At 41.2% G+C, this 60,948-nt stretch overlaps 10 protein-coding genes across 16 annotated transcripts in view; 7 read left to right on the plus strand and 3 right to left on the minus strand.

Moving 5' to 3' along the window:
* selenot1a (selenoprotein T, 1a) overlaps positions 1-5,073 on the plus strand; it is a 5,120-nt gene extending 47 nt beyond the window's left edge. Inside the window, exons 1-6 of the mRNA XM_046408110.1 lie at positions 1-146; positions 1,245-1,355; positions 2,719-2,845; positions 3,579-3,666; positions 4,237-4,400; positions 4,558-5,073. The exon at positions 1-146 is cut by the window's left edge and continues 47 nt beyond it. Of these exons, the coding sequence (XP_046264066.1) occupies positions 13-146; positions 1,245-1,355; positions 2,719-2,845; positions 3,579-3,666; positions 4,237-4,358 (582 nt within the window). The 5' untranslated portion in view covers positions 1-12 and the 3' untranslated portion in view covers positions 4,359-4,400; positions 4,558-5,073. The remainder of the gene's footprint in view (positions 147-1,244; positions 1,356-2,718; positions 2,846-3,578; positions 3,667-4,236; positions 4,401-4,557) is intronic.
* Positions 5,074-5,227: 154 nt separating this feature from the next.
* Positions 5,228-10,975, minus strand: LOC124069216 (glutamate-rich protein 6). Of its 6 annotated transcripts, none has more exons than XM_046408106.1 (13): positions 10,787-10,975; positions 9,685-9,785; positions 8,920-9,490; positions 8,717-8,797; positions 8,327-8,388; positions 8,053-8,172; positions 7,861-7,953; positions 7,578-7,767; positions 7,289-7,467; positions 6,929-7,011; positions 6,602-6,760; positions 6,144-6,369; positions 5,228-5,838 (listed from the first exon to the last, which is right to left on the minus strand). In XM_046408106.1, the coding sequence occupies exons 4-13, from the start codon at positions 8,730-8,732 to the stop codon at positions 5,572-5,574; spliced, it is 1,395 nt and encodes a 464-aa protein (XP_046264062.1). In that variant the 5' UTR covers positions 8,733-8,797; positions 8,920-9,490; positions 9,685-9,785; positions 10,787-10,975; the 3' UTR covers positions 5,228-5,571. The 6 variants fall into 6 exon arrangements, with proteins under 6 accessions (XP_046264062.1, XP_046264063.1, XP_046264065.1 ...); XM_046408107.1 differs by having other exon boundaries at positions 8,717-8,794; positions 9,685-10,030; XM_046408109.1 differs by having other exon boundaries at positions 8,327-8,456; positions 8,717-8,794; positions 9,685-10,030.
* On the plus strand, positions 10,927-13,445 carry LOC124069215 (extensin-like). The gene is made up of 4 exons (XM_046408103.1): positions 10,927-11,275; positions 11,364-11,495; positions 11,596-11,714; positions 12,122-13,445. Exons 1-4 carry the CDS (start codon positions 10,981-10,983, stop codon positions 13,400-13,402), a joined length of 1,827 nt encoding a protein of 608 aa, XP_046264059.1. The 5' UTR covers positions 10,927-10,980; the 3' UTR covers positions 13,403-13,445.
* A 2,013-nt stretch (positions 13,446-15,458) lies between these two features.
* On the plus strand, positions 15,459-17,739 carry LOC124069885 (adhesive plaque matrix protein-like). Its single transcript, XM_046409383.1, has 4 exons — positions 15,459-15,807; positions 15,926-16,054; positions 16,153-16,271; positions 16,531-17,739. Exons 1-4 carry the CDS (start codon positions 15,504-15,506, stop codon positions 17,722-17,724), a joined length of 1,746 nt encoding a protein of 581 aa, XP_046265339.1. The 5' UTR covers positions 15,459-15,503; the 3' UTR covers positions 17,725-17,739.
* Positions 17,740-21,760: 4,021 nt separating this feature from the next.
* On the plus strand, positions 21,761-29,457 carry zgc:153615 (uncharacterized protein LOC777747 homolog). 2 transcript variants are annotated; one of them, XM_046409697.1, is made up of 7 exons: positions 21,761-21,894; positions 24,102-24,211; positions 27,609-27,726; positions 27,865-28,071; positions 28,487-28,610; positions 28,732-28,825; positions 28,994-29,457. In XM_046409697.1, the coding sequence occupies exons 1-7, from the start codon at positions 21,865-21,867 to the stop codon at positions 29,043-29,045; spliced, it is 735 nt and encodes a 244-aa protein (XP_046265653.1). In that variant the 5' UTR covers positions 21,761-21,864; the 3' UTR covers positions 29,046-29,457. The 2 variants fall into 2 exon arrangements, with proteins under 2 accessions (XP_046265653.1, XP_046265654.1); XM_046409698.1 differs by having other exon boundaries at positions 27,865-28,017.
* A 1,823-nt stretch (positions 29,458-31,280) lies between these two features.
* On the plus strand, positions 31,281-33,283 carry zmp:0000001127 (interleukin-12 subunit alpha). The gene is made up of 7 exons (XM_046408580.1): positions 31,281-31,299; positions 31,364-31,554; positions 31,657-31,743; positions 31,924-31,965; positions 32,261-32,383; positions 32,719-32,757; positions 32,882-33,283. Exons 1-7 carry the CDS (start codon positions 31,281-31,283, stop codon positions 33,011-33,013), a joined length of 633 nt encoding a protein of 210 aa, XP_046264536.1. The 3' UTR covers positions 33,014-33,283.
* A 1,419-nt stretch (positions 33,284-34,702) lies between these two features.
* On the plus strand, positions 34,703-37,878 carry LOC124068862 (zona pellucida sperm-binding protein 3-like). Its single transcript, XM_046407368.1, has 8 exons — positions 34,703-35,196; positions 35,428-35,543; positions 35,677-35,780; positions 35,877-36,054; positions 36,199-36,316; positions 36,418-36,503; positions 36,962-37,233; positions 37,546-37,878. The coding sequence occupies exons 1-8, from the start codon at positions 34,789-34,791 to the stop codon at positions 37,638-37,640; spliced, it is 1,377 nt and encodes a 458-aa protein (XP_046263324.1). The 5' UTR covers positions 34,703-34,788; the 3' UTR covers positions 37,641-37,878.
* A 2,698-nt stretch (positions 37,879-40,576) lies between these two features.
* arl14 (ADP-ribosylation factor-like 14) lies at positions 40,577-41,370 on the minus strand. The gene has a single exon (XM_046407389.1). It carries the CDS (start codon positions 41,262-41,264, stop codon positions 40,668-40,670), a length of 597 nt encoding a protein of 198 aa, XP_046263345.1. The 5' UTR covers positions 41,265-41,370; the 3' UTR covers positions 40,577-40,667.
* Positions 41,371-44,241: 2,871 nt separating this feature from the next.
* Positions 44,242-55,283, minus strand: ppm1la (protein phosphatase, Mg2+/Mn2+ dependent, 1La). Its single transcript, XM_046407375.1, has 4 exons — positions 54,320-55,283; positions 49,431-49,605; positions 46,902-47,063; positions 44,242-46,545 (listed from the first exon to the last, which is right to left on the minus strand). Exons 1-4 carry the CDS (start codon positions 54,716-54,718, stop codon positions 46,190-46,192), a joined length of 1,092 nt encoding a protein of 363 aa, XP_046263331.1. The 5' UTR covers positions 54,719-55,283; the 3' UTR covers positions 44,242-46,189.
* otol1a (otolin 1a) lies at positions 55,215-59,399 on the plus strand. Its single transcript, XM_046407367.1, has 6 exons — positions 55,215-55,347; positions 56,993-57,182; positions 57,301-57,784; positions 57,867-57,956; positions 58,110-58,181; positions 58,308-59,399. The coding sequence occupies exons 3-6, from the start codon at positions 57,325-57,327 to the stop codon at positions 59,162-59,164; spliced, it is 1,479 nt and encodes a 492-aa protein (XP_046263323.1). The 5' UTR covers positions 55,215-55,347; positions 56,993-57,182; positions 57,301-57,324; the 3' UTR covers positions 59,165-59,399.
* Positions 59,400-60,948: the final 1,549 nt, after the last annotated feature.

A 60,948-nucleotide genomic window follows, 5' to 3' on the forward strand; every position in this document is an offset into this window, starting at 1 on the left:
GAACAGACGGAGATGAAGTGGTTGCGTTTTTCTCTCCTCGTCTTGGGGATATTCTCGCTGTACTGCGCCACGTCTGGTGACAGCAGTGGCGTGAAGAAGATGAAGATGCAGTTTGCCACGGGACCCCTTCTCAAGTTTCAAATTTGGTGAGCAACTGAGCGAAAATCTGGCGAGTCATTGCAAGCTAGCTAAACTCATCCGCTAACAACAACGTAGGCCTGAAATCGAACGAAGCTAGCTAACTATCGTGAGGGCAACGTTAGTTTATGTTAACGTATCACTGGAGGTGGGTGCACGCTGCACTGGTTATTTATTGGTGAAATTACGCAACCATGAAACACACGGGGAGGCTACATGTGCTGGAAGTTCCTGATTTTTGCCCATTCTCATGAATGTTTCATCGATAACGGAGAACCGCTTCCGCTGTCAAACATGCGAGTTTACCTGAAGTCGGTGATAACTTTGTCCCCTGTTTGTGTGTTTATTTATGTTGCGTGTTTCGTTTGTCTTTCGTCCTTTCTGTCTTATGTTGAGCACTTTGAAATTCTTTGTTGAAAGGGGTCATACAAATAAACTTGCCTTACCTCGGGTCCTAGGTTAGATTAACGTGTTGATTGTATGGAGTGGACAAGGGGATTATGTCAGATCTGTGTAAAATTCTCCAACTGTCTGACATATTTCGTGCAAAAGGTAACCAGTTTGCCTGAGGTATTCTAAATCGTGACTCTAAGTTAAAGTTAGCGCAGCTAGTTAAAAGGTAGACGTCAAATCTTCATTGTAAGTACTTACCAAGCTAGCTGCGTAAATCATTAACAGCAGTAAGTTAACGTTACGTTTTTACGTCAAGAGGTTGTGTTTATAACGATGTCGCGTTGTTTTGCCAAGCTGTGTGCAGTTATATGTACCCATAACAGGTTATACAAGAACAGGGAAACCATCATTTCCATTGTGATTAATCCCTTTTTTATCTCAAGCAAACATAAGGCACAAACGGAGGCATGCAGCGCTGCAGTAGCTAACATGTTGCTAATTGGAATTTCACCAGACCAGTTAAACCTTCCACTGGGAAGAAAAATGATCTACACTACAGATAATGCTGGAATTGCAGCCAGTGCAAGTGCCAGATCTCAAGGCTAGTTTCACAATCTGCTCTTGAGTTCAGTGCGTTGTTGTGGCTGCCTTTTGTCTTGTTTGTTCATGCTAGTATTGTATGTCTTTCTAACGATATTTCTGTCCGCACACAGCATTTCCTGAGGGTACAAGCGGGTGTTTGAGGAGTACACGCAGGCTTTGTACCAGCGGTACCCGGACATCCGCATTGAAGGGGAGAACTATCTGCCCATACCCCTCTATCGGTAAGCTAGATATTTTCTGCCTTGATACAAGTGGATTATGTCCAGCTTTATTAAAGCTGCTTGAGATTACAGTGATACGACTGAGGAAATGAAATTCTCACACTGACAGCCTTATCTGACCATGGATTTGTGTTTGGCACCTTTATGGATGTAGACTACTGCCCAAGAAATGGCAAAATTGAGTTCAAAGATGCATCATATTATTTTATGTGGATTATTATAATTTTGTAATAATATTAATTTGATAATAAGTATAATTTAAGTAATGTTTGGAGTTAATTTGGGCTAGATGTTAGTATGAATTATGGTGTTAGAGAGGAGTGACATTTCTGCTCACAGTGGTTTCTGTTATTTTGACAAACCCATTTGTACCATGAGGGTAAATAACAGAACAGCACCACAAACTACCTCCAAAATGGCAACACAGTTGAATAAACGCCTCTCTAAACCATAACTTTCCTGTAGGGAAGATATTTGCAGGACTGTTTGGTGAGCCTGTGTTAGTTTTTAGCTTGGTGTACCTAATAGACTTCCAGCTGAGTGTATATCTTACCAGCATGCTGAATGTGTGGGACACTCTTTCTGAGAAATTGTTTCATGATCCCGACCACTTTATCACTTCACAATTATCTGACATTTTGTAGAACAGCGATTAATTGATGAAATAATCAGCAGATTACATAATGAACTGATATTCCTATTCAGTATTTTTCTTCTTTTTTCTCAGTTTATTCCTTCGCTCATCTTAGCACCATTACAGATACAGACTAAAATTTTTGACTGTGATGAAATTTCAGTTCATATAATAAACTCTGCATGAAGCATCACAGGTTAAATTTGGATCAGACGATGAGTTTCTGTGCTTGAGACTGGTTTGTGCAGGATAGTCCCAGATGCCAAGTTAAAGGTGTGATGTCACTGAAACCCTCAGGTCTTCATCAGTCGAACTCTTAATGAACACTCAAGGGATTTGCTCCGTTAAAGAAAATAGAAACAGTGTTTCTATCTGTCTCTGGCTCCCTTGCTGTAAGAATCCATCTGTGTTTAATGATGGGCTGTAATTCAGCCAGTCAGACATCTGATAGAAAAACAGCAGTTAAGAGAATGCAGCATGTAGAATCATAATCACTGCTGAAATGGAAAATAAATATTAGTATGAGAGATAGCCATGAAGCTACCTGAGAATTATATTGCTTGAACATGACCATCCTGCATGAAGACAAACTACAAGCCCACATCTGCCCATATTATTGTCATTTATCTCATAGGCTTGGGACTGATTTCATATCTACAACAACTGTTTTCCACTTTATGTTGTCATGTACAGGAACTGTATTAATAGGCATTTTTTTTATTTCCTCAGACACATTGCTTCCTTCCTGTCTATGTTCAAACTGTTGGTGATTGGGGTGATAATTGTCGGCAGAGACCCATTCGCCCTATTTGGTATGCAAGCCCCGGGCATCTGGGAGTGGGGCCAAGGAAATAAGGTAAGCTTTATTGGACCTAAAGGACTCATGAAAGTTCCATTCCCGTGGGAGAGTTTGTCATTTTCATGTGTAACCATGTTTAAGAGGATGTAGTAAGGATGTCAGTATGTGCATATGCATGTGAGCATTTGTTTTGCAGCTTATCACACACCACATAGATTAGGTTGGCTCTGTTTTTGTGTACATACACACATGGCAGTGTGTATTTTGACCCATGGGATTTCATTAGCTGTTCATTCGGGGTCTTCAGGTTGTTGCTAAGTATTGTTTTGCTCGGATTTGTTGTCCCTAAGGTTACAGACATGCCAAAGGCTCAGAGGGCGAATGGTTACTGACGTTTTTTTATTTGTTTGCTGCATTGTGTGTGCATTTAAATCTGCTGTAGCTATACTGTGGTATATGTCTGGTTGAACTCTTAACATCCTGACAGTTATCAAAAAAATCAAACGGCTTGAGAAAACAAATTTGCCGCTGTGTAATCAGGCAGTGCTACGGGACTGTGACCTAATCTCATCAGGCAATAAGGACAGTTCTGTGTGAGAAGGCATGGATACGTCACATAGACATGACTCTGCCCGTTCCTGATTTTCAAACTGCAGAAAGAAGGCATCTGCAAATAGCAGAAAGAAAGCAACAGGAAACAAGAGGATGTACAAAATGGAACAGCAGGATCTTAAAACCTGTTTATCAGTGACTGACTTATTAACTGTAGTATCTCTCATGCTTCTTTCAGATTTATGCTTGCATGATGGTGTTCTTCTTCAGCAATATGATTGAAAACCAGTTAATGTCTACAGGAGCTTTTGAAATCACACTAAATGGTGAGTCTCTTACAGTATGTGTTTACTGACTGAACCCAACTCCTTTGTATGAAAACCAATATATTGTGGCTAGCCTTTTGTATATTATAGCTAGCTTCTTATAACACTTTGAACAACTTGCAGTGGAAGTATTTCTCAGGTGGTCTTTATTATTATGATATTAACCATAGCTGCCTAAGTTAGTTGATCAAATGGAAAATTAGTTGCATACTATATTGATGATCAGTTAATCATTTCAGTCATTTTTAAAGCAAATTGTCAAACATTTGCTGGTTCCACCTTCTTAAACGTACAGATTTGCTTCTTTTCTTTCATTTTCATTTATGATAGTCAATGAAGAGTCTTTAGGCTTTGAATTGTTAGTTGGACAAAAGATGCACTTTGAAGATGTCACTTTAAGCTCTGAGAAGTGGGGTTTTTTTGTTTGAGGTTTTTTTTTTTCTTTTTCAGAATGTTTTTTTTATATTTCATAAAATGAACAGTCAATAATAGTGAATAGTGGCAGCCTTAATATTAATAAAGTTATGTTGTAATGTGCCATGAGTTACACTGAGTATTGTCCCTCCATAGATGTGCCAGTGTGGTCAAAACTCGAGTCGGGTCACCTGCCCTCCATGCAGCAGCTTGTGCAAATCCTGGACAATGAGATGAAGATGAACGTTCACATGAACACAAGACCGCACCACTCCTAACCCTACTCTTCACATCCTGGCTGGAGCTAAAAGCCCCTCCATGTAAGCACAGAAATCTTCACTGCACTGCTTTCACCAGAGATGTTTTTGGAATATTCACCCATTTACTGACATTAATATCTTATTTTTTTCTCCTTACATTTGAGACATATTGACCAGTCAACTTATTGCTTTTCATTTATCTCTTCCCTCGGTTTAGGATTGAGGTGGGTTTCTCATCGGGCTGTGAAGTGATATTTATGAAGGTCTGTGCTGAAGGCAGGAAGACTGCTAGCACAGGCTGGATGCACCCATCAGTCTTCACCATGCCCCTTAGAGACGTCCCGCCCCAACACCAGGGTGGGATTCGTGGCAACAGCGCCGGCCGTTTTGTCATTTTTCTTGTACTATTCGTACTACTGCATATTCATCCAGGTGACATGAGTGGTCTTATGAGGAGAGATTTAACATTGATTACTTAGAGTCTTTAACTTGTTGCATACAACTGATCTGTGTGAGTAAATATTCATGTCATTTGTACCATTGAGCCATAAGTAGAATTTTAAGTTTATTGTTCTAAAAGTAGCTTAAACATGTAGAAAATGCAACACTTAAAAATCTGTCATCATTGTTGTGAAAGTAACAGCTGTGTCCTGGTATGATTTCTGAATAATTTTTATATTTACATAACTTGGACAAAGTGAGAAGATTAATAAAACTTACTGTAACTATTTAACTGTGAAGCTGTGGCGTGGTGTCGAGGTTTACTGATTGATGCAGAGGAATAAAGACTAAAATAAATGAGGGGTAAAACATTGTAGTCTAGGATGGATAAGACAAAAGGATGACACATCAGACTATTTCCTGTGGGTTTTAAGAAACCTATTTTAAGTACAGAGAAAATGGAGGCATTTGGCTAAAAGTTCATTCTTTTCGATCCCAACAGCGTGGGCTCAGATACCATCCATGAGTGAACCAGAATGAGTCTTATGTTTGAGAGGTTTGAGCATTGTAATGTGAATCTCCTGAAATCCCATTAAGGGACTTTAAGCTGACCTGGTTCCTACAGAATGAACCCGGTCTTAAGTTTTGTGCTAATAGTGACACGATGTTGGCATTCAAAAGTACCCAGCAAACTGATGATGATTTTGTCTCTCAGATTTCCTTGAGTTGTTCTGTTATGCCAGAGCAGAGTTGCTGACATCGCACCGCAGTGTACTTTATTACTGGTAAGTCAAATATAATCCTGAAGGCACCTGTGAACAAAGGCTCTGTCACTATCACTCATCATCACATCAGCACTGGCTGCCAGAAGCCTGTGGGCTTCAGCGTGAAGGCGAAGGGCTTCTTTGGTCTTCGGTGGCCGGGGATGGGAGGGCATAGACAGGAACTGGTGAAGACGCTGAATGGCCAGATGAGCCCTAATCCTGGCTGCCGACTCTAACAGATCCCACTTCGACACTGACGGTCCCGATGCAGCCCTGTCTGTTTTACATTCACCCTGAGGGAGGAAAAATTTAGCTCTGAGTCAGACCCCGATAGCTTCATTCTTCTTTGTCAAGATAAAGGCGGGATACAGCATCAGTGAAGCATTTGAGCAAGGAAACAACATGCTGTTAAGTGATTTTTAACATTTTAATACTGTAACGGCTTTAGACGAATTTCCCCTCGGGGATAAATAAAGGGATTCTGATTCTGATTCTAAGCGTAGGGGAAGGAGGTCTGAAGATGGACTGTCAGAAATAATGCAAAAGAGAATGATTTAAAAAAAAATAAAAAAGAACAATAAAACAAGACAAACTTCACCTGAGTGCAGCACGCACCCACGCTGAACTTTGCCTGTTGGCCTCCTGCCAGGAAGGAGACAAAAACTTTTTCTCTCCCGAGGACTCGGACCCCAATGGCTTTGTTTAGGGACAGGAAGATGGGGCGCAGGGGAATGGGAGTGCTGCTCAGACGGCCCCAGCACCACCGACGAACCCTGGCCCCCCCCTCATCCAAACACTGACCGCCTGACCCGTCTAAGGTCAGCCTGCAACAGAAGCACACACACATGCATGTCACTTATTACAGGTTATTGCTGTTGCACACATGGCTTTGGGTAAGACTCAATCATTTCATCCAAAAACCATACGTTAGATGCACCCATTAGTCTAACAACAGGATATTAATTAGCCATATGATGTTTAGGTTTGTTTTTCTTTTTTTTTTTCCCAACATAAGATGAGTTATGCATATTTTAAACAAATAAAAAGACTTTGTACCATATGTTTCCATTGCTGTGATAACATGTCCCCCTGCCATCAGACAGGAACAGGGCTCTGAGTGGTTGATGGGGGGCACTGCTGTCATCATACACGATGCAGACCCTTCGGTTTTCTTTAGGGACCACTACAATGAGAGCCAAGAGGCCTGAGGGATAACTGATGCCACGTCAATAAGGACAGGAACACCCACTGTCGAGTACAATTGCTCGAACTTAAATCCACCTTGCTGTGTTTTTAATTACAACTGAACTCTCTTGGTCGAACCAACTGAAAATCTAATCATGTGACAAAAAATCTACGGACACTAAACTGCCGAGTGGATACAAGACCTGAGCAGAGCCGTCAGGGAACACAGTAAGAAATTTCACGCCGCTGGAATAATTCTTCTGGAGAATATCTGCCCCATCCTGTGAACATATGAGAAATAAGGCAAAAAGAGTTTTAATGTTCTTGTTGTGTTTACATGTCTGTCAAGTAATATCCATAAATATTCATAATCATTACCATTTAACCTGTTTGTGATAACTAAAATCTTACGTTTACGCCACACAGTGTGACTACATTTTATAAAGTCTTAAGTGTTGAGAACAATTACTTAAGATAGTCTACTACTGACTTCAATAAAACAAAGTGTTTAGTGCTATGTGGGTCATGAAAGAAAAGATAATAGTAATTTGTGCACACCTGGTGATGACAGATGCCAAACTGAAGTGGCTTGTGGTCACAAGTAGGGAGCAACACCTCTTCCTCTTCCTCTTTCATTTTCAAGTGCTCCTCATCTGCACTGCGAGGATACACTATGCAGCATCCATTTTCTGGTGCACAGGAAAGCCGGAATCTGAGCACCTTTGACGTCAGTTCAGCTAAACAATAGCACAGAATAAATGTGATAATCACAGATACCCTACACACGCCGTTTGTTGGCTCATGTTTGTTTAGCCAGTCAGTGAGCACAGTTGCAAGAGCTACTCACAGGTTTCAGCTACAGGATGCTTGACTGATTTGGGATCCTCCATCTCCCAGCCTTGGAAGAGAAGCTCCTCTTTCTCTGGGGCCCACTGGTCTCCAAGTGATGTTGTCCTCGGGTCTCGTGGACCCCCAGCCAAACATCTGTCCCTCTCCAGCATCTCCCACAGCTGCTGCTGCTGGACACAGCAGAACGTCTGTAGTTGGAGACAAAAGAGGACGCAGGGAGGTCAGCAGTGCAGCAGGTGTATTTATTTATTTTAGTTTAGTTTATTCAGTTTCTCCCTCACCTCAGACTGCTGTATCCCTGATAGATTCACTGAAGGTTTGGCCCTTTCTTCACAGTACTCACATGTCACTGGATATTCTGTCAGAGGCTGGGACTGCACAACAGGGTGTTAAATAGGACTAATCTGTAAACATAAAGCCATGCTGCTGTAGATGGGGATTTAAAACAGTAGATGGGAATTTGAGCTAATTACCGCTGGAAGAATGGTTGTTAAGTTTGCACTGTTGAACTCCCCACTGTACCTAAGAACTCCTGCTCTGAGACAATAGGTGGGTGGTTCAGGGACAGACCGTCGACTGCCCTCTGGTATCCTCTTACCAAACGGAACAGAAAAAATAGAGAAGAATGAGTTATCAATAAAAGAATGTAGTAAATAAGATACTTATAGTTAAGTAGTAAAGAATAAAACAACACTAAAAAGGCAAATATAGTGGGTTTTGTATTGTCTACTACTTAATCTGTCTTACATGGTCGTCCATTTCTGAACATGGCTCGCTGTGATCACGCTTTAATGCTGCAGCAGCGGCATCTAATGGAACAACAACAGTTACTGTGGCATGACTGAATGAAATCCACCCAAGAGAAGTAAACACTGGCCTGAATAAGAAAAAAAATTATCAACCTGAGTCCAAGTGGATACTTAAAGGCCTTACACAGGAGGATCATCAGAGTGCTGTTTTATTTGGATGAGGCTCAAGTTGATACTTTCACGTTCTAGAGGCATTTTTTTAATTTTCAGGATAGCGGAAGTTAAGCCAAGACTCTGGGGTTTTAGTTACTCTTTAAAGATTTCCCTGTCCAGTCTTTTCATTTTAATATTGTTTGGGGCAGGTTCAGTCACTCCCTCACACACTCACCCATCGTTTGGTCCATCCTGACTGAAGTAAAGTCGCCGTCTTCAATGTCACATTCACTGCTTGTGTGATGTTTCTCTCCTGCTAATGGAATAAACACAGCAGACAGATTAGGAAGCAATCAGATGAAAAATATCTCAAAGACTCCCAATAAACACATGGACAAGTAAGTACATGTACAAGAACACACTCGGTCGCTCACTCACCTCAGTGTGTCACACTGACTGGTGTTTTCAGTATCCTTGGAGATGAAATAGCTCTCTACAATAATATGTAGGAGTAACAGCCCTTAATTCTATTTCGTATAGGGCTTTGTCCTCTAAGAGCTGTCGCTGCTGGTTTATCCCTGCAGTTCTGAGAATAGCATTATTATTTATTTTTCTAAATGTGTGGAATCAGCCTCGGGGTTCTTACGCAGGAGGGGCATCAGAGTGCTGTTGTGTTTGGATGATCTGATTGTAAAGGGCAGCATCCACAGCGCGCGCTGTGCTCGTGAAGCACCCGTCACTGCCGGCTTTTGTTGGCAAAAAAGTTCCCCTCTTCACTCCCAGTCCATAACTCATCTGGAAATGTGTCCGCATTCAGCCTCAGCCAGAGAACAAGATCCATACTCCTTACTAAGTGGTGACGGCTTAGTCTGTGATGCGCCTGCTGTCAGCCGGTCATGTGCTGGTCCCTTTCTGGGCTTCTCCACATGAGAAAACTCCGGAGATGGTTCGGCAGCCTGTTCCTGGACTCACAATGGACGCATGTTAACTATCCTCCCTTCAGTCAGACCTGACATATTAGAAAACCCATCGACAGAGTTACGTCACACAGCCCAGTGTGTTCACAGACGCACCTGTCCCTGGATCGCCGGTGAGATGTTTGCCTACTGCTGTGGGTTTTTTTACTCGAATTTGCACTCCTTTTATGGAAGGTGACTGTGGGCTTGTTCCCCGAATGGGAGCGCTTGGAAAGTTTAGGCTTACCCTCTGATATGGCTTGCCTTCTGGTTTTCAGTGTGGAAATGTGCACGGATCCCACCTCCTGCCCTCTGTTAGTGGAAACCTATCTCTGTCTGCGTTTCTGTCTGTAGATGTTCAAATTCCCATCGTTGTTTTGTTTCTTTGGCGCTTGTTGGCTCAGAAGTTGAGCCGTTCCGGAACTTGGAAACAGCATTTTACAAAACAGTCTAATCTTAAGGTCCTTTCAGTAACTGTTTTTGAGCTTCGGAACATATGACAACATGACAACATGCTTTAACATAATTTCTCCAACAGATGGCAGAATTGAGTTGAGTTGTGCTTTATTTTCTGAACTGATTCTGATTCTGAACTGAAAAAACAAACAACAACAAAAAATCATCTTTAGGCAGGCGACCAAATCAGTATTTGAATCCTAAATTTGAAAACTCATTCCCTGCCGTTCTAAAATTCACTAACACTTGGACTGAACTTTTTATTATTAATATTTTATTGATTGATTTTTTTTTTACAACAATGTCTAATAGTTTCTATTCAAAGCTATTCTTGAACCACATTCTGTACATTCTGTAGTGTCTGTTTCTTTTTTACTTTTCATTGATTCATGTAAACAGAAATGTATGCATTGCCAAAGACAAGTCCTGATACTATGGCCAAGGTTTAGCAAAATGATTTGCTATAACAACTCTGCTCTCATTTTCTCCCCTCCTCTCCTAATATTCATACATTCTATTCAAAATTAGCCTATAATAATTCATAAAATAACAATTTTCATAACGCATAACCCAATCAGCTGTAGGCTAATATAGGCTACGTAACATACAACAGGATTGATATATTCCACCATATTACACATATTTAATATATTTGAAAGTCATAAGGGTTGGACCGATAGTGAGCCTTTCAACAGCAGTTGAGAAACAGCTTCTAATGGAGTACGGCAACACCATTTGAACAAACCACAAGCAGAAGTGCAGTAGCCTACACTGTAATGCTGTACGAGTATGAGTACATCGGCTAATGCTTATTTCAGACGGCATTTTTACATCAACGTATTAGGGGGGCATTTTGAGCTGAATATATAATAAATATTATAGTTACTGCTTACCCAGTTGCCTCGTGCCCTTGTGGCGTCCTCAGGTGGAACAAATATCACATTATTAGGAACAATCAACTGATCCACCTTCCGCAGCTTTTGATTGGTTGCTGCAGCACCTGCTGGTAAAAGACGCTCCAACTCAAATAGCTGCTTCTAAATGGCATCGCCCAGCTCGTAACGTTTGCAGGAGTAACAACAAAGCAATGCCTGAAGGAAAAAGGAAAAGCGCTGTTGTTTACTTGGCTACAACGCTTATTCTCACGTGTTGTTTGACGCAAACCACGGACTGTTACAGACGGAAGAAAACAGAAAGACGAGAAGGGCCAAAAGGAGTAAAAAATACAGCCAGGACGATAGGTGTCCAAGAGGGGAAAATCGTGTTCGGGAGGGTTTTTGAGAAAGGCTCAGACCTTGGGTCTCAAGGCATAGATGGGACCCAGAGATCTTCTCCAAACTCTTCTCTGGAGGATGAAACTGCCTATCAAGCGGACTTCACAGGTAAAAATCTTTCACTGTATTGAATTTTGGAGCTTGGTCTGTTTTCTCTTTAAAGATGGGCATCAGTTACTGTAACGTTTCCTGTCAGGCTGGTCAAAAGGACAAACACAAGATGCAAGTTCTTCATGGACGCGCATGGCGCCTTCCCTGCAGTGTGGTGGGGATCAGATGAAGTTCAGAGCACTGGGGCCAGGAGCTTCACATTTTGCAGTAGAACAAGGTAAACTATTATCTGTTAGCTGTACAGTGTAGATATTCCCACCAATTATTAATCACACTGAGTTTTTTTTATTTTTGTTTGTTTGTTTTCTCCCACCCAGAAAATGCGTCTCCAATGCTTCTGTCCCAGGTCCCTTCCACCTGTGGATACAGCATGCAGAGGAACCCCCTTGCACTTGTTATGTTGGTTCCCTATGATGGCTGCAACATGGTTCAAGAGGTAATGTTTAAAATGAAAGATGATGCTACTCCAGAATGGTTTGAAGTGTTCAGTGGATCTTGGCAATTTCTGAAAAAAAAAAAAGGTATATTCATAATATACATATTCCTGTGGTTGATCTGCAACTATTTCAATGACTGACTAAATCATTATGACATTTAAGCAGAAATGCCAGAATCTTGGAATGTTTTAGCTTCTAAAATGTTTTCTTGTCTTAAATCAATAAACTCTATAGTTTTGTTGTTTTTTTTTTTTTGTACAAAATGTATTGAACATATATGTCAATGTATTATATATATATTTTTTTTTTAACTACTTTTTAATTGAAGTAGATCTACAGATTAAGCAGTAATGGTGATAAATGGTTGCAGTCTTTATTTACTCTTTGCTTCTTTCATTCTCCCAAGGGTGGAAGTTATGTCCTTCCAATGCGTTGGCAGGGAATTCCAGTCTCCCTCTGGTGTCCAAAACCTGCACCAGCTGCTCCCGCAACTCCTGCTGCTGCAACAACAACCACTGCAAAGAAACCAGAAATGCCTAAACACCCCTACCACCCTCCTTTCTACTTTCTTCCTCTTCCAGTCATGACTGCACCGCCAGCCACCACAGCCAAACCAACTACAACCACTACAAAGAAACCAGATATGCCAGGCCCTCCTCAGCACCCCTACATCCCTCCTTTCTACTTTCCTCCTCCTCCTCTTCCTCCAGTCATGACAGCATCACCAGCCACCACAGCCAAACCAACTACAACCACTACAAAGAAACCAGATATGCCAGGCCCTCCTCAGCACCCCTACATCCCTCCTTTCTACTTTCCTCCTCCTCCTCTTCCTCCAGTCATGACAGCATCACCAGCCACCACAACCAAACCAACTACAACCACTACAAAGAAACCAGATGTGCCAGGACCTCCTCAACACCCTTACTTCCCTCCTATCTACTTTCCTCCTCCTCTTCCTCCAGTCTTGACAGCACCGCCAGCCACCACACCCAAACCAACTACAACCACTACAAAGAAACCAGATGTGCCAGGACCTCCTCAACACCCTTACTTCCCTCCTATCTTCTTTCCTCCTCCTCTTCCTCCAGTCTTGACAGCACCGCCAGCCACCACACCCAAACCAACTACAACCACTACAAAGAAACCAGATGTGCCAGGACCTCCTCAACACCCTTACTTCCCTCCTATCTACTTTCCTCCTCCTTTTCCTCCAGTCTTGACAGCACCGCCAGCCACCACAACCAAACCAACTACAACAACCACTACTGCAAAGCCAGTAGCCACAGCTCCTCCCCCGATGTTTACTTTCTACCCACCTTTCTACTATCCTCTGCCCTTCCCAGGGACTCTGCCACCAACAGCCAAACCCACAACTGCTGCAACAACTACGACTAAACCACCACATAAACCTCAGTTACCCCAGTTTCCACCACCCATGCATTTCTTTCCTCCTTTTTCATATCATTTCCCTCCCCATCTACTCCATCCCTATCAAATCCCTTCCCAATATACAATTCCTAAGCCAGAAATGACCACCCCACCGACTGCAAGTACAATCGCATCAGCAGAGAAAACGGACCACCAAGTGACTGCCTCAATGCCATACCCTCATTCTCACCCAAAGAACCCCTTTGGAGTTCCATACCTGCCCTTTCCCTCTCCTTCTGCCCCTTTTCCTGTCTAGCCCACTGAAATGGTTCTAATAAATGGTTTGGGGAAAAACATAAGTGGCCTGTCCAGTTCCTTGCACTTGTCAAATGAAATTGTACTAGTATTTCAACAATGAATATTTGAAGTTTGTGTAAGGTTTTAATCAAATCTCAACAAAACATGTCCTGTGATTTTTTATTTTATTTTATTATTTATTTTTTTTAAATTTCATATCAAATGACAATGGGGGAGGAACGGGAGTTTCAGTCAAATGCTGGTCCTTAAAATGTATCACCTTCAGCCGTTGTGTGTGTAAATAAGACTTTTAGCTTCTGCAGCCTCTAGTTTTGTCAGTGGTGCTCTACGGGGTTGTTGGAGTATCCACATGGTGGCACCATGGCTCAACAGTTTCTGGGTGAGAGTTTTGAAGTTGGTGCATTTTGTTAGATCATGGAGTTGTGTGTGTGTGTGTGTGTGTGTGTGTGTGTGCGCACACACTAGAGTTAATGAGTAATTTCTTTGCAAGCATTTAGCAGGTAAAGATGATTACACATGAGCTGTGCGATCTCTGTAGAAGCAGCCTGCTGTATTTTTCTTTTTGCCTCTTTGCTTTGGCTCAGTCACAGGATATTGAGGGGAGAGAGCCTGTGGTGTATTCTTTACGTGGTTTGATAACAGAAGTAGTAGCTACACTTTCTTTAAACTATTGGAAATCAGTGGTATGTGTATGTAGTATGTATGTGGATCTTGTCCTTATGAGCAACTATACCACAGTGTAAAAATAGATAAATCATGTTCTCAAATTTTGACTTAAAAGTACAATATTAAAGTATTTCCACTGATATATTCTTCAAGTAAAATAACACATGTCAGAATAATTTAGAATTATTGAAGTACTTAACATCAGTAATGTAGCTGGTGAATGTTGATTTCATCTTTCAGCTCAATAGCTCATGGATTTTGTGAGCTCCCATTAAATGTTATCTTATTATATATTATTTGTTTGTATTTTATAAATATGAATCTAACAAGTGACTGAAACTGTCAAATAACAGTGGCTTAAAAATTTTTTTGTTGCCTCTGAAATGTCATCTTTCTCATAGCTGTATTGCTTTTGCTTTCATACTTCAGCAAGGTTATGTTTTCCCCAGAACAATCTGCCTGTCAGACATCATAAAAACTACATGAGAAAAACGGCCAAACCATGGGCTACAACTATAATTTCTAAAATGTGATCATTTTCAGGATAAAAAAATGACAACATTACACTTAAATGTGAGTGGCTGAAAAACATCTTATAAATCTATTAGCACTGGATGATTTAATAGATATTCTGGTGTATTTCCAAACATTGTGGTTATATGTATAATCTTCTCTCATATTTTCCAGTGCCAGAACAATGGTGAGAAAAACAGTTGTCGTAGTGTACGTAAATATTAAAACTAAGACTGTTTCTTCAAATTTCTTTTTATATTTGTGGAATTAATAAGTTTCCTGGTTTCTCATTCTGTTAAGGAAGGAAGGAAGAAAGCTCATAATATCAAGATTGTTTTCTTTATAGTGAAAACCTTTAACAGTGACATAAAACTGAAATGTATATAGAGTCATAAAATGTTTCACCATCAGCAGTTACAATATAGCTCCCTCATGTTAGGTCTGCATCATTCTTGTGTCATGTCATATTCACTTTGGATGGCTCTGAAACTGAAAGGGAAGCACTAAAGAAATTGTACCACATAAAATATACGACATAAAATGGAATTAAGGAAAACAAGGAAAGATACAAACAAAGCTCGCAATTTCTTTCAAACATTTAAGTGAACACATCCCAAAAAGAGACTTCAGAAACATCGCTGGCAAATATTGATATAACTTGACCACAAAATAACCTACAAAATGAATGACTCATGCCATGTAATACATAAAGGTTGCCCTTCTTGACCTGAGACAACAAATAAGACCAGATCGAAGACTCTCAACGAGCCCACCTGTTGCAAGCTAAATGAACACAGGTGCAAGCCATAGCTGAAGTTGCATCTGACTGGCTGATTACCTGAAGCCAAAATGTGTCCCCTATTAAAATCTGTTATTTGATTTGTTCTGTTTCATAGCAGTGTGTTGGTTGGATCAGCTGGATGTGGAGGTCCAGTATGGCAGGTGAAGCTGGAAGTGGTCGATGCCGATCACATCAGAATGTAGCAGTCATATTAGTTCTGTGCTATTTAGTCCCAAGTTTAACTTGTTTTAGTTTGGAAAGGGTGAGCAAGAATGTTAAGCAGGATGAGGTTGTTAATGAGGCCACAGTGATGGGAGAAGTATGGACAGGAAGCATAAACTTCAATGGAAAAGAGCTTGACTCCCAGGCAGGATATGCCTCTGTTGCTGCCACTGGAAATGATGGGTGGTTGAGTACTGACTTGGATGAATCGGATGGTTCAGGTAAAATTTTGCTGTCCACTCATCTGCTATTTTGGTGTATGTAATGCAAATACAGCATGAAAATAAAAAATGAGTTATGGTCAGTCTTAACTTGCCTGGTCTTCTTTTCTCTTTATAGGGATGTTTGAGGAAGCCACGGGCTATGAAGCAGCATGGATGCGCTTGAAAGCTTCCCTGCAATGTGGACCAAACAAGATGGAGTTCAAGGCAATGGGCCCCGGAGCTGCTGACTTGCAGCTAGACATGGGTATTGTAGCACAACCAAGCTTCTATACTATTGTATTAAAACTGTAGATGGCTGACTGGTCAGCATGGAATAATGGTCACTTGCTTCCCCTCTCTCAGGTAATGCACATTCTCTGCCTTTGATCCAGGTGCCAAAAACCTGTAAATACTCAGTGAAACAGAATGAACTGGGCCTTGTTTTTGTCGTACCCTATGATGGCTGCAATGTGATACAAAAGGTATGCTTCTATTCCTAATTGGATTAAATGGCTTTACACAGTGTAATCGGTTAGTTTAAAAGGCATTTAAGAACAAGCACTGTAATAAGTCACTTAAATGTCAGTGAACGCAGCTTTAGTTTATTACCTCTTGCATTGGATTTTAGTTTATAGTAGCTGTCTCTTCTGGGTGAGCCTGGTAAAGCAAGTCTAAAAAGGAACTTTCACAAATGCTGGTGTAGTAGATGAAGTCAGCTCAACTGCTCTTTTATTATTTCAGAATGGAAATTACGTGTTGCCAATGAGATGGCTTGAGACACCAGTTAAATTCACCTGCCCCATGTTGCCAAGTTTCACAACAACACCTGTTTCAACTACCCTTAAATCTGCTCAGCAGCCGAGGAATCTTCCTCTCCCTCACGGTCTCTGGAGTCTGAAACGTCGCAAGCGTCATGCGAACCATCCGCTGTCAACATATGATCTCTACCGTCTGTATTACAATATGTTAAACTACTATTCCATGTATATGATGACACCAGCACCGACGCCTGACACGACCACCATGACTACAAAGCCCTCTACAGAGAAACCCCCTCAAAAATATCCTTCTGCATATCCATACTACTTTTATTATCCCTTTTATTACCCTTATCTCTACTACCCTCTTCCAAATGTTCCAATGCAGACTACTACAGCACCAACAACTGCGAAACCTACTACAGCACCAACAACGACTGCTGAACCTACTACAGCACCAACAACGACTGCTGAACCTACTACAGCACCAACAACGACTGCCGAACCTACTACAGCACCAACAACGACTGCCGAACCTACTACAGCACCAACGACTGCCAAACCTACGACTACCACTAGTGGAGTGACAAGTGAAATGACCACAAAAACTCCTCGATACCCATATTACCCATATCCTTATCCTTACTACCCTCCAATGGGACAACAGTTTCCAAGCTTCCCTGATGATGCACATTTATATTACTATCAAATTATTCAGCACTACTATGGAAACACTCCTTACCCACAAATTCCAAATACACCCATCCAAACTGCTCAACCTCCAACTAATAAACCAAGTAACCCAACTGCCACTCCTAAGCCAGATGATGCCACAACTCAACCAGGTGGCTCAAGTCCTACCACAAAGCAAACAACTGTCTGTACTCCTACTTCTACCTGTACAACAAAGCCCAGCAGTAACTATCCGGGCACACTGAGTCCTTATGTTCCTTTCCCCAAGCTCCCCTTCACTCCATATGTATTATACAAATCAAACAATGCTGTCAAACTCCCAGATGACCAGAAAGCCCTTCCTCCTGCCACCTACAAATCTGTACATGGGTCTAAGGCAGACCCATCACCACATCCAGGCTTCCCCTACTGGAATCCTGTGCCCTGGTTTCATCGTTTTACAGGCAAAAATGATGGGAAAAATCTACAGCCCAGTCATGTCTAACTTCAGATGGTAAGATTATTGCAATTCATGCTTGCACTGAAATTCTAAGACATAAGTTTTTCAACCACAACTGTTGTTTTTTTTTTCAGGGGCTTGTGTCCTGTGATATTTGGTATTCAATAAACTTGTTTTACATAGAACTTTGTCTTTCATGCTTCATTTGCTATGAAAATGTTATTTCCCTTGAGCCATGGGGCTTAAACCTCTTCACTTGGTCCATGTATGTATATATAACAAATTTTAGAACAGAATTCCACAGTAGACTGTGTAAGTCACAAGGATGCCAAAGTTTCGTTTGATGTAATACCTCCTTTCCAAGCAATATTTGGCCAGTGGCTGTTTCAAAGTCCTGCATAAACAGCATTTGCAAGAAACTGGCTTGAGGGGTTTGACTCTTTGCATTGGGGAAATGCAAACTGTAAGCTGCTAATCACAAAGGCCTTGGGTTTTATCAAAGAAATGACGTCAAAATGTATGGACAACTGGTTTTTGTCAAGACTGCCTATACCAACACTTTAAATCAATGACAACTGGGTCCATGACTGACCAGCTCCATACTGAAAATAATCTTTCACTGGAGTCTCAGTTGGTCTCCTGTTCCCCAAATAAGTGTACACACATGACTTTTCAGTAAGTACACATTTAAGATGACCAGGGCCTGCGTGCAGTTGATTGCTCCACAATACATACTGTTTAGATTTGTGTCCGAAATCATGCATCTGCGGGGAACAATAATCTCATGGGACTGATGTGGCTGCAATTTGTCGAACCAGGTGCCATAGCTGCACTCCACTGAAGGAATGATGGGAAATGCCCAGCGGTCACCCAATCAAAGAGCTGACTGGTTTAGATGTTGACTCAAATACAAGTTTACATAAAATTGCATTTTATGTAAACTTTCCATTTTCAATTTAAAAGTTTATTTTGTTAACAGAACAAATGCTCTGTGGCTGATGCTGATATTAAGTAGTCCAAGAGGCATATTTACCATATATCATAGTTATCTTTTGTTAATATTGGCCTGGCAAGATGAATACAAGGTTTTAGTAAAACCAGTGTTAAGCACTGACAAACTAAAGCTATTTTCTTGCATTTCTTTCCTTTGTTTGACTATTCATTTTTTCACTTTCTTTATGGAGTCTGATTTATATGCAACAGCAAACTGATATGATGCTGATTTAAACGAAGACCCTGAACAGAACACGTATAGCATTTGATAAATTACCTTGTCATAATCAAAACTAAACCGATATAAGCCTATGGGTGGGACATTTTAATAATTTAGAATCAGATCTGACAGGATGTCTGACTTCCTGTCTTGCTCTTGGACAGACTGAAGGCTGCTGGAAACTGTTCGATACCATTTTCTTTTCTCTGTCCATTACTGCTGCTGCTTGCTTTTGTTCACTTTCCAAGTGCCGCAAGTCAAATTCATTCATTTGGTGTTGTGAAGCTCCTTGATGCAAATTTGTGATGCTGGGCTTTAAGTAACTGACTTCAGATAAAAAGGACTGATCTGGTATTCTGGTTGCCTCACTCGGTGCTACTTTTTTTCCTTCAACTTTAGCATCCTGACTAAAATGAAAAATGATCTTTCACCCAAATATCTCACTCCTGCTCACACACCCAAAGCTCTTCATGCTCCAGGGAAGCCACCAAAGGAATACTGGTTGTACCTGACAGCCTGGAGATATGAACAACTTTATGAATTTGAGATGGTGTTGCAGATAAAAATCTTCTGAAACTGCATTTTTAAAAATAAATCAGTTTTTTTTCAGTTTTTTCAAATCCATCTCTAAATCCTTTTAATTTTACTTATTTTCTGAAGCAACCTCCTCACCTCCTCACTCCTATATACACTCATACAGCACACACACCCCATTCTGTCTGTTCCTATATACTTCCACATGGTGCTTTCTCCTGTGGGCAGCCTGTGATGACAGACACACACACAAACACACACACACACAGAAATTACACACATCACTGAAGCTAAGCCACACGTGACAACAGAGAGATGTGTTATGCTGGTCTTTGAAAGCAAGGATGCACGTCTGTATTTTTTCCTTACACTTCATGAGTTGCTGGCTGGAATTACAGAGCACTGAGCTCAGGAATAAGTACTGTTCTGCAGAAGATCAAGAAATCCTAAAATCCATGCTTTAACGGTCATCATGCAGTCTGTCTAGCGTGAAAGAAGTGGACCTTTCTATACAACACTGTGCTTGTCTGCATTTTGTTGTAACTGCTCTTTTTGAATTTTTATTTCAAGCATCTTCAGGAATGGTTTGGAGTCTGCAGCGGTGAAGGTGAGTCCTGTGTGCAGCATGTGCTTTATATGTCTTTATTTGTCTTTTCATTTTTACCAGTTATTAGAGTTTAGGGTGGCAGGATATGCCATGTCTTTGTGGTTCACTAAATTTTGCAGAATGTATGTTGTTTTGAGTTCATACAGGCTAAATGAAATTGATGAATTATCATAATCAGAGAAGGAAAGATCACAGACTATGAACATGAACAAGATTACACTGGAAATATGAAAAAGAACATTGCAATAATTTCATGTTTAAGACCATGTTTTCAATTACAATAATCTGTTTATTTCATCTGTGTGATCATAGGAAACATTAAGATACCATGGAAATGAAAGAGATTCACACGATCTACATTCAGGCAGCTGATTTCAATCAGAGATCTGTGTCCCAGCTCTGAATTATCTTGAGTCCATCTGTGTCCCCATTATCAGCCAAGACACAGTTTGTCTTTATGGAGGACTATGCTGTGGACATGGATGAGGAAGAGGAGGGAGACATATTCAGGAGAAACGCCACAATCGGCCATTGGTGGGAGGACTGTGGAGATGATGGCAACTGTGACCTACAACAACAGAGAGGAGGAAGAGGCTGCATGGTAAACGGCCGCAGTTGGGCCGAGGAGCTTCAGGATATTTTTTTACCACGGACAGAAGGCTGTTACAGTGGAGGGCAAACCAAACTGTCCAACATCTCAGTGAGTGACTCTTTGTCTATTCATTCTGATAAATCACACTGACACACAAGACAAGAAAAATATTCAGCACAAATATATGTTTCCATCAATAATATACTTCTAAGAATAATAGAAAAACACAATCTCAAGCCAAAAATTAAATAAATCACAGGCTGATCATATAAAACAATACCTGCATGACAACATCTGCAATCTGAGACTGTGCATGTCTGGTTTCAATACTATATGTAGCTGCGGTATATAATTGTAATGTATACTTTGCCCTTAGAGAAATGTGAAAAGGCTGAAAGGCTGGGGATATTGGGCTTCTGATGCTGATGATGGCTGAAAGATGACACAGCACTGTGGGAACTCACTGTGGCTATGTGTATGCGCTTTTGTGTGTGTGTGTACATTTGTGGTTCTTTTTGCACACATGGTCATGTGAACCCTACGCTTCCTTGTCTCTGTTACGGCTCATCACACTTAAATCTGTGATGTGGAATGGGCCTGTTCCTTTAGGAGGCAAAAGAAAGAGGATGTGCAATTAAAAATTCACTGCTCTACCTTGGGCCAACGAGCAGATTCAGACGCCATGTCAGTGTAGCTTAAGAATGCTGCCATTTATTAATGGAGCTATTATTGATCAGCCGTGGCCTCCTTAATGGTTTTGTTTTCCAGTGTTGCACCTTCATTTATCAGACTATGTTTAGCTGGACCTGGCCCCACCGTATCACTCACCTTGCTGTGGAACCATTCACATGCCCGTATTTCTGTAAATCTATAAGGTCTGTCTCCTCTTATCAGGACACAGAATTCTAGCAGCTGCTATTTGTTGCCTCCATAAAGAGAAAGACGGAGAGGAGAAGCCAGGGAAATGAAAGCAAGAGAGTAAGATGGAGGAACAGATAACAAATCAGGGGAGCAGCAGCAGCACCGAGCAGCTCTGTCTCTCCCCTCCCTCCTCTATTTCTCTCTCCTCCTCCGCTTCCGTCTCTTCCCACTCTTTCCTCTCCTGTTCTCCCCCTCCTCTCTCTGCTGCCTCCTCCCCACCCTCCCTCAAGCTGCAGTATATGAGAGGGTCTCCTGGGTCTGGCTTCACTGCAGTGTAGAAAAGGGCAGGGCGGCTCTTTTAGTATGATGCGCTGAAGGATGGTGCACCAGGAGAAACGCGTTTACCAGGTGTGTGGCTTTGTGTTAGCATGTGTCGTGATTCTGAGTGTGTAGTGTGCTACATTTGCAGGTATTCATGATAGGTATCCATGATGGAGGGGAGCTGCTGTAGATGAATCAGCCTTAATGGATGCGTGATCGTGTGAGGTGGCCTGGGTGTGTTCATATGTCATATCTACCTGTTTATGTCTGTGTTTTTACATCACCTCAGTAAAATTTGAAATGATTTCATCTCTTATACATTATGTAAAATCAAATGACACTTTGTTCAGTTTTTCCTAAATGAAATCATAGATGATAATCATGACATCCTTTTGCTATTCCACATGGTTTCTTATGGGAGGCTAAAAAAAAAATAGGCTCTCTCTGTGTGTGTGTGTGTGTGTGTGTGTGTGTGTGTGTGTGTGTGTGTATAGACAGTCTGTTGGTAAGGGGGACATCCGGCTGTGTGAACTGGATGAGCAGGAGGCAGAGCGTTGGTTGGCCCAAGTGAGGGTGATCAACTGTGATTCATGCTCTTATATCACAGCCTCATCTAATGACGCAAACCAAAAAAAGAGGATGTTAGTCAGGTTAGTAGATTATTTAAAGACAGAGGGTTGGCACAGAAGAGAAACATCCCTCGTTTTGGAAAAGTTGTGTGTCACATGCTTTCACACATGAATGCAGGCTTATTCAGTGATATAAAAATAGTATTCTCATGGTGCCAGAATAGGAAATCATGAAACATTTTGCTCAGTATTGATGTTTTAAAGACAGAAAAACTCAAGACGTAGGATTCGGTGTGCCAGAAAACAGGGCAGCTCAAATGACCTAAAAAGGTTTGACAAAAAGAATTGAGTTCTGGGGGCAGCTACAGAGTGGAAGCTGAAATAAAGTGAAAATGATAAATGATTCAAGGTAGGATTTGACAGAAGAGGAGGAGGAGGAAATGGGACAACAGCAAATAAGGAACTTCTAGATGCTGAAAACAGAAGTAAGACGAAATAAATAAGAGGGGAGGAGAGAAAATGCCTGCAAAGAGAGTTTAGTCATGAAGCTGCCAAACAGAGAGCAGAATGACGTGGCATTTTTAACAATTTGCCTGTAGATAATGGCTGCTGTCGCGATGACGGACTGTGAATGGACAAATGAGCAAAGGAAGGCTGTTATTGATGACTTTGAGCTCCAGTGTTATTACCAAAGACCTTAAAGATTTGTTGATCGCTGGAAAAAAAGTCAAGTGCAATTTCAGTCTGACAAGAAAAAAGATGCATTTAAAAATAAATGGACAAATATTCAATACTAGATATTCTTTTCTTTTTTTAGATGATGCGCGGATATACTGTACAAAGAAAAAGCAAAGAACATGCTGTACACTTTTATATTCACTACTTCCGTGTTGAAACAGAATGTTGCATGGGCACTATAATGAGAAATGAAACTGCCTGCTTAATTCATTCATTCATTTTTTGTACCAGTCTGCAGGGTGCATCAGGTAAGCGGCAGGTTTTATCCTGGGCAGGTTATCAGCAGGTTGGCAGTATGTAACACCCAGACAAATACATTCACACTAACAAATTCCTAGCAAATTACAGAGTTTCAGATTCGCCCGATTTACAACTGTGGGAGAAAACTGCCACATGTGCCTTTTTAATCAGGTTGCAAATCAAGCCCAATGTTTCTTGTAAACGTCTGTGAGACAGGACGAACAGGCTATTCTGTGTGGTGGGCTGTAAAAAGTTTCACACTGACTATTGAAACGTTACATTTTTGGGTTAGCTGATCAGAGACAGAACAGAAAATGAGAAGAGAGTCATATAAAGAGGGATGCCTGTCTCTATCAACACAAGGCAAAATAACAGATTTTTATAAATGTGTTTGCTAAGCTTTGCACTTAACATATTTATGGGTTATAGTAATGTGTAAAGGGAAGGAAATGGGCTTGCATGGCTTTCTTACATTCTTCCCTTTCACATTTCCTTACATAAATCCATATTTGTCCCTCCTCTCTAGTTCCTCTTTCTTCTGTTTTCCTTTCATCCTCCTCCTGTCATCCAGCGTTATTCAATAAGGCTACAATCCCTCGTAGCTTTAATTTAATCACCCAGCTTAATATTTCTTCCTGTGAGTTTCGTCCCACTTGGTCAATCAAGCAGAGATGGAACTATGACACCAGCGTCATTTTTTATTGATGTTCTTTACATTCATGTGTTTCTTTCTGATTTCTTTGGCAGGCCCAGAGGAATGAGAGAGAGTCCATCAGGCAGAAACTTGCCCTTGGCAGTTTCTATGACGACGAGCCCGTCATTTACACCAGCTGCAGCAAAAACGGCCCATCCTCCCGGTAGGTTTGGATCAAACGTGAGTGTGTGTGTGTGTGTGTGTGTTCCGGTTTGATCAATGTAGCCTTTTGAAGTCCCACACCAATATTTTTGTGTGTTAGCTTCCAACAGCCGACCCTTTTTATCTTTAGATGTTCTCCTTGAATTTATTATTTTATTTGGATGGCAGAGAAGCAATGCCCTAGATTCAACTAATCATTCACAGAAAACATCATTAATCTGTTTTAAAGCCTGAATAAAAAATTAACTGTAGCTTTTGTAGACTTCATATGGATCCTCCTCATGTAGAAAGCACAACTGGCCAACATAAGGTGTTTCATTATATACATGCCACAGTCTATGTTGAAGCTTTGCTGTCAAATGAATATTTTGGCATTTTTTTAAAAAAAATTCAGTTACAACTGAAGGATGTCATGTTCCTTTATGGGTTGAGGAAATTCTATTACCTCTTAAAGTACAAACAAAATTCTTTTAAACCCCTTTGATCATGTCCCAGCCTAGTGAAGCGTCAAGCATGAACTGATGAAGCCTCTTGGATGAGAGGTGAAACGTCTTCAAAGACAAATAACTAAGTCCACTTGCGTTCGATTGAATTTCCTTCAGATAACCATGACCTGGATGAAAGAGAATATTCACAGGCTTTGATCATATGAAAAAATAAAGCTAAGAACATGGCTGTTTTTCATAGCTCCTGCAATGTTCGTCATTTAGCTCAGTGGCCTTTCTGTTTTTAGCATCAGTGACGGCAGTGACAGCTGATTGTTAACAATGAGGAATCTTCCCGTCAGCCCATTTTACCTATGAAGTAAAGACCATGAGCTAAAAACACACAGACTGGAAAGATCAGACTGATTGGAATGGCTTGCTGGCTCATAGGTGGCAAGTGAACATGACAGTAAATGAGATCAGGCCCTTTTGGGAAGTCTGTCCCTAAGACAGTGAGTCATATAGACGGGCGGCACAGTGCAATAGCAGGGGTTAAGCAGTTGAGTTATCCTGGGTATCTTCGTGGGTGTCTAGATATATGTAAGACCTGACAGCAAACAGAGGAAGAGAATGAGTGACAAACATGCAGCTAAAAAATGAAAGGTTTCCCAGAAAGCCACAGTTTACTTTTTACAGTCAGTCCAATGGAAGTGACATCAGACCAAACAATAACTAGTTTACTATTGCCAGCAGAACAAAGAAACTCGAGCATGGAGAGGAGAAGAGGAGGTAGTGGCCTACAGTGGTTAACCTCTATTGCGTTACAGAAACTCCCAAGCTTCATGACATAGATGAAAATGATGGAATACAAGCGTCTAATCACATTTCCCAGTAAAAACTTTACTTTAAAAAGCTTTAAATGAGAAAAGTGTCATTATATATATATATGTATATGTATGTATCAGTCTTTCATTGTTTATATTTTTCCCACCATATTAGGTTGTTAATCACCTGGACAGCAATGTGACATCCACATGCAATACAAAAGAAGTCTTCATTCCTTAAATTATTACAATTTGACTGAATTTGTTATACAGCAGGTCTGACATAATGAAATTAAACTGAAGATGATCATTTTCCAGTGAATTTGATATTTCGTGCTCGCAATTGAGGTTTTGGACGCCCACAGACATGTGCATGCACACACACGCACAGATAGTGGAAAGAGTTGCATTACATCAGACACTAGATGGTTAACCAAAGCCACTACAGAAACAGCATGACTCTTTCTGCTTTCTTTACATGACAGATTTTACCCCTAGTGACATCCTCTCTGGCACTTTGACTTTTCATTAAGAGGGCGTTTCTGTCAAACAATGCCACGCCTCCATGCTGCTGACTGCTATTTGAGGAAGTGCAGTTCAAATACGCCTGAAAGAAGAAGTAAGACCTATAAATGAGTTTATGGCTGCAATTGGTAGACTTGGTCATAAAGGTCATGAGACCTTTAGTGGAGGTAAAGATGTACCCTCTACAATTCGGCTTGGGGTGGAAATTCCAACCCAACCCAGTCCAGCTTGTGAAATGCATTGTTACTGTTCACATTTTCATTTAGGAGGAGGTTACTCTGGGTTGTTAGGTTTTTTTCAGTCAGAGTATCATGATCTGGAATTAAATGAATGGTGTTTTGAGCTCCTGGAAAGGTTGAGGTTTGAGGTGTAACTGCTGTGGAGGAGCTTATGTTAGGTCTGTGGCTTTCGTTGTTTCATTGAAGCTTGATTAGGTCACAGACTGTGATGATATTAACATCAATACAATTTGTAAACAAAAGTATATATGCCATTTTATCATATGTCATTCCAAATCTACAGGCATTGATATTCTGCTTGGACAGGTAGAATATCAATGGCCCAACTCTTCTAAGAAGGCTTTTCACAAGTTTTTGGAATCTGACTGCAACAATCTCCTTTCATCCACCCACAAAAGCGATAGTGAGGTCAGACTGGGTGCTGCTGTTAGGCAATAAGGCCAGGACTGCAGTCGATGTTCCAGTTCACCCTAAACATGCTGGATAGGGTCAGTGTCAAAGCTCTGTGTAGGCTGGTCAACTCCATCAAACTCAAAAAAACATTTCGTTATAGGCTTCATTAATGCATGTGGACAGGAGTGCCCTTTATTAGCGTTTTCCTGAAGGCGAATAATAATTTTGACATGACTTCATGTCAACCTTTCATTGTTGGTGTTGCTTTATGACACTAAATCACACTTGTTTTTGCAAAAGAGGGTCCCCATTTTTTTAGTTGCATGTTGAACATCTCAGAAAAAGGGTATCCTTCATTTTAATAATATGTAGTGTGTTGAAAGTGAGTGACTGTTTACAACACTATGGCTTCTTTTGCACTGAAAAACCAGCAGTTCCCTTCCTGTGTTGTGCTGTGTACAAGTCTTTTGTGAAAAAAAAAAAAAAACTCCAGCTGATTGTCCATGGAGTCTGGCACATGAAGCACAACCCTGAGTACCCTGAGTACAGTACAAGATAGCAAAATTTTGGATGCTGGTTTTGCTTTTTCTTTGTGGAAATTACAGTGAGCATTTAATTAAAAGGTGTTTTTTATATTCATTTTGAGAATTCTGCAAATGCTGGAACCTTGTGTCCAAACATTTGCTGGCCTTTCCGCTTTCCACCTTTCTTCACCATTGCATGTGCACAATGTCCAATGTCTTTCAGGATAAACTTGTCGGGGATAAAGATAACATCTTACATTCCTACCAAGTCCTACATGTTGTGATTTTTTTTTGTTGTGATGTTGGCATTTAAGCGACATCTGTAAACAAAATAAGCACAAACAAATCAGGTATTTCCCTTTTTCTCTCCGTGGGTTTCACTCTAACTGGCAGACATTTTCAGTATCTCCAACGAAAGGTCATGATTTCTTCTCTCATGTTTGTTGCTGTTTGTGTTTTGTCTCTCAGACTGCAGAGTGGGGTGAACCTGCAGGTGTGTTTTGTTAATGACAGCAGCAGTGACAAAGACAGTGATGCTGAGGACAGCAGGACAGAGACCAGCCTGGACACACCACTGTCACCTGTGGTATGTGCAACTTGGCTAATTTGTGTCTGGGTGATTGTGTGTCGTCCCACTACTCTCATTTACTCTTTGTGAATAACCTTGTGTGACAACCACATCGGCCGTTACATCATTGTATCACTTACACCACTTCCTCTCCAGAGCAAGCAGAGCTCATCGTTGTCGGACCGAGACACAGCAGAGGAGGACTCAGACCCGTTAGATGACTGCGGTGGGTTCTGGCGGGTGCAGAGGAGGCTGCAGGAAGAGGCCCGGGTGGCGCTGGCCCTGGCTCGACCCATGGCCCGCATGCAGGTGGAGGTGGAGAGGCAAATCCAGCTGCACAGACGTTCCCCTGTGGCTGACTTGGTTAGTCTCTGAGAGAGAGAGACAGCTCAGGGGATTTGTGTGCAAGTGTGGAGCTCTTAATTCCTTCTTGGAGATGATCCAACACAATGAAATGTCTGTACCTTAAGTGAGAGAAGAAAAAGCAAAAAAAAAAAATGACTCACTATAACTTGCTATCTCGTTACGGTAAAAACAACACAGCACAAATTACATAAGGGACTTGCATGGCCTGAACAGAAGGGTATTGTAGCTGGAGGGTTTGTAGCTGTGCAGATGTGTGTGTTGTGAGAAAATCCCTGATACTGGTAAACACAACAGAAAAATTGTCCTACTGCTGATACTGCTTTAATCTTTGCATTCTGTGCTGTTTTGCACATTTTGACATGCAGAAATTTCCTGTTTGTGTGTGTGTATGTGTGTGTGTGTACATATGCAGCTTCCCCATCTGCCCCACATCAGCGAGGGCTTGATGAAGAGGAATCTGAGGCGAGGGGACATGAGGGACATGAGCCTTGGACAGCTGCAAGTCATCACAAATGACTTACACTCACAGATTCAGAGTGAGTAGATGCACGTGCACACACACACACACACACACACACACACACACACACACACACACACACACACACATCTTTGGAAGTATCTGATAAATTCAACAATCTCCTAAATTCTGCACAGGTCTAAATGAGGAGCTGGTACAGTTGCTGCTGTTGAGGGATGAGCTGCATGTAGAGCAGGACGCCATGCTGGTGGACATAGAGGACCTCACCAGGTAAATATTTGTTTTCTCTCACCCCACTCTCTACCTTCTGTCTGCAGTATCTGCCAAATTCTCAATTTCTAGCATAAATCTTGCCAAACATGAGTAGTGTGAATGAGCTATTTTGGACATGTACTTCCCATGATTGCTCTAATGCACTTCTGGTCTTTGTTATGACAGGCATGCTCACAGCCATCAGCGGCACCAGGCAGAGAAAGCCATCTCCAAATAAAACCCTTCCTCACGTGTGTCCGTCTGCACGCCATCTTGACCTCCCACTTCATGGACTGTCACCATTACTAATGGAAAACCATCTTTGCTGACCGTTCCTGGAGAAATTAATGCACCATATTCTGTAATGTTAACACACAGGCACACTTATAATGTATCCCAACACCAGGATGTTCGGAGAGGACCCAACATCTAAAAGGAGGCTGAGTCATTGCTGCGTTCAGTATGAACATTGTTGAGTTTGTGCAGCTTTTTCATCATGCCATATTACATAGAATTAGGGGAATCCTCTCAACTTAATTTGTTCCCTAACTCTGAGTTACCTCCTCACGATGTTGCACGGTACACTCGTGCATATTAATACTGGGTTACAGAGAGAGAGCGAGAAAGAGAGACCCTGCAGACCTTGCTTCTCCCTCGTCTCAGGAAACAATGAAGACTTGTAGGGGCCACAATAAAAATTCACAATAAAACATCTACTGGCTAAGCTGTTGCAGTAGAAAATGACAAACAAAAAACAAACAAACAAACAAAAAAAACCCCAAATGCTAAGAATAATTTAGACACAAAACTGGATGTAACTCAATGCAGATTCCACCTGTTTTAAGGATGCATTTAGAGCTTTACTGGATGGCATTCTGAACTTAATTCAAAATACAAATTTGAATTTGTCAAATGCTGCTGTCTACTCCATGTATTGGAAAAAATGACAAGATAAAAAAATGCTATTGGTCAACACCTAAGAAGATATAATGCAAAAGTAGAGGCAGGTGAACAGCCTCTAAATAAAAGTATGCACAAACTATATCATTTTTTTTTAGCTTAATTTACTAATGCTAAAAAGGGATACATATATAATCATGTTACACAAATATATCAATACATCACAGCCTAAACATCTATCTATTTTATGTGTTCAGAAGATTTATGGACATATTGTACGTAAATGTTACAGATGCTTTATTAAAAAGATGAAGAACACGCCCTGTCGTCCGGCTGTGTTTAAGTGTTGTCACTCTCACCTTTATAAAAATGTCAGTCAAACTTTTCTTTTTCTATTGTACGCTTCATTGATAAATGTACTGTATAATGATTGTAAAAAGAAAGAGAGAGAGAGAGAGAGAGAGAGAAAGAGAGAGAGAAAGAGAAACCCTCTAGTAATAAATGTATGTAAAGTGTGTGAATTCTGTTTATATTTGGCTGGATTTCATGAGAGCTCATTTGCGTTTTGTGTCCTCTGTGTGCATTCGTGTAATTTACTGTAAAAACAAATGATTCAAACACACACGTACACACACACACCCGTAGGAAATATTTCATCAAGTGCAGCTTGAGAAAGCGTGTCTGGTGTCATTCACGGATTCAGAGTAGCAGAGAAGGGCGCAGTCGAGTTTTTCTGCTCAATCACACATGCAGACACGTGTTGACACTTATGTAACTGAGTTTTGTGGACTTTCACAAGCAGCAGGGGAAGAACTCTGACTGTGGCCACAAAAATAAAGTCACGACTTGATCCAGAATTAACTGCTATTACATTAGCGTTAGTATCAATAAAAATGTAAGTGAACCAAAGACAAAAATTAATTATTGAAATGTACACATACTTCAACAAACGAGAACAGCAAAAATAAATAATAATCAATGAATAATTTCCACCTATGGCTGCTCAGAATTCAGACATTATTTTAAAAGTATAAATTACATTTGTTGCGTTGAAACGCCGTTGAAACGCCAAAATTAATTTTTAATTATATTTTTCTCAATGGAATTTGAATTTTTATACATATGTGAAAAACATTTAATATTAAACTGAACAAATATTTTTAATATTTTCTTTTCCTGAATTTATTATGACTTCTATTAAAGTTACTCTTCATCGAACAAAAAGGGGCTTTTATTTTTACATGGGACACGGCATGGGGACAAGTATGTTTAAAATAGCATATAACATAATGCTTTCACTATGGCCTCTTTGGAAATGTCAACAATGAACAGTAACCATGGCCAAGATTCATTACTCACCAGTGTTTGTGTTAATTCCAGTTTCACCAAGGCATACGGTGATATAGGGGAAATATTTCACAACCTTGACTGTGCACTTTCTATTTACAGTTAAGCATCAACACACTGCTGTAGTGCGAGGGAAATCCCTCCATCAGAGTGGGTATAAAACACTTAAGGATGTCTGAGTTCAGTCAGTTACACGAAAGAATCTGTATCGACAGTATTATCCAAGATGCCGCTCGTCAAGCTCTGTGAGTGTAACGTATGCTGTCTGACAAGTATTTTGTTTGTGCAAGGCAATAGATGGAACTTAAGATTTACTTTTGCGACCATACTTTTTACTCCTCCTGACAGACTTGTCCTGTGCTCTGCTGCTCCTACTGCTCACCTGTCCTCTGTGGAAGGTCAGCCAGTCTCTGCCAGTGATGAGTAAAGGACCGATGGCAGACTCCTGCGTTTTGTACGCTCAGACACTTCTAAAGAACGTCACTGAAAAGCTCGCTCAGGTAGGCCTGCAAAATATAGTGATTAAAGACTGAATCCTACAGTCTTCTTTACTCTGGTTTTAATTCACAGTTGTTTTTGAATGATCTTTCTGTTTCCTCCAGAATGACCTGTTCAGCGGAATCGACTGCACAAAGCAAAGCGTGGAGCTCAACGTGAAGACAAACACAGCGTTTGCGTGTGCACCAAAGGTAAATAATGATAAGTTCACATTGTTCAAATGTCCATATTTCAAGCTTGAGAGAATCAAACAAACAAAACAACTGTACTAATGTGTTGCAGCCCATAAAACTCTACTTTAAGGCACTGAGCTGTTGGCAGTTCTCTGATAGCTTTGCCTTTGTATTACTTAAACCGTCTTTGTCCAACAGGAATCAGCATGCTCAGAAATCGTGAAGACAGAATTTGATCAGGTAGGTCGTAAGTCTACTTTTGATGTTCTCTTTTGGTAGAAATGTTTAGTGATTTATGTTTTAACATTGAGGTCATAGTGATGCTGTGTGACTGAACACAGAAACATCTCTTAATGTAAACACCTCCTTCAATAGTGACCTCGGTATTAAACAAAGAAATCACTTTACACATGTACAACTAAAACATTTTAAGATAGTAGGGGAGTAGATAGTAGTCTACCCAATAAAAGGACCACTGAAGGTTTATACACTATACACATATGTATGTGTCTTAACAATCGTTTCAACCATTCAGGACTTGTGTCTGACAAACATCGGAGAGGATCTGCGTCACTACTACCAATTTCTGGCTGCTCAACCAGATCCTGATAATTTAATCCGTCCGTCTATTCTGCTCAGCCTCAAAGAACTCATGGAGGTGAGTCATTTTACACAACACATAAAATATTCAGCTGCACTGCTGCTTCCTGCCATTTGCACCAATGCTAGAACTTAACACTGGCTGCGAATTGACAGCGTGTTGCGTCGAATTGCTTACAAGCTCTGTCATCTGTTTTAGATATGATGTGCTTACATGACACACACAAAAACGCATGTGCAGGGGTGAAAAAGGAGGTTTCTGATAGGAGATAATAGTGTAACCGAAATCAACGGCCATTACTTGGATCAATAGACACATCTTGCATAAATATCGCATTGTTCATGAAGGACAGGAGTCAGAGATGTTTAAAGTGAATCATTTGCTCTCGACAGAACTGCTTTGCCTGGTCTCTGCCAACAGACTCAGAGGAGGTAAGAGATCTCTTAACACGTCATTGTGATACAGCTGTGGCTCATTTCTTAGAAATTTACTTCATTTTCAAGCCTCTGGAAGAGCAGTCTAACCAATCAGAATTCCTCTGTGTGTTCTTGTAAGGCTGCTGCAGACCGTCCGAGCACCTACGATGAACGGCTGAGCCTCTGCAAAGTGCTGAAAGGCTTCCAGATCCGCACCGTTACGATCAACAGAGTCATTTCATACATGAACTCTGGCGAACACACTAAATGAATCACTGTGCTCTGACAGATCAGTAGTTTTAGTAAAACTGTTTCACATAAAAAATCCATAAATTACATTGACAGTTCATGTTACATTCATGAAATCCAGTTCAAGATGCTCAATTTTCAGCACATATTAATTATTTTTACATGGTCATGTAACTTATATTTGACATCAAAATGATGTGTTAAAGTACTTTTAGAAAGTATTTAGTCACTTTTTATAAGTCTATTTACAGACTTTTATTTACAGATTTATTTATTAATTCTATTTGTTGTATTCTTGACTATTTATTTTGACTATTTATTGATATTATTATTCCCTTGTTTGCAACAATCAAATTAAATACATTTTTTTCCTGCATAAAGTCTACTGATTTATCATTCATGCACACACTGTTTTCACTTTATTTCCACAAAATGTATTAATGTGAGATGATGTAAGTAATATTCACAGTCTTAGGCTGTACATATTATTCAGATTCAGTCACTGAATTTTTCTTTTTTCAAGTAGGAGCTCATCTGACACAGATGGTTAATATAATGCAACCACAAAACAAAAATATATGTGATGTACAGGAATTTTTTAATTCCTGAAATTAAAAATTTCCTGAAATCCTGAAAATGTGATTTCTTTGTCAAGATGTTTTTTTGTTTTGTTTTGTTTTGGTTTTTTTTTTTTTTGCCATTGGACTATACTAACAGTCTGACTGTATTTTCCTGTCACCATATCAGCCCCCAAAACAAGATACAACATAGTGTTTGTTTGTATGCTTGTTGGAAAGTCCGGTGTTAATTGTCAGCTTACAATCTGGTGACCATAATAGTGTGATTAAAAAAATGATATGCAGAAGGATGTGAAAGTGGATAAAAAAAAAAAAAGATATTCAGTGTCTGGTTGTGGTTTTGAAGTAAACTAATAGCTGAAGTAGAGTCACGCTGAGGTCAAGGTTAGGGATCCAGAGCAGGTGCTCAAGTGTCCCTCTTGTTGTGAGGGACACAACAAGAGTGTTGTCTGGAATGTCCAGATGAAGTTTTCTTGGTCAAGACTTTTCATGATTCCATGATTTGGGGAATGAAGCACTGAAAGTGCAAGTAAGCCATTTGGCTTCTTCATAAATCCTCTCTGAAAGTCAAATTTAGCTTCATTAAGTTTCATTTTGTATCCCTTACTCCATTCAGTAGAAATGACAACATTGATATTTGTGGCTGCTGATGTCAAGAGACACCTGTAATGTCCATGCCATGTCATATCATTCCTGTATCAAACCTCAATTTCTCAATTCAGTTTAAATGGATGCTCAGGACAAACAGACTTTTTGATTCTGAACTGAGAATAAATTAACGTACAGCTGAAATGATTTAGTTCAAGTTCAAGTTCAGTTCAATTCAGTTTCATGTGTTCATACTATTGAGATAAAATGATTTCACAGCCGGCAAACTGGACTCACTTTTGCAGTTGTCGTGCCCCCTAGTGGCACATTTAGCTTACAACACATACATGTCTTCGCCAAAAGACCAAGCCACCAAAACGCGTACGTGAGAACTTTCTTATCTAAAGTTATTATTTGTTTACACAGACTAGAAATTCTAAATACTTTAAAGGAATCACATTATAAAGAATTCTTTATATACTCGTTGCGTGAACCGGGGTTAATATTAGTCAAATCCTGCGCCCAGGTGTGTTGGAGGAGTTCAACCCATCGCTGATTGTTCACAGCTGCGGTGATATGTTCAGAGGCTGCAGGACATCACCCCTCCTTCCAAACCCGTCCGAGGCCAAGAATGGATCGCAAGCTTCAGACAACCTCTTTATGGTGGATTATCGTCCTCATCTCACTTTTCAAACTCACAGAAAGCCGGTTAATGTACAGCCGAGGCTCCAGCGCAGCAAACTCCCACATCCCGAGCAGGACTCATGGTGACATCCAGCTTTCGCTGAAAGCGGTTAAACAGCAGCAAAGCGCGGAGCTCAGCGCTCGACCTCGACCTGTCGTGGTCAGCTGCCACCCAGACTCAATGGAGGTTGTGGTGCAGGCGGACATGTTTGATCAAGGCCTTCAGGTGGACGGTAGACATCTGCGCCTGGGCTCAGAGTCCCTGAGAGAGAGGGGAGCATGCGCAGCAGTCCCATTAGAAGAGGAGAAATTCGTCATCCGGGCCCACCTGATGGATTGTGGAACCAAACACTCAGTAAGCGTTATGTTGTTTTTATGGGAGAGGAAGCACAATTGAACAAGTAGAAATTCACCCCTCATTCAGTTTTGTGATGGCTTGTATTTTTGATTTCTCTTGAGCTAAAAATGATCACTCAGTGTCAGGGGCACAGTGACTGGGTTTTAGGGTTTAAGTCTTGTCTGTGCTTTGTTGTAGAACTTAGGCTCTCTAGAATACATTCTAAAAGACTAACACTGTTCATTTCAGTCGACAAAAGAAAAGATAATCTATTCCAATGTTCTGGTCTACTCACCTGAACCTGCATCTGACGGTTTACTTAGACTGGATGGAGCAAGTATTCCAGTTGAATGTCATTATGAAAAGTAAGTCCTGTACATTTTCTCGCACTAGTTTGTGTGTATTGTTCAAGCCAGCTATACTTGAATTTTATTCTTGTATTCAACATTTTAGAGGCATTTCCCAAAAAGGCAAACTAAATTGCCCGTCTGTTTCCAGGAGGTACGTTGTGTCTGGCATTTCCCTGCAACCCACCTGGGTTCCTCTGGTCTCTGTAGCCTCAGCTGAGAATCAGATAGATTTCAATCTGTTACTCAAGACCGGTATGAAAGGGACTGCATAGTTTTCATGATTTATGCTTCTCTTTTAGGATTATTTCTTGAAGCTTTGGATTTCTCATTTTAATCTCATCTTCACAGATGATTGGAGGTTTGAGAGGGGATCTTATTCTTACTTTCTGGGTGACCCCGTTCATTTCGAAGTTTCTGCTGTCGTTGGTAACCACATGCCCCTGCGGGTCTACGTTGACCGCTGTGTTGCCACCGCAACCCCTGATGCTGACGCTGCTTTAAGATACGACTTTATTGAGCAGCATGGGTGAGCTCTGCACCTTTAAATAAATTTCATTTCATTGTTGCCGAAGCGCAACAATGAACTGAAGATCGTTAAAATGATCATTGCTTTCTTTTTCTTTCAAGTAACTACATTCCCAACATCTGTCTTCTTTTTCTGCCCTAACAGATGCCTTGTTGATGCTTACATGACAAACTCCAGCTCCCGTTTCCTATCAAGAGTTGTAGAACACAAGCTCAGGTTTCAGCTTGATGCCTTCAGGTTCTACCAGGAGCCCAGCAATGAGGTTGATAAAATTACCTGTCTTTTATTTTTCTATTAAATGTTTATTGTCATGCATGTGAGTGTAAATCTTGCATTAGAATCATTATTCTCTGTGTCCCGCAGGTCTACGTTACCTGCTATGTTAAGGCACTTCCAGTCATGTCAACAATGGGCTCACACAACAGGGCCTGCTCTTTAATTGACAACAGGTATGCTACACAGCAAAGAAAATAAAGAGTAAAGTTATACCTCTTGGATTCTTGAAAGATTCTCCTCACTATAAAACATGCTATGAGGCACAACATAGCATGTTGGCATGTAGGCAGCCGTGGCCTAGAGGTTGGAGAAGCGGCTTGTGATTGGTAGGTCACTGGTTCGAGAGAAAAAATTGATTGTGGTGGAGTGATAATGTCCCCACCCCCCATTAGCCAGCTGATGTACCCTTGAGCAAGGCACTTGACCCCCAATATATGCTCCCTGGGCGCTTAATGCAGCCCACTGCTCCTGTGTGTTTCACTGCATGTTGCATGTGTGTGTGTTTCAATCAGTGTTAAATGCAGAGAAGTAATTTCCCAGCTTGGGATTAATAAAGTATCTTAAAATAAATAAATAAATAAACAATTATCTCTTTAGTTACCCTAATTTTGAGAACTGGCTCCTTATCCAGATGGAGGTCAGTTGATGGGAATGACCAGGTATGTAGAAGCTGCGATGTCTCCCATCGTGTTGAGGAGCCTCTGTCCTCAGAAACGCCTAAAACTACCATCAGCAGCAACACATGGCCCTCTATGACGCCAGAGGGGAGCTTGGCACAGAACAGACCTGAACAACGCCCGGCCAGTTATTTTCGTTTTCGTCCAAGGGGACACCAGAGCCCACACAACAAACGTCACCAATCGTCTGCCGGACTGATGAAGAGAGCAGCAGAGTACAAAGCAGGTGAGTGCAACATTTATTTAGTTCTTACCTTTTTTTTTTGTTCTTTCTTTTGTAGAAGATCAGTATGTGCAGTTTTAATCTAACGTTCTGGGCATATCACAGTCTTTTTTTGCTAACCACCAAAAATATGAAATTCTAAATGTACTGACCTTAATACAGACATAAATGCTGGAATATAAGTGATCGCTTTGCCGCCCTGATGTTTATTAAAACATTAATCTTGAATTGTATTTGAACCTGTTTATTTGTATACTGATAGCAGTTATAAGAGACCCTTTCACATTTTTTGACGCCATGTGATTTATTTTACAGAGCAAACTGTCCATTTGGGACCCATTACTGTGTTGCCACCCAGCAAAAGTGACGTAAGGCTAGCAAAAACTGCACCAGGGAACAGGACCACCTGAAACCCATGATAGCAGAGTGGAGACTGTTGGAGATTTACATTATATCAGCAACATTTCAGACACAAGTCACCACCCCCCGCGTATGCACACATTAATCTGCACATACACTGTGAATAATCATCTCACCTGAAATGAAGATTGTTTTTTTTTTCTGTGAGCTTTACTCTCAACCCTCTGCAAACATTTCCATTAACTTTGCTACAGTTCTTGTATTTTTCCATTAAAGATTTTACATTAACATACCTTTCCTTCATTGCGTCTTTCCCACACAACACTCATGAGCATTACAGTTATCTCTAATCTGATATCTGAGCTTTACAAAATCCAGCATCTGAGCTTCTTTGCCAAGAACTCGATATTTCTTTAGCAAGCAATTTAATTAGCATTGGGTTTTGAAGCACTCAAAGTCATTATTCTCTAGAAGCAGAAGTGGATGTCAGAAGAGTACAAATACACAAACAATGCATCTTTTTGACATGCACTGTAAAGATTCATTAAACGTAATATCAGCTATTTTGAACTGGAGAAAAGCAGACGTGCTATTAGCGAGCACTTCCCTCCATTACTACCCACAACCTACTTATCTGTTAGTCACATTATTGATTGGTCATTGTGAGGGTATATGATGCAGTATAAATGTTGGCTCTGCCTTCAGAAAAATAACAGCATTTTTGGTCACTTGTCTCGGTTATAATTTGCATTTGCATTAGGATTTTTCCCAAAAAATTGCTTATTTCTGGCTACAGTGAGTAAAGAAAGCACCACTAACATGTTGTTGTGGTCTACTCAAGCCTTTCATTGAGACTTTGAGCAGAAAATCCTTGTTGACGAGGGGCAGCGCCTTGCACTTCCCGCATCATAATCACCCTAAATGGACGCCAAGCTGTAGACCATCGCAGCCTTTTAAGGAAAGCCCTGACGTGACCCCTTAATGTTCACTGGAGTTAATATTGCAAATGGAAATTCTTTTGCGCTCTCGCCAGCTGGAACATTTTAGTTATCTGGGTTTAGTTGGTGTCAGAACCTCGGACAGCGCCCCTCATTGTCTGTCCCCGGTGGGCGTGTGGAGCGCTGTCCACGGTCCTGCTCCAAGAAATGGGGGTTTGTTTGTAACGTCCTCCTCCACCTTCACGATTAATCACTGGTCATTTCTCGGTGCTTCCGGCACGACTGGTCGATTTCCTGGGCGCCTGTTTACTTCCATGTCAAATGAATAAGCCATTGTTTGTAAGACTGTGTTTACGATTTGCTGCGCGGCATCAATATACCCGCTAAGTGCATAATAAATCAGTTGGCCCGCTGAAGTACTCTTAGGAGTTAATGTCAAACTTATTGGAATATTCATGTGTTGCAGGGACACATTCAGCTGTCCGCGTAGAGTCCCAGGCTTACTTCGGTAAACGCTGAGTGACTATGTGGACATAATTCGCGTGTTTTTGTCAGTAGTTTAGTTTTCTGTCCTCTGGGCATGCGGTGCGTTGATGATGGCTCTGCGTCAGCGTTTCACCCCGCGCATCTTTCAGCGTATTATCATCAAGTGAATAGTCTCGCCTGCACCCTCTTGTCCACCGGATCATTCCTCCCATCTGAACGCCACAGCAGTGATGTTTTTCTACAAATATCAAGCGCTGACGCTGTTCACTGTTTGCTTTACTGTTCGCACGCTCGTTTACTCCATCCGAAGATGTGGACAGGACATTTGTCGGGATGACCAAATCTGCTGCGCGCAGGGAAACAACACCACCACCGTTACCTGTTGCAAACAGTTCGTGGACAAGACTTACTACAACATAGCGATGGTCACCCGAAAACTTTCCGGGGTGCTTATCATGCTGCTTCTGTTCGCTGTGGGATACTTTGTCCAGCGAGCGCTTTGCTCCAGGTCCAGGCAGCTCACCCCGCCACACAGCGGCCAGCCAACTGTTACCACATCACAAGAACCGCTCATGGAGAGCAGCACAACGATGGATCCAGCTCCACCTGCTCAGCTGCCCTCATACGACGAGTGCAAACGTCTGCCTACATATGAAGAAACAGTGCGGGAAGGGAGCAGAGGATCGCCGGAGTCCGACATGGGACACACTACATGACAAGGACGTCGCTCGGATAACGTGGGACTTCACTACACGGCAAAATAGATTCGACATCTGAGACGGACATTTATGAGATATATATATATATATACATATATATATAAAACTCCCCAGTACGTCCTCTGGCATTTCCCTTCTGCAACCTGGGCTGTGCGCCTCTGTGACCTACTGGCCAACCATTTTTATGGTTCATTGCTTCATTTGTTCCAAGGCATCTGTCAGGGAGTGTCCAAGTGTGGCTGGATTTTTTTTAACAAGGCACTCTTCTTTTCCTATAATGTTTATAAAGCAGACAATCGTTCATAAATGAGTAATAAAGCATTAATTAGAATAACTTTTGGGTTGCCAAGTCGTGAAGAATCCCTTCGGCTAGTGAGTGACGCCTGTCTTTGTCTTTTTTGGAGCTTTAACTCATCAACAGATAAAGCATAGAACATTCATCAGTATTTACAGATTATTGTAAAATAATAATAACGATGAAGACATTAAAAAAAGAATGCTTGAAAGCGTGAACGCCAGCCAAAGGGATCGTCCAAGACCACAGCAGGATGTGCACTTGTCCTTGCTGGACCCACTTATCTCGCTCATATTGATGATGTATCAGTGAGATGCATCTTTGAACCTGACTTTAATGTACACGGCTGCGTGAGATAATCGAACGTTGTTAATAATTTAAGGACGATATACGTAAAATCCTTTCTACAGTAACTTATTGTGTACTTGCGGTACTCAGCACTGGTTTTAATGCGCATCCATCGACTGTAATGTATGTTGTTTTCCCTGTGGTATCCGTAAGAACTAATAAATTCACTCACTCTTAAGACTTACCCAGAAGGTCTTTAAATATGATTTATTGTTGGTATGACGCAGTTTACATTGAAAACTAACTCCCTTCAAGATTACACATATTGGTTAAAAAAGAAAACATTAAATACTAATTAAAAACGTGATGCACTGACTCCCTGATATTGTCTCTTAACGCCCCTGCAGTGTCTGACGGGAGTTTGACCATTTGGACAACTCGTCTGAAAGCCTCTTCAACTCCGAATCCCGTCCTTGCAGAGCAGGGCTGGACGAACCAATCCCGGGTTGAGCAAAGCCTCCTCAGCTTAAATCTCTCCGTGAGTTCAGTGACAGTCAGAGCGCCGTTCACGTCCTGTTTGTTGGCGAGAAGAATCAGCGGCCGGCCTCGCAGGTGCTCGCTCCTCAGTGTGTTCTCCAGCTCCTTGCGCGCCTCCTCCAGTCGCCCCATGTCCGAGCTGTCCACCACAAACACCACAGCTGCTGCGTCCTGATGGAAACTCTTCCAGTGTTCGCGCATCTTCACTTGACCGCCGACGTCCCACACGGTCAGGGCGATGTTCTTCCTGTTCTTCCGCTCCTCGAACATTTCCACGTTGAAGCCGATGGTAGGCACGGTGCTGACACACGCGTTGTGTTTCATCTTATAGAGGAGAGTCGATTTTCCGGCGTTGTCCAGGCCCAGAAGGAGGACTTGGGCTTCTGGAAGTTTAGATGGTCGCAGTCCCATGAGGAAGCGAAGAGATAAGCGCAGTGAAGTAGGAAAGGCACAATTCCCACTCTCTGTACTCTTCTGAAGCAGTGTTTGCTTTGTGCGTCGCCCGGAGTATAATAGATAAGCCATTAGCTACATGCTGACACTCAGGGCTCACCGATAAGGCGCCACACCAGGGGACAAAGTTTGTGGCAACCAGAGAATATCTCGTGTTTATTTGCCTTGTAGCTATAATTGGAGTTATGCAAAGTTATATCCTTCAGAAGGCCAGTATTGTTCATCCTTGTTTTATGCTTTGATAACGTGCTTGAACTACGTCATGCAAGGGTTATGAGAGGTTATCTGAAGGGATTTTACATAAAGACACTTTGCTACTTAAACCAGAGTCTCAAAAACACATTGAAAGGATAATAAGATACATTCGTACCCAAAGTTGTTTCTGAATTAGAAAGAGTAAATTTTAAAAAGACTGTTTTATTATGATTTACCATGCACAGTGGTATGGGTGTGTTGTTGCACATGTAAGATACACAATAATTTTCTCAAAAATCTTTTTAATTTTAATTACATATATGTGAATCACACTCGTTCTGACACACAATAGGTTCCTCAGTGAAAGCGACAATCAAAGTAAACATAAGGAACTATATCAGACTATATCATCCTCTTCTGTTGTAAAATAAAGAAAATTATGTGGTTTTAAATCTTGAGATTCTTCATTTCGAAATACATTTCCGCCAACCTGTGAAAAGTCAAGTGGATGTTGTTTCCCTCAGACGCACGACCACTTTCTTTGGATCTCTTCAAAGTTTCCAGAGCTTCTCATAAAGAAAATGAGCTCCAATCTCTTCCCTGGGAAGAGATTCCCACGTTGTTACGACATTCAGCACATCGAAAGCTGAGTCAACACTGACCTCCCGTCCATCACATTCTTACTACCATCAATATATGTATAAAAAAAATACATTTAACGTCGTTTAAACTAACTATAAAAGCAGTAGTTACAGTCAAGTAAAAAGAAAGGAAAAATAAATGAAGATTGGTAAGCCACTGGAAGGATGTCATTTTCACTGTGAAACAGTGGCCAAAGCGCACTGTTTACAAACCACACTCGTTAACTCAAATGTGTCAGCAGTAGCTTAACCCAAGCTCCCTTCTTTTTTATTTTTACAAAAAAAAATTATTTTTACAAAAAGACATGATCATAATCATGTTGGAAACACGAGAATGAAGAAAACACTTTATCTCAATGCGCATGACGCAAAGCGCGCTTCTCCTCCTCTCGACCTTCTTCTCGTGCAGACTGACACTGCATATAGCCAATGAACATCTCATATTGACTAAATAAATAAACAGCAGTGATCAGTCCAACCCATCCTTCAATGTCGCTGAGGCAATTTAAATCCACCTTGACTCCGCGGTGAACTTCTCCGGCGCAGCAGGCGCCCAAACCAGCTCCATCCTGCTACTCGAGAGACGCCAAAGCTTAAGGACACACATAATGCGTCCCGCCACGGGATGTTTCACTTAATTCTATCGAAGCACTCCTTTGCATGTTGTCTGAAGATTGCATTTTTGTTTCATGACCTGGTCCATTTTTCTCCTGGCTTCACCCACACGCCACCGGTTGGATTATCCATCACGTACACCAGACCCCCGGTGTCACAGCGGCTTTGGGTCCAGGAATGGGGTGCTGACTTCTCCAGTGTCCGGGCGGGAGACTGAACACAAGAAGCATGACTGGTCACCTTCTTCTGAAAGCGGACGACAGAGGCTGGAGTTGAACATGTGTCGGTTTTCTCGCACATGTCCAATGCGCCAACGCGCTGGTAAATCACCCGCGCTTCCACTGTGGATTTGGAGCTTTGCTGTCCCATATTGTATCGTAGATTCAAAAATACTCCTTTAAGGAAAGTGGATGTAAAATGATGGAAAAACTGAGTAAAATCGTTCAGTTCTTGCTTATTTCTGAGTTGGTCAAATTTCGAGTTTCATCTGTTGTTGCGAGCGCGCACTCGTCTCACTTATTAAGTGCTAAAACATATAGGACAGAGCAGAGTTCCCGTAAAGCTGCAGTGTGACGCAGTCAATGCGTGCGTGATCTGGTTATTACTAGACGCCTGAATGTTGCAACATGGCTCTTGGTATTTGGATCAGCCTATGTCTGAGCTATTCTGAGTCTCTCCACCTGGCACAGACCGTCACTAAACTTGGCATCATCAAGCGCTTCCAAGCTGTCCGCGCCCCTCCTGAAGGCTGCAGCGGGGCCGGGTTGCCTTACAGGCGACAGCGCAGAGTTATGGCATGAGGTTTGTGGTCCCACGGAGGCATCCCAGACGTCAGGTGTTTTTAACCTCGCTCTGATCTCACCAACTCACTCCTTGTCGTTATTGAACGCTAAATGATTTCCAACAAACAGGTTCTTGTGGTCGGTGGACAGAATGGCAAGAACATGACTGATTCAACTTCCGGGAGATGTTCTGAAAAGCAGATGATAGGAGATGCGTTTTCCTCTGCATCTGTTATTTTGTGCCCTTGGGCAAAACTCTTTAAACTTGCTTAAGTTCCATTTAAAGTGACCAGTGGTTTCAGGCAGCAGTAGGTGTGGATATGCGATAAGGCACCTAAATGTCTTGTGTGAAGAAATAAAAGTGCAATATAAGGTGAATGAACCAGTGCAGGAAAATAAAAGAGAAGGAAATTTGAACAGAAAAAAAAATCTCAGAACTGTATATACAAAACATCTTAGGCTTGTAGTTTAAAAAGGACTCTTGAATATAAAGACTTGTTGTGTTTTGTAGTGGTTGAACTGCAGTACATCTAAAGTAGGTCAGACTGAGAAGTCAGACCTATGAGGTAATAAACACTAAAGGTGGAATGCATTTCAGATGAAAGAGTTTGTTTAATACTGATCATTTACATACAGATTTTTACAGGTTTTTTTTTATACACAGCATCAGCTCAGCTTGTGAGTCAAGGACTGCTTCTCAAATCAAAGTGATGGGTTTCCAATTTATTGTAAACTTCTGCTCATGTACAGAAGGACAAAAAAAAAACCCAACAAAAAACTGATTCACTGGCAAATCCGCCAGACACATCAACAAACTTAACAATAAATAAGGCATTAGATCAACTATTAAATAAAATAAAAGGCTTCTGTCAACAGATGCAAAGATCATGAATCAGAGTGGTAAAAAAAAAAAAGTAGCTGATCATAAAACAGTAGTAAATCAAGTATGGTTTACTGTAACTTTCCTTGACAGGTTGTTGCTGTCAGTGACATAGTTGTATTGCTTCACGAGCATGTCATGTTACTAGCTACAAGCATTCGCACTGCACAGTTCATGTTGTGTCATCTTGCAGTTTCTCATGGCAGCAGAGGACTGCGAGTCTGTTGGAACCTCCCCTTTCGTGGGCTTCCCAGGTGAGGCGCAGCCACCAGTGTGTCCATGGGTACGTACTGCGTGGACTTTGTTCATGAATGTGTATAAACACAAAGCACATGCCTGATACAGATGGTAAAAAAAAAACAAAACAAAAAACCAACAACCCAGCTTTAACTGGATGGTTTACGTTACGTTGCTGTACCAAGAGGTGAACGTCAGGAACCAAACCGGCTTCTACATACATTAAAACCCTCGTGTTTACGTTGGCTGATATGTAAGAATTTACAGTTCCAAATAAACATTTGAAAAGTGCATTTTTTCATAACTGTTTCTATGTGTGTGCATGTCTTGTACATTTAAGAAAAAGTTTGCAGTTTCAGCCGCTGAAGACAAGAGTGTCTGTAATCAGTTTGGATAACAAGGGATTTCAATAATAAAAATGGAAGAAAAAAAAAGTCACTTCTCAGATCAGACTGTCAGCCCATTGCTCTAAATTGCCAGTGCAGTTAACTGGTAACAGTGACATCCATTTTAAATGCCATAAAATAAAAACGTAATGTAGCCAATTATTACTTACTACAATCACATTTCATCTCACAATTCATTTGTTTAAACCATTTTGTCTCTGAGCTGTGATTGGACAGAGTCTTGCCAGCTGGCCATTAAACTCCATATTAATGCCACTTTTTCTTCTCAAATTGAAACCGTCTGCAGCCAGAGGATGAATATACAAATGGTTAACAGCTCCCTCTAAAGCCCACAGGGAGCGACTGCATGATACTCAAATGTTAGATTTTAAATGAAGCATCGCTTCAAGTTAAATAGATGGATCCACTGGAGTCTTTTTGTGTCTGACAGATTATTCCACGTCAGAAATGATGCATATGCATATACGATACTTGGCAGCAACATTTAAATGCAGCAAGCAGGCTGGAGGTTTTTCAGGAGTTTCCTGTGGTTGCACGGTAATTTTCGAGTAGGCACTAGTACAAGCCTCCGCCAAAGAAGCCTCAGTGGAGCTGTACCATGCACGTGCATTTACAGTAAACAGTAGTAAATCAATCACAGTCTAATGTGTGCTGGTTAGAGAACATCCAGTTTGGTGTGTGTTTGTCTTATGTTTATTGTGGAATCCTTCAATATGTTTCCACCATTCTCTCAGTATATCATTAAGTTGGCAGGTGGCTACGAGATCTGCGTTGTGTTTAAATGCCCTTATCTCAACCAGAAACCTCCAAACAAAACCTATTTTTTAAGTGTTTTTGAAAGTACGTGTGTATGTGCGTGCACAAAAATTCTCAGTGTACATATATTTTCAGGTGCAACAAGCAATTCGGGTTGACTGTTGACTCTCAGTCCCAGGCTTTCAAATAGCAACAGTTAGGATTGGTGACTCCACCTGGGAATGAGACTCAACAACCAACCAAAAATGTTTATTGCACCATTAACTTCCTCCAGCCCTCCCGTGACATCACAACTTGCTGGTTCAACTGGAAGATAGGGGAAATCACAGAAAACACTGATCATAATGTGAGCTCTAAACCTGCCCCTGACCTACTCTCCAGCCTTGCTGCTGCCGCCAGCTCCACTTTTGAACTTCACCACCATGACAGTGATGTTGTCGGGGCAGCCGCGGTAGAAAGACTGGAGGACGATGCTCTTGGCGCCGAAGTGCGGCTCGTCCAGACGTTCACGGACAAATCGGACGGCTTCCTCGTTGCTGAAAGCATCCCACAGGCCATCGGACGCCAGGATCATGAACTCTGGCTGCAGTTTGTCCAGGTCAAAGGTCATAATATCAGGGTCGGGGATGACTACGTTGAGGTTCTTCAATGGGTAGTCCCCTAGAGAGCGGGACATGGCCAGGATTCCCTGGACTCTCCAAGATCCATTAAAACTGATGAAACCTCCTGAAAGTGAAGAAATAAGAATGAAAAAGTTAATGGTCTGTTCATGAGAAAGAAAAACATTGTAAACAAACTGCGTATCAATTCAAATCATAGGCTGAAACAGTCTTAGACATGCTGAATCTATTTGAGATCACCTGATTAACAAATTAACATCCTTTAATTACTTGTATCTCTATATAAGCTTCTATTTCAGACATCAGGAGCTGCCCGAGCTGTGTTTAAGACAATGCTATTCCTTAATACACCAACAGATGGCAACCAAGGACCCCAAATTTAACCACATGAGAGAGTAGCACAGGAACATTTCACTATGACTTTTATATAACAGGACTGATTTTTTTTTCCTTAACATGTACCTGCCCTCTTGATCCTCTTGCGCTCTTTGAGCTGATAGGGCTTGTGATCATGTGATAGTGCCACAGCGTTGCCATCTTTGTCACACAACACACCACGAGAGTCTCCAACGTTCGCCACAGTGAGCTCTCTGTCCGACAGCAACGCTACTAGGCACGTCGTTCCTGCGTGGGAGAATGTCAGAAAAGGAGAAAACAGCTGAGAAAGCCGTTAGCTTTGACGTTTTAATAAATGTCCCACAAATGTCAAAGAAAATCCAAAACCAAATCTGGTTGTTAACTAAATAAAACAGGGATAGAATGCTCTAACTAATGGAAAATAAGATGGAAAATAAAACTCACTTAATAGTAAAAACAAGTCAAAATAAGAATGTAAATAGATTACAGAACAATGCATAACAGAGATGGAAAACACAGAATAACTAAACAATATTAATATAAAGTTAAAAATAGCATACATAGAAAATATAAACACAAGAGAAACATGACATTTTAAAAGAAGAGCAGCAGTTCATCAGGACGAGGTTAAGAAACAAATGAGTTCCAAGCCTGTGCGCTAACTAAATATTATTATATATAAGTGAGAATATATATTATAAGTGAGAAGATAAGTTTTTAGTTTTTTTAAAAAAAAAAAAATCTATAGGTAGTGTGTTCGACAGCTGTGGGCCATAACTGACAAAAGCTGCATCCCTGATTTTCTTTCGGCTTTTGCTGGGAACCTCCAGTAAACAAGCAGCGGATGATTGCGGTGTTCTTGAAGGAAAATAATGAAGATGGAAGGTGGCAACATAGCTTGGTCCAAGCCCATTAAGGGCTCTGGAGGATGTTGAAATGGATTCTAAATGTTACAGGAAGTCAGTGCAGGGCAGTTGAAACTGGACTAATGCGCTCTTTCCTCTGAGTTCTGGTTAATTTACTGGGAGTCCAATAAAGAGGGCATCTTATCAGCTTGAAATAAGGACATGAATCAGTTTTTCAGCATCTTTTTGATTTGTAATAGGTCCTACAGTGTTTTTGTCACCTTAGTAATGTGGGACTTGAAACACAGAATCAAGGATAACACCAACGCTTGTTATGTCAGATTTAATCCAGGGAGTTAATTTCCCTAGATTATTTAACAGCACTAATCCTTTTGTTTTAGGACCAACTAGAAGAATTTCAGTTTTGTCCCAGTTTAACTTTAACAAATTATAGCTCATCCATTTGTTTATTGCTTGTTAAAACACCAAAACAAATGTCACGTTTCCTCAGACATGATCTCAGAGACTTACACAGAACTTTCTTCCTTTTTGAAGTATTTTTTGAACCGCATTAACACACACCCACAAAGACCAACCATCTTTTCAAGAAAATGAAGCTATCACGGTCAGCTGCATCAAACAATAGGCCTAATAGAACAAGAACTGAGACCTGATTTTCATCAGAATTTAGCCTGAGGTCACTGATTATTTTAGTAAGATCAGTTTAGTGCTGTGGCTTTTTCTAAAGCCTGACTGAAATTCTCCCAGGATATTGTGATCTGAAATGAGTTAATCTACACTGTTTCTTAGTGATGAATGGAGGGTTGGATATCAGCCTATGGTTGGTCAGTGAATTAGCATCTAGGTTACCAACATGTATTTCAAAACAACACCTGGACCAGATTTAATGTGTTATGCAAAACAAAACAAGCAGTGCCTGTGGTAGCTGTTGAAAGCAAATATGAGAAAGAAAGTGAATATTTGATTAAAGCGATATTTAACTACCTTGGTAAAAGAAGGCTAAGATAACAGAGTCATAGCTGCCAAAAACTTTGGCAGATTTATCTCCATGACCGAAAACGCCACAAGAGCCAACAGCTGTCCCCTGGTGTGGCAATTTCTGCCACTAATTTATTGCTGTTCCAAATTATCACAAATACAGTTTATTTATAAGGATTAGACTTTGCCTAATCCCCAGGGCTTAGAGGATATGCACTGTAACCTGTGAAGACCTGCAGGAATGTGATGTGTACACATCTGGGGAAGAAAAGAGACCAAATATATGATGCACACATATGGTGTAGTATTTGGAGAGATTTAGTTGATAATTTAGTAGACCTATTTGTCTATAAAAATGAATACAATACTAATAAAATTAGTTCTATAAGGAGAGAGTCTTCATTGTTTCTACCATTGCGTTTTTTATACCACTATGCAGATCAGTAACAAAAAACAACCAGCCAAAAACTGAAGAGAAAGGTGTTTCTGGAAGTAGACATATCAAATGGACTGTAGCTCTGAATTTCATCAGTACAACTGGTATCAACTACACCACACTGCAATGTGTAGCAGCATAATGATACAACACAGCAGTCTCACTCAGAAGCTTTGTGCTGAGAGGATACTGTACAGGAAATGGTGGCATTTTGATAGTCAAGTCAAGCGCTTGAAGACATAATTTCAACATCTTTACTTTGAATAACACTAGGGCGCAAAAGCCATGGAAATGTTGAGTTCTGGATTAAAATTGTGTGCACCAAAAAGAAATGGAAAAGAAACCCTTCCTTACCTGCTTCATCATGATTTGCAGAGAGCTTGTCCAGCATCTCACGATCCACACTCAGTATGCGCTGCTCGAGGATGCTGGCGTAAGAGAGAGGGCTCTCTCTCTTCTCTCTCTCAAAGGCCTGCAGCTGCTGCTTCAGGGTTTCTGGCAGGTGGGCCTTCACATAGTCAGCTGCAGCCTGAGGAGGACAGGACAGGGAGGATTAGGCAGCAGCCGAAGGTGGATAAGGAAGCGCACAGAGCTGTTTTGGCATCGATTTCCAAGTACTTTCTATGTTCAGAAAGATCAAGCTACACAGTACTTTTTATCGCTAATGAACAGGCAACTGCAAGAGCTTATTTAAATCATTCATTATAAAACAAGAATTTGAAATAAAATTTGGAAATTAGTGTAGGTTTATAGCTTCATGGGATGACATTTTCATAGTGAAATAGTCACTTTCTGTTTTCACATCATATAGTGAAGCGCTTGTCTTCACTTTAGACATTAAAGAATAGCTTGTATCATGTAGGGCACAAAATTCTGGTCGTGCAGAGGTGATGTGAGTTTTTTTCTTTATAATGAACAGAAATCCTTCTGCATCTGGTAGCACCAGGTAGCACACACACATTTGTTTATTGTCCAACATCATGTGAATTGAAACAGACCAGTTGGAAGTTCTAATTTTTGTTCACAATGGCACCATTCTGCCAAATTATCCCTAAAAGCTCAAAGCTGCGTTAATTCTCACGTTAGCAACTGGTTAGCTGATCATGACTAAGATGAAAGGTGTCGTTTGTACTGACAAACCTGCAGAGAATTAGAATCTTACTTCGTAGTTTTGGCTCTTCGGTCTGTGATGTTCCTACTTTGGTTCACTCTAACCGCTCTCCTTAGCACTGTTTTCTGATAAACCCACTTTACACTAACCTGCCCAGCAGCAAACAGGCGATGCCACACAGTTAGCAACTAGCTAGTGAACACTTACACAGCAACCTTGCACAGATTTCCCTCTGAGGCCCATGCAGATAAAAACTGAGCTAAAACAAAGGTGAATATTGTCAGGTGGCTGAATGCACAATTAAAACAGGCACTAACATTGCTCAGTTCTGTTGTATAAGTAGATAATTTTGCTGACATGTTTGTCATAGCAGCATTATAATGTGTAAATATGTGCAGCATGTCAAAATGTTGTGCTTACAGCACCCCCAAAACTCAAAACAAAAAAAGTACAGCTTTAAAAAAACAAAGTTGTTTTGGGTTCTGAGACTGCTCTTCTGATTCTTTAAACTAGCAGCCCGAAACCATACATATACATTGATTATTATATTATTATTATTATTTTATTATTATAAATAATAATGTGAAGCTCTTACTTGTTACTGGGATCCCTCAGCCCCTGGGTAACATGGTCCTATATGACTCTAATTTCGAGGAGTGCTTTCTTCATTTCATACAGCAGGTGCTCTGCGCTGAATTATTGAACAACTTCCTCATCCTCCAGCTCTCCTCCTACCCTTACTTGTCTGCTTCGTAACTCATTTGCTCTGCCAAGATTTCCATTATGCTAATGCTGTCAAATCAAATCTAAAATTGGACTGTGTTTTCCATCTATCTAATGCTTAGGTTGTAGACTGTACAGACTACATATTTAATATTCACAATTCCTATGGAAATCAGGGCACTTTGAGCCATATAATTGAAACGCTTCACTTTCTGGCGTGCTACAGCAATTCTGCGGCACAAGTCCTCATGTGAATTCATCTTCAGTTTTAGTTGAACATTTCTGCACTAAAACATTTCACAAATATGATTATGGGTTTTCATTTTAATTAATACCCGTCAAAGTACAGACAAATACCTGAGCAAACATAAACACGTGTGTCTGAACATGTCGTGTAACAGACTGACTTTAAATCTTTCGGATATATTTTCTGCAATCAAGATCAGATCAGAATATTTCTAATGTTCGCTGGAATTGAAATCACCTCTTCTTGCAGCCCCTCTTCCCCCTTCTCCTTTTCCCATTTGCTGGAAAAGTGCACTCATTCATTAATCTAATTGGCGTGAAAGGCACTCAATGAGCTTTCAACGGGAAAAGAGCTCCAAGCACAAATTTCCATTTGGCGTAAACAGCTGAAAATGCCAGTGCCGCACAGTACGCGTACAGACTTCATAAGATACAAATATTTCACTATATGAGGATTTAATGAGTGAATGTAAAATAGTCGACCAACTTCACTAAAGGTTCATTAATCTGTGTTGCAGATGTCTTACTGACGTTGCTGCTTTGCTAATTTCCATTTGCCTCTTCAGTCAGTGCAGAACTATAAATTCAATTTTATACAGCAAAGTAAGCCCGTTAAAGTTCTTGCTTCAACAGCAAATAGTCTCAGTATATCATGTTAAAAGAGGAGGAAGAAGCCTGTGCTGACATTCTGCTCCATAAGTCACTGGCTCAGTATGAAATACAAATTCCTGCATATTTTCAGAGCCAGAAGAAACTGCGTTGCCAGAGACAGCCTGTTCTATCTGGACATATTTGGTTTGGCGGCACTGCTTCATTTAATGTGTGTTGTGTGTGTGTGTGTGCTTACAGCAGTGCCAAACTGTATAAAAAATGCACGAGGAAATGAACGTCCAAGGACATCCACACACAGGGTAATTTTTTACCAACAACATCATTAGCATCGAGAGTCACAGGATGTAAACACGACTTTTCCCAAATGACCCTCAATATTAGAATCACAGCTTCCATATCTCAGGATGAGGTCTGTGTATTGACGTTAATGACCCTACAATGACGTGGGAAGATGTCACAGCGATCCACTCTTTCTGAGTCCAAACCCTTTTTTGACTGTCACCACTCAAGGATAGGAGGATGAAAAAATAAAAGTGTGTGTGTGTGTGTGTGTGGTGGTGGGGGGGGATAACAGAGATAACATGTTTGTCTAAAGAAAGGGGAGGAAAGGGAGCAAGGCTAGAAGGAGAGAAAGAGCGAGATGTCACGACAGACAAGGATAAATATTTGTTTATGAGACAGGAATAGACAGAGGGGTAAACACCCGCTGCTCTCCTGTTTACCGTCTCCCTCCCTGTGATTGAACACAAGCCAGCAGCGACTCTCTGCTCTGACTTGATGAAGAACAAAACTGTGACTGTGTCACTGGGCACAAACTGATTAAATATTCAGTCTAAGGTTGCAGTTAAATTACTTTTATTACATAACCATCAAAGTAGTTATGTGTGGGAAACCTGATAGTACGTGAAACCATGGAATTACACTTTTAGTTAACTATAACTATTTGTAAACAAAGCCTGAAAGGTACTTTTTCACAAGACTTAAAGCTCCAGAGTGTAGGATTTAGAGGCATCTAAGAGTGACGCTGCAGACTATAATCAGTCGAATACCCCTCGTCTCGCCCTCACGAAAAACGGCGGGGGCTTTCTCCTTTGCCAGTGTTTGGCAGCGCAACATGGCAGACTCTGTAGAAAAAAGACTCATTATAAGGTAACAAAAACACAAGGAAAATTATTTGGAGGTAATTATACAGTAAAGAAGACATATGACTATTATATTCCTTTTCTGCAAACAGACCTCCCTAAATCCTACACAATGGACCGTCAAAAAGTGTTCTGGGATGGATATATTTTTAAATACTTGTATTCAAATTTAGAAGCATACACCCTGTCTCAGACTTTCATTACTTGATGATAATAAATCTCCCGGAGTCAGAGTAAGCTTTATGAAAAAAAACTACACAGCCTCGAGCCTCTTAAATTTCAGTATTTGTTGATTTTCTTCAGCCATCAGGGATAATTAACAGAGTATCTTTGAGTTCTGGGTTGCTGGTCAGACAAAGAGAACAATCTGAAGATGCCAACTCAGGCTCTGGGGAAAGATGATGAACACTTCAAACTAGTTTCTGATATTTTATAGACCAAAAGCCTGAAAAATTAATCGAGAAAATAATTACTTATCATTCAGACTCCACATATCTGCTGATTAATACCACTTCTATCCACAATTATAACCACAACCTCAATTCCCTTTTCCTTCTAAACAATGACTGACCGAATATTTCTACAAGGTTATCAAGAACACATATAACCTTTTAATAATAATAACAGGCAGAAAATCCTCCTGTAAATTTGCCCTTGTGGAACTAATGAAGGATCTTTGCATCATCATAGATTTGCATCTAATCATCTGTTCTCATGTTGTATTAATAAAAATAAGTAACAATAAAAGATATGAAACAGAGAGACTGGGATCTAATTCAGAAACCAGTAGCATACACTGGAACCTCTGGGGGACGGTGGTGGTGGTGGTACAACAGATGGGGTCCAGAACACGTGGTCTGAAGGCAGCCATGAGAAAGCACTGACCCCTTGAAAACACAGGGGAAAGTGGAAAGACAGACAAGACTTACACACACATCACCAAGCCCCATGCACGCACCCATAAACTCTTTGAATGCCAAGTTAACTCCCTGAATTGCAGCAGGAGGGAGGATGTGTTGGCACAAAAGAATACAATGATGGAGGGGGGAGGGAGGAGGTCTGTTTGAAAACGGGGTGAGTATGAAGTGAATATAACACAAGTGTTGTGTGTCTATTCCCCCAGGCCAAGTGCTAGTGTTCCCACAGAAGTCGTGCATCTCTGGTGCTATTGTTATTTTCAGTCTCTTATAATATCAGTCTAATGTCCCACTATAGGATATTTTCACCTTCTTAATTTTCATAACGATATTAGGGGACTTCCTGAGTGTCTCTACACCTGCTCTGAATCCAAGTGATGCAACCTCGTGTGCTGCAGCAGGACTTGGAGTGTGGACGAGTCCAGAACACACTGTGATTACAAAAGAGAAAAGAAAACCCTGGCCCCTTGTCACCGAGCCCTGCCAGCCTACCTCTCCACCGTGACCGTCGAATATCGCGAATATGGACGGGTGGCTCTTGTTGGTGATGTCGGTGAGCACCTCAAAGCGGTCCTCCATGTGGTCTCGCCTCCCCTGTATGGAGTATACGGCTACGTTATTATTCTTGAACTCCCAGGTTTTGGAGAACTCTGCGTCCAGGACACTGAGGCCTCCCAGCCGGTCGTTCTGCATCATCTCCGCCACTTTCCCCTTCACCATCTTCACGGCATCCCGGCTCGATTTGACGATGGTTTTCACCTCGTCGGTGTGGAAGAAATAACTCCACAGCGCCAGGCTTATGCACAACAGAAACAATGTCTCAGGCCTGAGGAGAAAGTAACGCATGATCCGACCCAGAAGAGACAAGAGCGTCATTGTGTCTCCTATCATCACACGCAACCGAACTGCAGTCTGTCTCTCTCCCCTTTTGCACAATTCACTCCATCCGCTCAGGGGAACTGTGAAGAAATGGATTCGCTACCACGATGGCTGACAAAGACAGTATTTAGACATTTAAAGTGCTCCTCGGAGGCCTGTCTTCTCTGCTACGACCGCATTAACGCACGTTCACCGGGGCGAGAGACGCAGGACAAAAGCGGACAGGCCACCCTCATGGACTCAGTCCGATGTCTTGGTCCTATCCTCGGCTCTCTGAACAGCTGCAAGAGGATTCTCCGAGTTGTGCCGATCTCCCACGGCCCATTGTTGGATGACGGATTTTTTGGGTTAGACCCACCCCGGAGAGAGACATGGGAGTCACCGGAGCAGGGCGACGAGAGGACGACGTGACTCGGAGGTGTCCTCTTTTTCCGCCGTTGACCCCGTTTCCTCACTCACATATATGTCTATACGGTCTCCTCATCAACATTACATTTTTTCTCACTCACACGCCTCTCCATTTTGAGCTGTGTCAAATAAACAAAGGGAGAGTGAGAGTACGACCGGAAGTGACTGTGGTTATCGTAATAAAGCAAAACATTAGCGTGAGCTAGGCTGGTGCACAAAGGGTGCTTTTTAAAGTAAGTGCTTTATTTTGAAATTCTGTAGCAGAAAGGAGATTGTGATAGTAACAAACCTGACACTGGCTCGTTATTTAAACATAGACGGCGCTGACAGGAGTGCGCAGCTGCAAGCTCATAGGACGGACAAGTGAAACAGTGGAACCAGTGACGGTGGTTGTAAAACAAATGATGATGTCATTCGGTAAAATATGACACATCGCAATCGTGTCAGCATCAGATGCGGTTTCTCTTCACATTGTCTGATATTCACACTTCACGTGACCTTGGTGATTTTTTATGAGCAACGTTAATCAATATTATTATTATTATTATCAATATCAATATTAATATAAAAGTTGCTCCAGTAAACATGGAGCCAAAAGTTCAAATAAAATGACACAATGATATGTAATTATGGATTATAATAGAGGCTATTATCCACCAGTAATTACAGTGAGACAGTGAAACTTGGTCTTTGTCCAGGTGTTGATTACACCAGTCATTGCAATACCCCCTGGTGGCTGTATGGAGTAACACGCCCCTGGCAAGCTTGATTTATTTTTTTATTCAGGAAGATCCACTGAGATCAAGATCTCTTGTGTATGCCAGACTTCAGAACAAATTACAGATATACAACATTACAACAAGGTAAATCAGTCACACAAAGGAAACATCACATACAGAGATACATTAATTAAAACATGCACATTTGTTTGGTAAATTTAATTGAGTATATCTTTAGTTCTGTAGAGGAATGGGTATCTCAAACGGCAGTTTGTCCTGCACCTTGTAAGGTGTATATAATGTTGGAAAACACTGAACCCTGCCTTTTTTGACAGTAATCATTTGACTTTTTTAACTATATGACTCATAACATGGATGATTGAATGGCTATGTGACAGAGTTGGGGAGGTTGTGCAGGTGATTTTTTCATTTTAACCAGATTACATGAAAGATAAATCAGTTTATCAGCTCAGTTTTCCAGGATATATTTAGGTTTCATCAGCAGCTAGACAACTGCAGATATCTGCAGAGACCTCCTCTGCCTTTTTGTTGTGTTGACCATGAGCTATTATTATGCCACATGCAGTATCATATTGCTAATCAGATTTTGTTTGGAACCTTGGCAACCAATGTGGAACCATTTGGAGTTAAAGTCAGAAGCTGAAACTACATCCAACACACAGTCTGAGTCTGAGACACGTAAAAACTTGGTCCAGTGGGGCCAGGGTTCCATGAGGTTTACTGGGTTTACTGGGCTCATTCAGCTGGTTAGATCAAGGAAAGTTTGAATCAGTGTCGCCATGTCGCCTGACATCGATCCTTCTCCCACTGGGTGTATGGTGATCCATGTTCTGCTTTGATGTACTGCCAAACGGTGTGGTCACTACAAGGTGTTGCACTCGGTAACTTTTACATGAGAAGTTATTCATTACCAACAAAATGTGAGCTTGTGTGCTCATACACTGCATGTGTATGTGCACGTTCTGCATATGTGCATCTTTGTGTGTAACCTTATATTTCTGTGTTTGTGTACAAAGCAAGTGTGTGTGTGAACAACAGTGCAGCAGCGTGTGTACTCTTGGGCCCTGGAATCATATCCCGTGTCACAAAGAATAAAGTCTTGCCTTGTATACAAACTGCTTTATTTCATATCCCCTAGGAGACATGCAATCTGTTCTTACCAGCCCACCTACCTCCTCATAACCCCTGGTGTTTCCAATGCCTTGTTCTCTCATTGGCTTAAACGTGCAGAAGTTCTGTTACCAGTGCAATAAAAGGAAGGAGACAGCCTGCATCAATCATCAGTTGGAGGGAATGGAATGAAGAATTAACACCATCTACATCAGAGGGTAAGGTGCGCTTGTTGCTTTATTATACAGCACACTGTGTTGCAGTACAATAGGCTTTTCTCCAAAGTGCAACACTTGTTTTGTTTATATTCTTCAAACTTCCACTTTTGTCCCTCAGAGCTTGTGGTTTCTGGCCCTCAGTATGCTGTCCATTCGCCTTGTTTTCCTGATCACTATCCTTGTGATTGTGACGACTATGCTGGCCTCCAGCTCCGGAACCACACGCTGGCCCAAACCTCAGAGCACCAAGAAGCCCCCTCGAGCCGGTAGCAGTGGCGGAAGTGGAGGTGGAGGATTCAGACGGACCACCACCACCACGACAACAGCTCCTTTCAACATGCACACAGATGAGACAACTGAGGTTATGATGGATGCTTACTCCCTGTCCCATACAGACAGTACCACCTACTCCAGTGACACTTACCCTACTGATTTCCACACTGATGCCATAGTGCCACCTGGGAACACTCAAGGAAACTATACCCTTGACTATAATGAGTGCTTCTTCAACTTCTGTGAGTGCTGTCCACCAGAGAGAGGCCCCATAGGGCCCATGGGAGAAAGAGGGCCACCGGGACAGCCAGGAGAGAGGGGACCCCCGGGTAAAATGGATTATCGTTTTCAGTAAAATTACCTTTTGATTCTCAAAATTTGTCCTTATTTTTACTGTTCTCTGTTTTACAGGATTAACGGGAGAGAAGGGAGAAACAGGGCCCAGAGGACCTCCAGGACCAGCAGGACTACCTGGAGCCAATGGACTTAATGGCGACATAGGTACAACGGGGCTTAACAGCAGGAGAGTTTTTGAATGTCTGTCTGTTTCTGTTTCTCTTTCTCTATCTCTCCCTCCTTTTTTGCAAAACAGTTTTTTGTATAAGCACTTTGTGGATGTCATTTTCTACGCTTTATTTATTAAAACTACTGCAGGTGAAAGAGGTGATCAAGGGCCGATGGGTGAGCCTGGGGCCCCTGGGATCCCAGGAAAACCAGGAGAGAAAGGTATGCATTTTAAATTTTGTATAACTGCACAATATAAACATATGCAAATGTGCATTTTTTTAAAAAAAGCATTTAAAAGCATTAAAACATGTCTCCTATATGAATGTACCTCTCTAAATACTATAGGTGATCCAGGCCCCAAAGGAGAGAAAGGTGAACGTGGCTTCAGTGGTCTGAAAGGGGACCCTGGAGAAAGAGGATGGCCTGGTCTGAATGGGACTAGGGGCCAGCCGGGACGTGAGGGGCCTATGGGTCCCCCTGGGCTAGCAGGGCCAAAGGGTCAGAAAGGTGAACAGGGACTTACAGGCGAGTGTTTACCGGGCGCAAAAGGTGATGTGGGTGAGCATGGTCTGAGAGGTGAGATGGGTCCTCCAGGAGTGAATGGAACTGATGGTGCAAAAGGAGAGAAAGGGGAGCCGGGAGCAAAGGGAGATACTGGTGCCCGAGGGCCCCCAGGACCTCCAGGAGCAAGGGGCATGGCAGGGCTGAGGGGGGAGCGGGGACTTAAAGGCGTGCGAGGGCCTCGTGGACCTAAAGGTCCACCAGGAGAAAGCGTGGAGCAAATTCGCTCTGCCTTCAGTGTGGGATTATTTCCAAGCAGGTCTTTCCCTCCACCCAACCTTCCTGTGAAGTTTGATAAGGTGTTTTACAATGGGGAGGGACACTGGGACCCAGCCCTTAACAAGTTCAACGTCACCTACCCAGGGGTCTACCTATTCACTTACCACATGACCGTGCGCAACCGGCCTGTGCGTGCTGCCTTAGTGGTTAATGGGATACGGAAGCTGCGGACCAGAGATTCTCTATACGGCCAGGACATCGATCAGGCATCCAACCTTGCACTGCTGCATCTGAATGAAGGCGACCAGGTGTGGCTGGAGACGCTGAGAGACTGGAATGGAGTTTATTCCAGCAGTGAGGATGACAGCACTTTCTCTGGCTTCCTGCTTTACCCAGACTCAAAGAACAAACCTACTGCCTAAAACCTGTGACCACAACCTTTGAATGAGCTCTGATCGTGACCTCTCGTAGAGTCTGCAAAATCTTCAGCCTGTTGCACTGTTCTCTCAAATTATTGTGATACTCCAGCTTCAGTATCTGCTCACTGTTGTCATGCTAATCAAACCAAATGCTTTGCTTGCCTTGCTATATTTGAAGATGGATGAGCCTTAGTTATACTGCTGAATGCAACAATTCAGTCCTTTGTAATATGCATTAAAAATGACTATGCTTGAAATGGGTGACCTATGAGTTTCATTTATTTAGAACCAGAACTAAAAGCTAATTTATAAGCCCTTAGTCACTGAAATTAGAGCAGATAAGCTCTTTGTCAGTGAGGCCAATACGCATTTGGAAACAAATTAAGTAAATAATCCATAATTGCATTTAGTACCCACTAGAGGGGGTAAGATGCTCAAAGAACCAGGCAGAAATCAGTACACAAAAAGAAATAAAAAATAGAAGAGAAAAAAAAGAAGGAGATGTCTGCATCAACAGCACATGAAGAAACTGTATTTTCCAAAAGAATACAGTTTTAATTTGAGAAACACATTAAGATTTTCACCATTCACCGATGTTAAACAGGAGGAAAAAGCCAGAAGAGCAGACCCACAGGACGACAAAAGACTGACAGAGCTTAAAAAAAAAAAAATTAACCCAGAAGCCGATACAAGTAAGGATGTGTCTCATTGACATTACATACCTACCGGTTGAAACAGATTGGCTGTGTTAGCACTGGACAGGGAGGATGGCCCTCGGCAGCAGAGAGAGAGATAAATGCATTATAAATTTTAATCTGATGTGCCTACATATATGTACAATAACGTACAGCATAGACTTTTGCAAATACCATATCTCATCGACTTTAAACAGTCAAGATTTCTCATCAGATTAAAGTGATAACTTAAATATAACTTATTTATTATATTATTATATAAAAAATAACTTATTTTTCTGTACATAACAGCAATCAGTCTACAAAATACATTGCAAATAATATTTTATTTCTTTGTGTTTACTGACAGTTTTATGTTGTTCTTCGGCTACATTACTGCATTATCTGGGTTTAAAAGATGTTTCACTGCATAGTGTTAGAACGATTATGTAAGGGGCACAGTAACAATTTCACAGAAAGCCAGTCTTTGTCTAACTTTGCCAGAAACCTTCCAGTTAGCACTAATCTTCAAGAATAAAAATATCTAATCACTGAAAATCTGTTTCTTATCTTGCATAGACAGTGATTAAACCTTACAGGAGAAATATCATTTTTAATGTTAATATTTTCATGTTTCAAGCAGCTCTGGCAAATTTTCATGCAATACATTGGTTTCATGATTTCATTAAAAAGTTAGGTGTGTTAGGGTAGTTTTTTCAACCCAAAGATACTAAAAAAAGAAAAAAATTAAATTCCATGTATGATGAATGAATAAGAAAAACAGAATGACAAAATGCACATTGCTAATTGATCTCTTCCAGAATTTTTATTGTGTTAATATGAAAAGTGATTGCACATGAGAGTTAGACCTTTATTCTAACATTCTGCAATGATGCTTGATGGTGTGTATTTAAATAAATTATGCATGTTGACATGCCTTTTCCCTCTTAAGTTTGGACTTTCATGTCAAAATGTTCTTCATTTAATATTCTTTGCCAAATTATACTACAAGTCTATACATTGATAGAAAAAAAAGCTTAAAACCGGCCCCACATCTAAGAATTTCATATTTACTTATCAGCAAATGTCTCGTTAATTTATACATGATTCTGT

This window comes from Scatophagus argus, chromosome 13, assembly GCF_020382885.2.
Source record: "Scatophagus argus isolate fScaArg1 chromosome 13, fScaArg1.pri, whole genome shotgun sequence".
NCBI classification, from domain to species: domain Eukaryota; kingdom Metazoa; phylum Chordata; class Actinopteri; family Scatophagidae; genus Scatophagus; species Scatophagus argus.

Coding starts and splice junctions, on each gene's coding strand:
- LOC124069216 (XM_046408105.1), bottom strand. Junction 7,954..8,052: donor TAACAACCATTCTTCCAGCG/GTAATTAGCTCA, acceptor CCTGTTGTGCAG/TCCCAGCCTCTGACAGAATA. Junction 7,468..7,577: donor GCATCCTGTAGCTGAAACCT/GTGAGTAGCTCT, acceptor GCTATTGTTTAG/CTGAACTGACGTCAAAGGTG.
- LOC124069215 (XM_046408103.1), top strand. CDS start 10,981: ATGCCTGAAGGAAAAAGGAAAAGCGCTGTTGTTTACTTGGCTACAACG. Junction 11,496..11,595: donor ACATTTTGCAGTAGAACAAG/GTAAACTATTAT, acceptor TCTCCCACCCAG/AAAATGCGTCTCCAATGCTT. Junction 11,715..12,121: donor GCTGCAACATGGTTCAAGAG/GTAATGTTTAAA, acceptor CATTCTCCCAAG/GGTGGAAGTTATGTCCTTCC.
- LOC124069885 (XM_046409383.1), top strand. CDS start 15,504: ATGTGGAGGTCCAGTATGGCAGGTGAAGCTGGAAGTGGTCGATGCCGA. Junction 16,055..16,152: donor TGACTTGCAGCTAGACATGG/GTATTGTAGCAC, acceptor CCCCTCTCTCAG/GTAATGCACATTCTCTGCCT. Junction 16,272..16,530: donor GCTGCAATGTGATACAAAAG/GTATGCTTCTAT, acceptor TTATTATTTCAG/AATGGAAATTACGTGTTGCC.
- zgc:153615 (XM_046409697.1), top strand. CDS start 21,865: ATGGTGCACCAGGAGAAACGCGTTTACCAG. Junction 28,611..28,731: donor CTTACACTCACAGATTCAGA/GTGAGTAGATGC, acceptor AATTCTGCACAG/GTCTAAATGAGGAGCTGGTA. Junction 28,826..28,993: donor GACATAGAGGACCTCACCAG/GTAAATATTTGT, acceptor TTGTTATGACAG/GCATGCTCACAGCCATCAGC.
- zmp:0000001127 (XM_046408580.1), top strand. Junction 31,744..31,923: donor CGTTTGCGTGTGCACCAAAG/GTAAATAATGAT, acceptor TTTGTCCAACAG/GAATCAGCATGCTCAGAAAT. Junction 31,966..32,260: donor TGAAGACAGAATTTGATCAG/GTAGGTCGTAAG, acceptor TCAACCATTCAG/GACTTGTGTCTGACAAACAT.
- LOC124068862 (XM_046407368.1), top strand. CDS start 34,789: ATGGATCGCAAGCTTCAGACAACCTCTTTATGGTGGATTATCGTCCTC. Junction 36,504..36,961: donor TGCTCTTTAATTGACAACAG/GTATGCTACACA, acceptor CTCCTTATCCAG/ATGGAGGTCAGTTGATGGGA. Junction 37,234..37,545: donor AGCAGCAGAGTACAAAGCAG/GTGAGTGCAACA, acceptor TTTATTTTACAG/AGCAAACTGTCCATTTGGGA.
- arl14 (XM_046407389.1), bottom strand. CDS start 41,264: ATGGGACTGCGACCATCTAAACTTCCAGAAGCCCAAGTCCTCCTTCTG.
- ppm1la (XM_046407375.1), bottom strand. CDS start 54,718: ATGATAGGAGACACAATGACGCTCTTGTCTCTTCTGGGTCGGATCATG. Junction 49,606..54,319: donor TCGACGGTCACGGTGGAGAG/GTAGGCTGGCAG, acceptor TGTCCTCCTCAG/GCTGCAGCTGACTATGTGAA. Junction 46,546..46,901: donor CAAGAGGATCAAGAGGGCAG/GTACATGTTAAG, acceptor CTTCACTTTCAG/GAGGTTTCATCAGTTTTAAT.
- otol1a (XM_046407367.1), top strand. CDS start 57,325: ATGCTGTCCATTCGCCTTGTTTTCCTGATCACTATCCTTGTGATTGTG. Junction 57,785..57,866: donor AGGAGAGAGGGGACCCCCGG/GTAAAATGGATT, acceptor TCTGTTTTACAG/GATTAACGGGAGAGAAGGGA. Junction 57,957..58,109: donor TGGACTTAATGGCGACATAG/GTACAACGGGGC, acceptor AAACTACTGCAG/GTGAAAGAGGTGATCAAGGG.